Source organism: Octopus sinensis, linkage group LG18 (genome assembly GCF_006345805.1).
Source record: "Octopus sinensis linkage group LG18, ASM634580v1, whole genome shotgun sequence".
Lineage (NCBI taxonomy): Eukaryota > Metazoa > Mollusca > Cephalopoda > Octopoda > Octopodidae > Octopus > Octopus sinensis.
Window position 1 is genome coordinate 38,042,155 of NC_043014.1, and position 65,138 is coordinate 38,107,292.

Here is a 65,138-nt window from a genome sequence, read left to right on the forward strand (position 1 = left end):
GAGCAGGAGAGAGAAAAAAGGGCGCACATGTGAGAGTGGGAAAAGAGCGAGAGAGAAAGAGAGAGAGAAGAGAGAGAGAGAGAGAGAGAAAAGAAAGAGAGAGAAGAGAAAGCCCTCAAGTCAGTAGTGCACAGACATTGAACGAATACTGCAAAGCGATTTTGCCACTATGTGCATCTCACAAAGGTTTGTTTGTGGGCACTTCCGTACCTGTAGATTGTACCAAACAAGCAACACTCCTTGCGGCATTCCCAAAGGCTTGCGAAATGTCCATAATCCTTGGTCTAAATGTTCTCCAGAAGAATCTACTCAAACCTTTTCGTTGGCACCCGGTATCACCCTCTCCCTTAAAATCAAAGTTGCTCATAAACTCCACTGGCCATCCATAGAATGAGTGATATTTCTGCTTAACCGTTTAGAGAGGCGTGTGGTTTAGTGGTTAGGGTGTTGGACGCATGATCGTAAGATTGTAGTTTCGATTCCTGGACCGGGCAATGCGTTGTGTTCTGGAGCAAAACACTACGGCATTGACCAGATGGTAGAATGCAATGAACAGCTGGCAGTGTTCCAGATGGCAAACATCCAAGCTCAGTTCGTGTTTGGCCTAGGATCACAATTCGGTCAAGGAGATAAACTGCCGGAAAAGCGTATCGTACGAGCGGTGACCACAATTATCCATCGTCATTGTCGTCCAGCAGTCTCTCATCAGTTTTATCTATCTCAGTGCATGCAGGATACGACGGCTCCTAGAAGTGGTTGATGGCAGCACATGGATCTCCTGACCAATAGAGCTTACGCGCCAGTTTGGGCAGATATTTCCTAGGACAGGGCATGGCAGTAATACCATCAAAACTATACTGGAATTAGTTACTTCTGCTTAACCGTTTAGAGAGGCGTGTGGTTTAGTGGTTAAGGTGTTGGACTCATGATCGTAAGATCGTGGTTTCGATTCCTGGACCGGGCAATGCGTTGTGTTCTGGAGCAAAACACTTCATTTCACATTGCTCCAGTCCACTCAGCTGGCAAAAATGAATAATCCTGTGATGGACTGGCATCCCATCCAGGTGGGGAATATATGCGCCATGGATACCGGGAAACCAGTTTATATGGGTGGTGAGGGACCTTTACTTTTTTTTAATCTTTTATCTTCTTTAACCGTTTAAATAGAACTTTATCTTGATGTATTTATCTGAATGAGACTGGTTCCTCAAATTGCGACCTTTACATAGTTTTTCTTTAAATGGAGGTCCAGTTTTATCCAAATCCAGATCGCATTACTCGGACTCGAGTTCAGTAAGAGAATCTGCTGTGCTACAGTGGGAGCATTGTCTTAGTATGATACAGAGGAATATTGTCTGTTCGGGATGTGGTTGGCTTCTTCAAGTGAAGGAAACAACATTCGGAAGTAAATAAAGAAACTTGAAACTGTCAAAGTAATCTCGAAATAGAAACAAACAGGATATAGAGAATGAAAGAGAAAGCAGTACCAATAATAATAGAAGCACGAAGGGGGATGAAAAAAATGGAAATGAGCAAAAATATAAATACCATGTGAGAGCCAGCAATCCTATACATAGATCACCAAATAGTAAATTTTATTTTTGTTACTGTATTGTATTTTCTTACTCCCAGATATATTTTGACAAGGCCGTTGCATTTCTTGGGCTTGTTTTTTTTTCCATAATCTATGCATGTGTTGTGTGCATCTGTCATTGAAATAAGCACCGATGTAATTTTCTTTTGTTTGATCTTTTGTGATATTGTTACTCTGAAATGAAATATTCTTGTAACGGCGGTCAACATTACCCAATAGAAGTAACATATACACAAAATTTTGATATAATAAAGTGACAAACTGAAAAAGTACATAAAGGAAAATATCCACCCACGCCACAAGTGAGAACCAGAAAGTGAGCCAGATATATAGAGGAAGATTGTGAAAGAGTGGCAGCAAAATGGAGTTAGAGGAAAATTGTGAGAGAGAGAGGGGGTGCAAGAAAATACGAGAGAAAGATAGTGTGAATAACAGTGGGGGAAAACAAACCACTTGCGAAAAAAAAAAGTTTGACTGTGTACGGTAGAAATGAAAATCCAAATAATGATAAAGAATGAGTACGATAATTAAAAGAGATTGGCAGCGAGCTGGCAGAAACGTTAGCACGCCGGGCGAAATGCGTAGCCGTATTTCGTCTGCCGTTATGTTCTGAGTTCAAATTCCGCCGAGGTCGACTTTGCCTTTCCTCCTATCGGGGTCGATAAATTAAGTACCAGTTACGCAGTGGGGTCGATATAATCGACTTAATCTGTTTGTCTGTCCTTGTTTGTCCCCTCTGTGTTTAACCCCTTGTGGGTAGTAAAGAAATAGGAATTTCGTCTGCCGCTACGTTCTGAGTTCAAATTCCGCCGAGGTCGACTTTGCCTTTCATCCTTTCGGGGTCGATAAATTAAGTACCAGTTACGCACTGGGGTCGATGTAATCGACTTAATCTGTTTGTCTGTCCTTGTTTGTCCCTTCTGTGTTTAGCCCCTTGCGGGTAGTAAAGAAATAGATAATTAAAGATGACATGAATAGACTGTAATAAACACTTTTTATCCACCGACCTTTTTATCTAAACACATTACGTAGCAACAAATGCTGTACGCATTTTCCCCTCAGTGACAAAAACATTCAATATCACTGTGACAAAAAACATGAAATAACACGATCACAAGGCGATAACCTTCCCCCAACCAAAACAAAAATATACATTTACCCCTCACTAAACACATACATTACTCAATTGAAAATAAATACTATAAAAATCAGGCTAAAAATAGCTAAACCCAAAGAAAAACATAACACTCTTTACAGTGTGTGTGTGTGTATATATATATACATACATGCATGCATAGGACAGACAAACGGATTAAGTAGATTACATCGACCCCAGTGGGTAACTTGTACTTATTTAATCGACCCCGAAAGGATGAAAGGCAAAGTCGACCTCGGCGGAATTTGAACTCAGGACGTAACGGCAGACGAAATACGGCTACGCATTTCGCCCACAGTGCTAACGTATCTGCCAGCTCGCCACCTTGAATATATATATATATATATATATTATATATATATATATATCTATATATCACGTGACCACGTGACCGACCAGGCTATATGCTGCTACACATCGCTGGTCACAATGCGCTTCGGATTGTTTTAGCCTATAAATGACGCCACCCCGCTGGCTAAGCGAGCAGGCCAACAGAAGAAAGAGTGAGAGAAAGTTGTGGTGAAAGAGTACAGCAGGGATCGCCACCACCCCCTGCCGGAGCCTCATGGAGCTTTAGGTGTTTTTCGCTCAATAAACACTCACAACGCCCGGTCTGGGAATCGAAACCGCGATCCTACAACCGCGAGTCTGCTGCCCTAACCACTGGGCCATTGCACCTCCACACACACACACACACACACACACATATATATATATATATGTATATATATATATGTGTATATTATATATATATATATATATATATATATATAATATATATATATATATTATATATATATATATGTATATGTATATATATATATATATATATGTATATATATATATATATATTATATATATCCCAAAATAAGCAACAGGATAAAAAGAGGTGATTCAATATGCCCATTAAAAGCGACTCCATTTAATTGAACAATGCAATCATTACATCAATTTAAATGCAGAGCTATCCTCAGCTGCATAAATAAATAAATGGAATATGTTTAATCAGCTGGACACATTGATATAATTATAGTTTCACAGGGGTATATAATTAGGAGGCTTACTACACAAAGGCCATTACAAAATACATATTATGATTAGTAGGGTAGAACATCATACAAAGGAGTAAATGAATAAATTATGTTTGCGATGCTTAAACTATTTATTTATTCCTTTCTATGATGTTCTACCCTACTAATCATAATATGTATTTTATAATGGCCTATAAAATCATGCATGTAATAACAAAGGTAACTTTATAACATATAAAATACCCGTTCGGTCCGAATACCTCCTACTCCCCTCACTACAACCATACCTATTATTTCTTCTGTGGGATTACTTCTCCTACCTCAAATTTTAATACTCTGTCTCTTAAAAATGTAACTTATATACACATGTTATCTATACACACATATATATATACATTTTATCTATTCTGGTTATAATATCATTTTTAACCTTAAATTTTATCTTTATACAACATAACAATATCGTTTATATACTATAATTCCTAGTACCCCATGATAATTTCCTCTGTATTAAGATCATAGGTTTTATTAGCGTCTTGCCCCTTTAACTAGTAATTAACATCTTGATTTGGGGTATTCCCCTACCCAGCCTCCTTTGTAGAAGTTACTTTTATACTAATCCTAAAATCCTGACGATATTTAAGACCATACCCAGCTATGCGCTGTCAACTCACTCCTTCCCTCCAGAACTATTTGAAATTTTCAAAAATCAAATCACTTTGTAAAATATACGACTATATCCTCAAGCGCAGGCGTAATTCTGTGGTAAGAACCTTGCTTCCCAACCGCATGCGTCCGGGTTCAGTCCAACTGTCTTGTACAATAGCCTCGGGCCGACGAAAGTGTTGTGAGTGAATTTGGTTGAAGGAAAGAAGCTCGTCAAATACATAGCAATGTAGGTGCTTCGGCAGCTTCAGTCACACTTGGTGACGGTTAAACTTTTCTTTTATGGTATCAGATTGCACCAAGCTGCTTGTATAAATTTTTACTACACACACACATATATATCTATATTACACACACATACACACACACACATATATATATATATATGTGTGTATATATATATAATATAATATAATATAATATAATATAATATAATATAATATAATATAATATAAAATCCGTTCTGTCTGTCTGTGTGTCTTCTAGGATCTCGGGCATCCTCCATCCGATTGCGCTCAAATTTGATATGTAGATACCGACGGTATCAGGGCGTGTATAAGTCTTGAAAAAATTTCAAAAATCGATTCCAGGTGAGAATGCGATCGATAAAGCCGTGGGAACGTGTATTTGTACGTGCAAGTACAATAGCTGTTGCGATCGATATTACACGTACACGAGAAAAATACATGCAGTTTGCGCAAAAAAGCCGACTGGCTTGAAATAATGCCACAAAATGCAGTATATTTAAGAGACCAAAAATGTAAGATGCAAAAGAGATATTTTCTTCAAACTTGACATGAAAGAAGGAAGGACTATTTGGTTTCTCAAGAAGTTTTTTTTTTGCCTTAACTTCGTTTAACAAAACCAAAAATTTTATTGAAATAAAGGCATGCTTAATTATGTTTTAATGAAAAGAAAACACAGATTGCTTTTTATTCGGCAGATATGATTCAGCACTGCCCATTGGACGAGAGGCGTTTTGCTCGAATATATATAGAGAGAGTGGGAATTTACAAAAAAACAAAACAAAAGACGAAGGCGGGTCTGTAAACAGCAAACAGATGTATTAGTTTAACACTCGAGAAGTGAGAAAGTCTTTTACGTTTCGAGCCTACGCTCTTCAACAGAAAGGAACACAGAAATAAACAGAGAGAGAAAATAAAAAAGGTATAGTGGCTAGCGACCAATCATGGTGAGTGACGGACAGAGGTGGTCAAACAGGAGAGCTAGGAAGAAGAAGTGATAAAAAAGTAGTGGTGATCCCAAAACGAAGGTGTGCGTGCGTGTGTATGAGAGCGTGTATGTGCGTGTGAGTAGGGCTGGTGACCTTGACATGTGCATGTGCTCATGTGTAGGTGTGTGGATGATGGTGTGGGTGCTGGGAAGTGGTCAGTGCTAGTGTGTGCAGGGTCCTGTGATGTGGTGGGGTGTGGTGTGGTGGTGTGTGGTGTGATGTGGTGGTATGTGGTGTGATGTGGTGGTGTGTGGTGTGGTGGTGTTGAGGTGTAGGAGAGGCGAAGGTGGAGAAGCAAGGATGGGGAGTGGCTTGGAGTGAGGTAGGGTAGGGATGGGGTATGTGGGGTAGGGATGGTGGGATGGGAATGTGACAATGAATGTGACGAGGGGTTTACGATGAAGGGAGAGGGTGGAAGGGAGAAGGTGGGTAGGAGACAAGAGAGGAAGTAGGTGTCAGAGCAAGAGAGAAGAGGAGAGGTGGGTGGGAGTGAAGGGAGGAAATAGGTGTGAGAGGAAGAGAGGAAAGAGAAGGGTGTTAGATGAAGAGGGAAAGAGTTGAGTCCATGTGGCTCAAATGATCGAACGGAGAACATTAATTCTTGTTCACGGCGAAGACAGGAGTCTTGATGGCAAGGACAATCCGAACACAGACAGGTGTTATAAAGAGTGACCGGTAGAGCGGAAATTGCGCGAGACTGAGGTATCGTTGCCGAATCTGATGTCTCGGAGGTATTCCGCGAACCGGCCAGCCAAGCGGTGTCCCGTTTGACCGATGCACAGAGAAGGGCAGAGAGAGCAGGAGATGCAGTAGTTGACGTTGCTAGAAGTGCAGGTGAAGGAGTCAGTGATATGATAGGGTCGATGATGGGTGCCAGTTAGGATGGCGGTGTTGGAGAGGTTAGGGCAAGTGTGGCAGCATGAGAACAAGCCGTGTTGGGAGGTTGGGTTAGGGATTAAACTGTGGGCCAGGAGGTCACGTAGGTTGTGGGTTCATTTGAAGGAGGTGAAGGATCGGTTAGGGAAGATGTGGAGGGGTCGGCCTGGAGTCGCTGGAAGGCTCGGAGAATGGTGCGTTGGAGAGATATGGTGGAGGGGTGGTAGGTGAGAGGAAACTGGAGACGGGTAACGGCGGGGCGGGTGCGGGGGTATAGAGCAGATGCACGGTCCACCAAAGTGCTCTGGCAAGGGTGGTGTGGATAGTGGTGAGGGGATATCCACGTAGGATGAAGTGGCGAGCTATGAGTTGAGACTGAGTCTCAAAGTCATGGTTATCACTGCAGAGCCTGCGCAGACGGAGGAATCGGGAATAGGGGATGGAGAGCTTGGTGTGTTTAGAGTGGGAGGAGGAGAAGTCGAGGCATGAGTGTGAGTCTGTGTGTTTATAGTAGATGGACGTGGTGAGGGTGGAGTGATGAATGCTGACCGAAATGTCGAGAAAGGCAACGGAAGCGTCGGAAATAGTGCAGAAGAAGTGGAAGGCAGGATTAAAAAATTGGAGAAAAGGGATGAAGGAGTCTAGTTGTGCGCGGGGGAGTAAGGTCGCACCGATACAGTCATCAATATAACGACTGTATAGTTCGGGAGTGGGACCAGCAACACGTGAGAATATTCAGCTTTCAACGTAGCTAACGAACAGGTTCGCATAGCTGGGGCCCATTCTCGTTTAGAGAGTTTAGAGGGGCCAGGAGGGAAGGAGAAAGAGTTGAACAGACGAATAGCATGGTTGGTGACATGGATGTGAGAGGGGAGGGAAGCCATTAGGGAGGTGAGAACACAGTCAAGGTCTCTGGAGATGAGTTTGGTGGGGCAGTTGCAGGTGGAGATGAAGGGGCGGCCAGGGTTGTTAGGTTTGTGGATTTTGGGGAGGAAGTAAATTGTGGGGATATGAGGGATACGGACAATGAGGTTGGAGGCGGTGAGGGGAGACGGGGGGAGGAGATGAGGTCATGGATAGTGGAGGACACCATTTGTTGGTGGCTGGGCGTGGGTTTGGAGGGCAGAAGGCAGTAGAAGGAGGTGTGTTAAAGTTGGCGGAGAGCTTCGGCCGTGTAGAGGTCCGCGCGCCACACCACCACGGCTCCACCCTTGTCGGCCGGTTTTATGATGATGTCTTTGCGGCATCGGAGACATTGAAGGGCCGAGAGTTCGACTGGGACTGATGTTCAAATGTTGAGGACACCGGGAAAAGTCAAAACCAGTTCACAAAAAGATTGATTGCTTAGAACTGGCCAGGAACTGGCGTCCACTGGTATGACCGGCGGCCCAGGTCGGTGAAGAAGTCCTCCGCATTAGATGTAGGTGGAGTGTCGCGGAATAGTGCACACAACCTAACACGGTACACGAAGCCGTGGATATCAGCACGAGTCCGAAATTTGTAGCTGGATGAAACGAGGGGGATGAAGCACTGGCCCCTACTGAGAAGGGAGCGGTCCGCCTCAGAGAGGGACAGATCTGGAGGAATGGTAACAACAGACTGAAGTGAAGAAGGGGTGGTTGGGACAAAAGTGGGAGGGGTGGTGGGGTAGTGGAAGGTTGGGAGGGATATATCTCTATATATAAAACTGAAATGCGTTTTTACCGCTTGGATCGCTTTCAATGCCACTACATCTCGTCCGATTCGCTCCAAAATTTACAGGGACATGTAGAATGAAGTGACGAAGCTCGTGGGCTACCTTAGAAACCCCTATCTTAAAAGGTGTGGTTGCTAGGGGCCATCGTCCTCACTCACGCTATTCCCTCCTTTCCCTCTCTTACTCCCCTTCATTATAACTTTGAGAAGTCCACTACGGTTATTTAATGTATTCCCCTCAACTCCCTTTCACTTTCCCTTTATAAGTTCGTCAGGCGGCTTTCTTTGATGTATCTGTTTGCATTCATAGGGAGAATTATCGCTACCAACAACACACAATCATGAGAACAAATAGTATGAATCAGATATTCTTGCGTTCATTTATATATCTGTGTGTGTGTGTGTGTGTGTGTGTGTTCTATATATAAATATGTATATATAATGTATGTGTGTGTGTGTGTGTTCTATATATAAATATGTATATATAATGTATGTGTGTGTGTGTGTTCTATATATAAATATGTATATATAATGTATGTGTGTGTGTGTGTTCTATATATAAATATGTATATATAATGTATGTGTGTGTGTGTTCTATATATAAATATGTATATATAATGTATATATACAAAGTGTATATATCTGTATTTATGTATATTAAACTTTTTCATACTTTTTCATAGTTATATATATTTTTAAACAAATTATAAATATAATTTAATAATTTTTATTTTCAATTTAAATAATTTAAATTTTTCAGTTTTATATTTTATATATTTTCTATATTATATATTTTTTTTAATGTTTTTGTTTTTGGTTTTTCACTGTTTGATTTGCCTATTAGTGGTTTTATCTCTAATTTAATTTATTCAGATATATATCTCATTTGTATACATTTGTATATATAATGCGTGCACACACACACACACACACACACACACACACACACACATACAATGTGTGCATTACGTAGTCGGTCGATTCAGCTGAAAATATGCACACCTATGTTAAAAGTGCTGGCAAAATTTGCATGACAACTATTTTTTTCCTCAAATGAAAGGCATCACCTCTAGGACAAAATTCCTCATCTTATAAAATGTGGCCCCAGTAGACCCGAATGAAATCGGGTTATATTAACCAAAATGTGAAAAGGGGTCTAAATGGGGCTGGAAGGGGATTAAAATTTGAAGGAGCGGGTGTTTAGGAATTCTCTGTTACATCAAGCTAAAAAAATTGCGCCAGCCTTTTAATCGTCAATGTGTTGCCGTCCATGATGAAGAAGTTTTGAATGCTTGCCATCGTGAGTCTACTGTCGTGAGAAAGAATCACTTCAAAACTTGGTGCTTACGAATTTTCTTTTACATCAAGTTCAAAATGTTACGCCAGCCATTAAACTGTCACTACGTTGCTGTCCGTCGTTAAGAAATGCCAGCCATGGTGACTCTACTATCCTCAGATTCTATCCCTTCAAACTTTGGTTTCCAATATTTTATTATTTTTATTCAGCTCGCAAGTTCGTCTGTCCCTTTTAAATGTTAGCGTTTTGCTGTCTGCCTTGAAGCAGACCTTTCCATTGCCACTGCCTCATATTTCTGATTGATCTTTCTAAATATTTTATTTCTCAACTTACTCAAGATCTTCTGTTGTTTATAAATGGGAGAGAGATAGATAAAGATAGAGAGTAAGAGAAAGCGCGGGAGAGTCCGAGAGAAAAGAAAAGTAAGAGAGTGGGAAAGTGAGAGAGAAAGGAGAGAGAAACAAATACGGAGAATCATCATCATCATCATCGTTTAACGTCCGTTTTCCGTGCTAGCACGGGTTGGACAGTGTGACCGGGGTCTAGGAAGCCAGGAGGCTGCACCAGGATCCAGTCTGATCTGGCAGTGTTTCTACAGGTGGATGACCTTCCTAACGCCAACCACTCTGTGAGTGTAGTGGGTGCTTTTTTCGTGCCGCCTGCACAGGTGCCAGGGGGTCTCGCAGCGGCAACGATCGGTTGGTGCTTTTTACGTGCCACCGGCACAGAAGCAAGTCAAGGCGGCGCTGCAATCGGCCACGTTCGGATGGTGCTTTTTACGTGCTGAAAGGAAGCAACAGAAAGTAACAACCACACTCTTACCCGCGCGTAGAGCGGGTTACCTTCAGCTAGTATATATATATATATATATATATATATATATATATATATATACCCATATTGCAACCGTGAAATCAAAAGCATAATTAGGATAACTTAATGAACTTTAGATGATGTATGAAATAACACCTGACACAGGTCTTTTCCTTGGAAGCAAAGGTTTGTGAGTGGATTTGGTAGATGGAAAGTGAAAGAAGCCCGTCGTATATATGTATGTGTGTGTGTGTGTGTGTGTGTGTATGTGAATGTATGTATGTATGTATGTATGTATGTATATATATATTTATGTGTGTCTGGGTCTGTGTTAGTCCCCATGCCAACGCTTGTCAACCGATGCTAGTGTGTTTATGTGCCGGTAACTTAGCGGTTCAGCCTAAGAGAATGATAAAATAAGTACTAGGCTTATAAAGATCGATCTGTTCGAGATTAAAACCCTTTAAGGCTGTGCTCTAGCATGGCCGCAATCAAATGATTGAAACGAATATAATACATACACACACACATACACACACACACGTATGTATACATGGACATATGTGTACGTATATGTTTATGTATTTGTGTGTTTGTGTGAGTGTGTGTGAGAGAGAGAGAGGGAGAGGGAGGGAGGGAGGGAGAGAAGGTAAATAAAAACCCTCGGTACGTCATCATAAATGTAAGTTTCGAGTTACCGCCCTTTAACGTTCTGCATTCATTGTAAATATACTACGTTTAGTTTTACCTTCTGTTTATCCCTACAGAATCAATAAAACAAATGTCAGTGAGGTGTTTGGGATTATGTGTGATAGATTCGATTCACCCGCCACATTTGTGACCTCGTGTCTTTTAAAGTAATCAATATAATTTTAATTATTTCGGCAATTAGGGGAGACAAGACCAAACATATATGTTCCTCCGCACACACACACACACACACACAGAAACACACTGAGTTTCATCTGGTGCCTATATCCGACACTATTATTTTTGTATGTGAAAGGCACGACGGAGCGATTTAAATGAATGAATTATTGCTTAATGAATGAATGAGCGATAGAATAAACTGCTGGTTCGCCGTTATCATTACTTCTACTGCTGCTTGCTAGACGTAACACCACACCGTCTTAAACTGCTTAAGATTATCGACTGCTTTTCGTTGCAGCTGCGACCGGCTCTGCTAGTCTATTGTCGATATTCTGAAGCAGCTGAAAATTACTGCTAAACAGGACGTAACGAATCAGTGTTGACTGTACTTTTGATTAATTCTCTCACTCTCGGATAGAGTAAGTAACGGTTGTACGACTACTACGTTTTCCCCAAACTTTACTACATTGGCCATTAAGATAATGTGAATTATGCCGACATAAACACAGTCTACAAGGAAAGTTGGCATTGCAAATGGAGTAGATTACAGGAAGGGAAACTCAAGCGAGAGTGGATTTTCTAAGCAAATCAGGCTCTTATATGATGTAAGCAAGATTATTTATTTGTCCTCTTGTTTGTTTATTTTTTCTATTTATTTTATGTTTGCTTTTCATTGTGGGGGGTGGGGGGGTCTGTCAAAATATTTTCAATCGTGGAAAACGATTTCAACAGCGAATTCTAACATAAACACTCAGTTAAAAATCATCCACATTGAAGGGGTATAGTTACCGTTTGCAAAGCTTGAACCTTGAACGTAAAGGTGTATAATCTAAACACAGGGCGGTATTTACCTATGTCCAGCACGTTACCAACACTGCAAATTTCCGACGCGTTTATGATATCTTTATCAATAACCATATTTTTTTTTTTTTTACATACTCACAAAACAGCCACGAATTTAGAAACAAAGAACGGTCGTTTATATTTGTTTCAAATTTTGGCGCAAGGCCAGCAATTTCGGAGAAGGGGGCTAGTCGATTACGTCGACCTCAGTGCTCAACTGGTATTTATTTTAATGACCCCCGAAAGGAATGAAAAGCAAAGTCGACCTCGGCGGAATTAGAACTCAAAACGTAAAAACGGACGAAATGCCGCTAATCATTTTGCCCGTCTGCTAACTCGCCGCCTAAACAGTCGTTTATATTGGCCCTAGTATTTCCCTAGACTTTAGTCATTGACACCAAAATTATGAAATGCAAAGTTGATTTCAGCAGAATTTCATGCCAGAACGTAGTCAGAACTAAATATCTGCAAGGCACTTTGTTCGGCGCGCTAACATTTTTATAGAACCCCACTTTCGTTTTAGTAATCATAATAATCAGGTCTAACAAATTTAGTAGTGGCTGTATGGTAAGTAGCTTGCTTACCAACCACATGGTTCCGAGTTCATTCCCACTGTATGGCACCTTGGGCAATTGTCTTCTACTATAGCCTCGGGCGACCAAAGCCTGGTGAATGGATTTGGTAGACGGAAACTGAAAGAAGCCCGTCGTATATATAAATATAAATATATATATATATATATATATATATGAATACAATATATATATACTGAACTTCAGAAGTTCCTGCCGCTAATGGTTATATTTACATGCCGAAATCTACCTGTAAATAATTGTTGGTTTTTTGAAAAACCATCGAAGAAATTATTTACTCTTATTATTATTATATATATATATATAATATATATATATATATATATATATATATATATATATATGTATGTATGTATGCATGTATGTATGTGTGTGTATATATGTGTGTGTCTGTGCTTGTCACCCCAGCATCATTTGACAACCGATGGTGGTGTGTTTACGTTCCCGTAACTTAGCGGTTCGGCAAAAAGAGACCGATAGAATAAGTACTAGGCTTCCAAAGAATAAGTCCTGGCGTTGCTCGACTAAAAGGCGGTGCTCCAGCATGGCCGCAGTCAAATGACTGAAACAAGTAAAAGAGTAAAAGAGAGATTAGGTCTAACAAATTTAGTAATAATAGTCATGTCTAACAAAAGCACTCAGTCAAAACTTTGGAGTGGGGCATTTTAGTCATTTGAATCGACCCTAGTACTGACCCCTATTGTTTATATTATCGAGCTCAGAACGACGAAAAGAAACGTTAATTTCGGATGAGATTTGAATTCAGAACTAAATACTGCAAAGCAGTCTTGTCGGACACTCAAATGACATTTTTTTTCTGTCAATCCACCACTCTTTTAATAATCTCATTAATTATTTCTAACTTATGTTATCGATTACACACAGCCACACCCAAACACACTCACAAGCACACACTCACACACACTTACACACATACTCGCACACACATATATGAATGGGTGTACACCTCCACGCAAACACAGCCACACACACATACACATGTATGCACAACACACACATACATACATACATACATACATACGTACGTTGGTACGTACGTACGTACATACATACATACATACATGCATACATACATACATACATACATACATACATATATACATGCATACATACATACATACATACATACATACATACATACATACATGCATACATACACACATACATACATACATACATACATACATGCATACATACACACACATACATACATACATACATACATATATACATACATGCATGCATGCATGCATACATATATATATACATACATACATACATGCATACATACATGCATACATACATACATATATACATGCATATATGCATACATACATACATACATACATACATACATGCATACAGACATGCATGCATACATACATACATACATACATACATACATACATACATACATACATACATACATATATTCATACGTCATTGAGCATATGTAAACATATTCACACTTGAAATAACAGCTGTGTCCTTTTTGCAATTTTAATTGAGAAATTTGCATTTTAGTTTCTAACAGAAATTAGATTAACTGGAAAGTCGATTTGTTGGTCCACACTTCATTTTTAGCAGTTATCACTAGTCATTCATTTTTGTCGAAAGACCACTGTAAATATATCCAGTTAACTTGTCCGATGCTCTACCGAATTCGTAGATATGCGGCCCGATGGTTACACACTCTAGCATGGTGATGGTGGCAAGTAACCTGACTGCTATAGCTGCTCTGTCGTCCTAAGAAGAATAAGGCACCAAAGCCAATCCTGGTACGTTTTGATCTCAAAACCCTTTAAGGAAGAAACTAAACTCCGCATTGCAGCACACAATTCGGTGCAACACACGACTTAAGTTAGGAATGGCCTGGGCCAATATATATATATATAGTTTTAAGGCGGCGAGCTGGCAGAAACGTTAGCACGCCGGGCGAAATGCGTAGCCGTATTTCGTCTGAGTTCAAATTCCGCCGAGGTCGACTTTGCCTTTCATCCTTTCGGGGTCGATTAAATAAGTGTCAGTTACGCACTGGGGTCGATATAATCGACTTAATCCGTTTGTCTGTCCTTGTTTGTCCTCTCTGTGTTTAGCCCCTTCTTGGTAGTAAAGAAATAGGCATTTCACCTGTGTTCGACTTTGCTTTTAAGGCAGCGACCTGGCAGAATCGTTAGCACGCCGGGCGAAATGCTTAGCAGTATTTCGTCTGCCGTTACGTTCTGAGTTCAAATTCCACCGAGGTCGACTTTGACTTTCATCCATTCCAGGTCGATAAATTAAGTACCAGTTACGCACTGGGGTCGATGTAATCGACTTAATCCGTTTGTCTGTCCTTGTTTGTCCCCTCTAAGTTTAGCCCCTTGTGGGTAGTAAACACATAAGTATTTTGCCTGCCGTTACGTTCTGAGTTCAAATTCCGCCGATGTCGACTTTGCCTTTCATCCTTTCGGGGTCGATAAATTAAGTACCAGTTACGCACTGGGGTCGATGTAATCGATTTAATCCGTTTGTCTGTCCTTGTTTGTCCTCTCTATGTTTAGCCCCTTGTGATTAGTAAAGGAATAGGTATTTCGCCTGCCGCTAGGTTCTGAGTTCAAATTCCGCCGAGGTTGACTTTGCCTTTCATCCTTTCGGGGTCGATAAAACAAGTATCATTTCAGTACTGGGGTCGATATAATCGACTGGCCCCCTTTCCCAAATTTCAAGCCTTGTGCCTATAGTAGAAAGAATTATTATTATTATTACTCATATTTTAATTTTTTTTTCTCCTGCAAAACCATACCTATATATATATATACATGTGTGTGTGTGTGTATGTTAGAGAGAGAGAGAGAGAGAGAGAGAGAGAGAGAGAGAGAGAGAGAGAGAGAGAGAGAGAGAGAGTTTGGAGGGATATGTTATTCAAGCGGTTACCGTATTGGCTCTCAGTTAAGTTTCACTTAAAAGTGCCAGGTTGCATCTGCAACCGCCAGTAGTCTGTGCATCGGAAACACGTGTAGGTCATATTAATAATAATAATAATAATAATAATAATAATAATAATAATAATAATAATAATATAATAATAATAATAATAATAATAACTGGGCCTCACCTGCAAGGTCATGTGCTGTTTATCTTGATATGAAATCACCAAGTCACACACATATGGGTGTGATGCATGTGCCTGGTGTACCCTTATCAGACGGGTAGTCATGATGAGTATACTGGGCTTCGTATATTTTACCCCAGTGTCACTTTGATGGCATGCACAGCTCTTTCACTCAATAATAATAATAATGATAATAATAATACACACATGCATACACACACACGCATACACATACACACACACATCCATATACTCAATGTATTGAATTTTATATCAGATGATGTTTGCACTCTGTAAAATATATTCTTTTGAACTTCACACCTCTTACATTGCGTTATGTTGAATCCACAGACACTCGCACACGTGTGTATTATGAAATGCCACACAAAGCGACCTTGAGTTCTATTCAATGAACAAAGTGAATTTTAAAAAATACTTAAGATTGTACACGAAATAAATGTTGAAAAAAAAAAAAAAAACGATAAATAACAATTAAGTAAAAACCGCGTATACTCACCTCACACACATATACATATCCACAGACAGATGCACACACACATGCACACACACACATGCAAATACACACATACATAGTCTGGCTCGCAGACGCAAATACAAACATACATTATACATGTGTGTGAATGTGTGTTTATGTGTGTAAGTGTGTTTATGTGTGTGTAAGTGTGTGTAGTCAACAGATTAAATCCAGAGATGGTCAGTTTAATAAACACTTTGTAGTGCTCAATCAATTTGAAGTTAGACTTTTAAATCTTTATCGAGAACTAAGTCCGCAGAGTAAAGAGTGGCTATAAGAGGAGCCTAGGTGAGCTGATATGGAGATAATGACGCAAATAAACAAATTAACCCGTTTGGGCTTGATATACAAAATATACGTATATATATCACGCAATCACGTGACCGACCAGGCTATCAGATGTTGCTACACATCGCTGGTCACAAATCCGCTTCGCATTGTTTTACCCTTCAAATGACGCCACCCCGCTGGCTAAGCGAGCAGGCCAACAGAAGAAAGAGTGAAAGAAAGTTGTGGCGAAAGAGTACAGCAGGGATCGCCACCACCCCCTACCTGGGCCTTGTGGAGCTTTAGGTGCTTTCGCTCAATAAATACTCACAATGCCCGATCTGGGAATCGAAACCGCGATCCTACCACCGCGAGTCCGCTGCCCTAACCACTGGGCCATTGCGCCTCCATTATACGTATATATGCATGTAAATATATATGTGGATATATATATACATACACACACACACACACACACACACACACACACACATATATATATATATATACTAGCAGTATCGCCCGGCGTTGCTCAGGTTTGTAAGGGAAATAACTATAAAGCATTTTTAGAGAGTTATAGCCAAAAAATAGCAAAAAAATGGAAAAAAAAATGATGGTAAATTTTTTTGAGAGTTAAAAAAGGTGGAGTTGCGTCCCCTAGACGGTCTGTGGTTTGGGTTTCTGATTCTCGACCCCATGTGGAATTTATCGATTTTTTTCAGAACTAGGGGAACTTTTCAAAATTTTCGCTGCGTTAGTTTTGAATTATGACATTGGGCTATGTGTGTGTCAAGTTTCATCAGAATCGGTTGAAAGCCGTGGTCAGAGTGAGGGTACGAGAAAACAGACACACAGAAAACGCACAGACAAACTGCCGTTTATATATATATATATATATATATAATATATATATATATATAATATATATATATATATAATATATATATATATATATAAAAACATTCATTCTTATATTATTGCGGCGTTACGTGCACCCCTCCGTTTGTTTGTCCAATTTTAAACCCTGCACGACTTCTATACACACTGTCTTTGCTACCCGCCATTGCTTCTTCACCAAACTTTTTGGCGCCCTCCGATTCTTCCCCTCTCTTCCTCCCATCCTCCTCCCCTCTTCCTCCCATCCTCCTTAATCCTTCTTTCTCCTTTTCTTCTTGGTCACTGATTCTGTCCCCTGCCTCCACCCTCTTTGATTCCCTCCTCTCTCTGTCTCTCTTTCTCTCTCTCCTGCGACCTGCTGCTTCTTAAACCATTCTGTTGGCCTTCGTATCTCGACCAACATGTGTCCGAAACGGTAATTATTTCTACGCCAGCTATGTTTTGTTTTTGTTTTTTGTTCTCATTTGGTCTAAAGTCGTATGACAACCACCGTTATATATATTTTGTTTATTCATTACTGTTTTCAATTTCGTTTTCGTCTCTTGTATTCACATCCGTCTTGTGCGTTCACATTCCTGTCTTCTACCAAGAAATCTAATGCTTACAGCTTATTTTTTTTTCTTGGGGCTGGCCGAGTTGGAGCAAATATCAGAATTGAACAGCCGAAATTTGCTATGATGATTCGGTGTCTGACTGAAGATTGAAGGCTTCGAATGATTTGTCTGTGTTCCGTGTTCGTCCCTTCCTGTATTTCACGTTCATTATATATAAAAACATTCATTTTTAATATATATATATATATATATATATATATATATAGATATATATAAGGCGCATGGCTCAGTGGTTAGAGCGTCGAGCTTACGATCGTGAGGTTGTGACCTCGAATCCCGGACCGGGCTGCGTGTTGTGTTCTTGAGCAAAGCACTTTATTTCACGTTCCTCCAGTTCACTCAGTTGTAGAAATGAGTTGCGACGTCCCTGGTGCCAAGCTGTATCGACCTTTGTCTTTCCCTTGGATAACACTGTGGCGTGGAGAGGGGAGGCTGGTATGCATGGGCGACTGCTGGTCTTCCATAAACAACCTTGCCCGGACTTGTGTCTAGGAGGGTAACTTTCTAGGTGCAATCTCATGGTCATTCATGACCGAAGGAGGTCTTTACCCCCTTTTTGATATATATATATATATAAACAAGTTATTAGTAAGGGCAAAAGAAAAAAATTCTAATGCCAAAATATGCCGAAAATAGACACTACTTCAATAACCATGTAATTTATCACTACAAACACGTGTTTCAAAGAAAGCCGACAGAAATTTCTAAAAAATTCCGTTATTACCATATCGGACCCGATTTCAGAGTTAGTTCGTAAGAACCTTCTCTTCATCAGTGATAAATGCGGTAAAGAAATAAGTGAAATACTTACTTATACCCATGGGTGTACTTATACCTATGGGTCCGATATGGTAATAACGGATTTTTTAAAGAAATTTCTGTCGGCTTTCTTTGAAACACGTGCTTGTAGTAATAAATTACATGGTTATTGAGTAGTGTCTATTTTCGGCATATTTTGGCATTAGAAATTTTTTCTTTTGCCCTTACTTATAAATTATTTATAAATTTAACCTTTAAAGGTATTCTTTGATATGCTGGGCATTGATAGAATTTTTTCGAAAAATTCTATCCTATATTATATATATATATATATATATATAATATATCTATATAGATATATATATATGAAGAGAGAGAGGGGAATGAAAACTGAAAATGTTCAGAAGATGAACATTCAGGAATGAGCAGGTAAATATTTATGAACAGGTTTACATGGAGCAGAAAACACAGAAAACTAAGGGAGAGGGGGTGGTATTTCATGTTCGATAGCTGTTTCTGCATAATTATGACACCCCTCCCCCGTTCATGAAATATTCTATCTATTATGCTATTATAATTATTATTACAACTTCGCTTTTCCTCCTATCGGGATTGACGAATTAAATGCCAGTGAAACACCGAGGTCGATATAATCGACTCTCCCCACCAACTTCCAATAAGTTTCAGGCCTTGTGCCTTTTAGTAGAAAGAATTATTATTATTATTATTATTAATTATTATTATTATTATTATTATTATTATTATTATTATTATTATTCTATGCATGAGTTTTGCTTTATATTTGTACAAGTTGGCTCCAAGTCTCACCCAGAGACCTCAAGAGACAACAGATTGGAAGTTCGTGATGTTGTTATGCCTAGTGTGCCATATATTTGGTTTTGTATTTAGTGTTGTACTAGTTAATGTCTTTAAAAAAAACCCAAACTTTTGTTTGTTTTAAAACTTGAGATTACATAGAAAGTATTTTGCGTAGGATATGAGCAGTTCCCATGAGCACTATCTTTTGAATTTCTGCCATTTTGGGGTTTCCTGGTATCTGAGTTAGGTCGCGATCAGCCCCCTTTGCTATCATTCCCAGGAAACCTATGACAACAGGTATTGTTTTAGTCTTCAGGTTCCACATATTGCTGATTTCTATTTCAAGATCTTTATATTTGCTCAGTTTTTGGTAGGTTTGACAGATACGTTTATATCGATTGGGATTATTATTATCATTATTATTATTATTATTATTATTATTATTATTATTATTATATTATTATTATTATTATTATTATTATTATATTATTATTATTATTATTATCATCATTATTATTATTATTATTATTATTATTATTTTATTATATGATTATTATTATATTATTATTATTATTATTATTATTATTATTATTATTATTATTATTATTATCATTATTGGAGGGTCCGGTGAAAGTGAACGGAGTCTGGTTCGGACCAGATCTCCTGGTAGATAGGAACTGGAAAGAGGTCATGGGTCATGACTAGAGTGGCCAAGTTCATCCAGAAATGGGCAGAAAGGAAGCTGCCGCTGAAAAGCCGGGCAGAAGTAACGAATGCATATATCGCATCCGTAGTGTACTACCGCCTAGCTGTCGTACCTTGTTCTAAGAAAACTCTGACCAGATTGGAGCGCTTGCTTTTCCGATTCTTACGGAGGGATTCGGTTCCGCTGGTCAGAAAATCCATTTGCTGTCAACACCCACACCGTGGTGGTCTTGGGATACCACTCTTGATTTTGATTGGTCTGCTTACTATTGATGTACTGGAATGGTTCAGCGTGATCGTAGTTCCCCATGTATTCATGCTGTGTTTCATAAACTTGATGAGAGTTGGGGATACTTTGTATACTTCCATCACTTTCAGAATCCACGAGTGAGGTACACTATCGAACGCCTTTTTGTAGTCGATCCATGATGTGCTCAGGTTCGTTTTCCTGGTTTTGCAGTCTTCAAGGATCATTTTGTTTATCAGCAATTGGTCCTTGCATCCGTAGCTCCTTCTTCGACAACCTGTTTGTTCTGGTGCTAGTAGGTTGTCTTTTTCTAGGAATGTGTATGTTCTTTCAGTGATTACAGATGTTAATATTTTATACATTGTTGGTAGACAGGTGATTGGTCTATAGTTCTTTGGCTTTTCTGTCTCATTTGTTTTTGGTATTAGGGATGTCACTCCCTGTGTCAACCAGTCTGGGCTATTTTCTGGGGTTTTCATGACTTCGTTGTATGCTGATGACATATCTGTTTGATCCAGAAGTTTGGTACTCGATCTATTCCCGGTGACTTCCAATTGCTGGCCTTTTTCAGGGCCAGGGTGAACTTCTCCTTTTGAATATTTTCCCATTCCTGTACTTCTTTATTTTCCAGGAGTATTTCTTGTTCCTTAATCCATTCTGCAGATTCATTATGTTGTTTTTCATTTTCCAATATCATACTCCAGAAATTTTCCATATCCTCTTTCTTTGGCAGTTGCTCAACATTTATTTGTTGTTTACCGCGTTCCCTGTAAAATTTCTTTCTATCTTCTTTAAATAATTTGTTTTGTCTAAATTGTTTGCTTCTCTTTATATATCGTGACAGTCGTTGTTCCTTTGCTTAGATGTTTTGCTTTAGGTTTTCATTTGCTTCAGGTATTTCATTTTTTGTTTGATCCCACGCTTTTTGCATATTTTCTTGGCTTTTCTTTGGTTGACCTAGTTTCCGTTACTTATTTCGGTCAGTATTGATAGGTCGCCGCTCATGCATTATATATACTTTTCTAAGTTTTCTTTCTATTTTGGTTGTCTTGTCTTCTGTTGGGCAGTTTTCTTTTTTAGTTTTATGCCTTTTGCTTCAGTAATAGCTGCAGCTGTAGAATAGATTAGTTGGTTTAGTGATGTTATATTTAGTGGTTCTGTTGTTGTTGATTTTATCTCATCTATTATATTATTGCCAATTTTAAGCAACTCCTTCAGGTTCTTATCCATACTGACTTTTGGAAGGGGCTCTCTGTGGTGTCTTGTGCTTTTACCTGTTCCCATTTTTTCTGTATTTCTTCTTTTAGTTCCAAATATTTCTCCCTATCCATGTCACTGTTTCGTCCAGTTGGTTGTTTTACAGGTTCTTCTATCTCATTACCCACAGAGGGCTCCTCGAATACATCCTCTTCTTGGTTTTCTGTAGTCCCTATTTCTATTTCATTTGTATTTGGTGTTATACAGTGAGGTCTGATGACTTTTTCTTTTATTTCTTCCAGCTCAGTGTCTGGGAGCCTCCTGTTTTTAATGATATTTCTTCGGACATTCCCTAACTTGTTGGGATCCATATTCAACCTTGAGGTTGGATTTTGTTGTCTCCATAATTGATAAGTCCCTTTTGTCGTGTTATCTTCTGATGGTGTGACTACCGCCGTGTAGTATGCTTCCATTACTAGTTTATAGTCTTCCCGATTCCATTTAGTTCTAGGGTTTTTGCGTGTGGTATGGCTTGCATCGGTGGGGTTCAGGTTGAGGTTTTCCTCGATTAAGTTGCCCACAGTTGCCCGGGAGTGGGTAGAGTTCGAATCAGTAACCAACTTTTCGCTCCTAGCCTGACTCCTCACTAGGGGGCGCGCTCCTTGTTGAGCATGGGAATAAATACCATACAAAGGTAATAATTTTTTACAACTTTAAATAAGGGTATCTGAGAGACACCACCATGCCGAAATAGAAGTCAAACCCTGACTCTAAAATGGTGGTGTCTCTCAGATAACCTTATTTATAGTTGTAAAAAATTATTACCTTTGTATGGTATTTATTCCCATACTGGCCACTTATCGATACTTAAATATCGATATTATCCTTATTTATATAATTTATATAATTTATATAATTCGTCACTATATTCACTGCGGTGTTTATTTTGACCATATCGCGCTTACGAGGTAGTTGGCGGGCAATTTAAATCTGGCCTTGTACATACGTGCATATATACTTATGTATGTACGTTCGTATATGTAAGTATAACATGTGTTCTGTATATATATATATATATATATATATTTGTATTTATGTGCCCATCTGGTATATTCAACTGACGAAAGCAGAGCTTATTTGAAGCAAAGCTAGAAATCCAGGATCTTGAATTATCCAGTAATATATTTTTGCTAGTTTATTTTATCTCATGGTGCGATATGAACATTTTAGGTGGTTTTTAGAGTCAGGGTTTGACTGCTATTTCGGCATGGTGGTGTCTCTCAGATACCCTTATTTATAGTTGTAAAAAATTACTACACTTGTATGGTATTTATTCCATGCTGGCCACTTGATAATATCGATATCGATATATATATATTATAATATATATATATCTATATATATATATATATATATAATATATATATATATATCACCATGTTGATTCGCTAGCCTCTGCACGCATTTTTTTCTCTCCTTCTTTCTGTGTTTCTTCTCTGTGTATCTTTCTGTTGAAGAGCGTAGGCTCGAAACGTTAAAGACTTGTTTTATTTATATTTCCTGAGCGCCATACTAATACAATTGTTTGTTTGTATTCCACCTGCCTTCGTCTTTTGTTTATTTCCGTAAACCTGCCTTCGTCTTTTGTTTATTTTCATAAAGCTTCCCGTTATATATATATATATAGGTAGATAGATAGGTAGGTAAATAGATAGATAGATACAGATATAGATATCTAAATTTTGTACGACTCTCTTATTCTTTCATTCTTTCATTCTTTCTTTCACCCTCTTCACACTTCGTTTTTTCTACCCTTCTTCCTTTCGCTCCCCATCTCTCACATTTCCTGGCCTTCCCTTCATTCTCACCTTCTCTCCTCTTTCACTTCACACTGTTTCCCGTTTTCTTTTTCCTCGTCCCTCCCTAATTCTTCTATCCCTCTGCCTCTACCTCTCTTCTCTCCGTCCACGTGAATTGTGTTCGGCCAAGCCTGACCTTTCTTTCTTGGTTTGACTACCATCCGTGCAACATATATATTCTTTCCCATGCTTATCACCTCTTATGTTCCTGATGTAAGGCGCTTCTACACACGCCAGCTTAATTTAATTCGTCCTTAGTCTAAAGACACCTGTTGTTAATGTCCTTTGTATTTGTGTACCATTTCTCTGGTGTTTTCCGTTCTTTGGAGCTTTTTCCGTCCGGGTTGCGGATCCGTGGAACAAGCTGCCAGACGAGATGGTAAAGATGCCGACAACCGCTTTGTTCAAAGCCTCCCGGACCTCAAGTGGCCTGAACTCTTTACATGAACACCACCCTGTACTTAACTCCATGTCCCTCTACATGGCCTTGCTATTTGCTTTTGAGCCAAATAACTAACTAACTAACTAACTAATGTCGCTGCTTTCTTCCAAGAAATCTAATGCTCTTAGTTTACATTTTCCTTGGGGCTGGCCAGATTGGAGCAGTCTCGAGTAAAACCAGCCGAAACTGCAAATCTAACCTGGAACTCCGAATGACCCGTCCTTGTTTTTTCTTGTCCATTTTTTTGTATCACCTGTCAGGATGTTTTGTGTTCTTATCCCATTTTTTGTATTCTTTTATACACACACACACACACATACACATACATGTACACACACATATGTGTGTGTATATATATATATATATATATATATATATATATATATATATTACTACCCACAAGGGGCTAAACACAGAGAGGACAAACAAGACAGACAAACGTATTAAGTCGATTACATCGACCCCAGTGCGTAGCTGGTACTTAATTTATCGACCCCCGAAAGGATGAAAGGCTAAGTCGACTTCGGCGGAATTTGAACCCAGAACGTAACGGCAGACGAAATACGGCTACGCATTTCGCCCGGCGTGCTAACATTTCTGCCACCTCGCCGCCTTATATATGTGTATATATATATATATATGTCCGATGTCTGTGTAAATGAATACGTATGAGTGTGTGCATATGTGCGTATGTGTGTGTGTGTGTGTGGTGTGTGTGCGCGCGCGCACGTGCATGTGTGTGTCAGTGTGTGAATCAGCGAGGAATATATTTTACCGGCGTAACAGTTCGTAATCATTTAAAATAAGTAGATAAGCTGATTTACCTCCACAGAATTATGAGACACTCCGCAGTATGTAGTTCAAACAAGTATTGTGAATTTTGTGCTTCTGCTCACGGAGAATGTAATAATACACACACGCACACATACGCGCGCAGACATACACATACAAATACACGTACACTCAAGTTTATGTATGGAGGAAATATAATAACCGCAGGAGAAGCTGTGTGGTACGAAGGCTGGTCTCCGCGTAGCGCCTTGAGCGAGTGTCTTCTACTATAGCCTCAGGAAATAGTTTCATTCGGCTCCATACAACTTAAATATTCGTGGATGCGTAAAAAGTATGTGTGTGTATGTGTGTGTGTGTGTGTGCGTGTGCGTGTGTGTGTGTATGTGCGTGTGTGTGTGTATGTTGTGTGCGTGCGTGTGTATGTGTGTACGTGCGTGTGTTTGTGTGTGTGTATGTGTGTGTGTGTGTGCGTGTAGGTGTGTGTGTGTAGGTGTGTGTATGTGTAGGTGTGTGCGTGTGTGTGTGTGTATGTGTGTATGTGTGTGTGTGTATGTGTGTATGTGTGTGCGTGTGTGTATGTGTGTGTGTGCGTGTGTGTGTGTATGTGTGTATGTGTGTGTGCGTGTGTGTGTGTGTATGTATGTATGTATGTGTGTGGTGTGTGTGTATAGATACATATTTTTTACGCTTATGTATTTGTTTTGCAAGATTGCTGATGTGAAATCGTGTGTTGAAACATATTGTTATATTTCAGGATGGTCTTATTTTTATGTTTTGCCAAATAATCACACACTCTCTACACTCGTTCTTCACATTAGCATATTTTAGTGTACTTTGTCTGAAATCTTTCCTCACACAACTTGTGACCTCTCCAACGAATTCTCCATCATACATGTCTCCTCCTGTTACACCACAGAAAGACAGAATGAACTAAACAGGACGGGGGGTGGGGTGGATACGTATGATGAGTGATGATGGATTTCAGACAAAAGACACTAAAGTAAGATTAATAATAAAGCTGAAGAACGAGTAGACAGTGCATATGATTATTTGCCAAAAGAAAAAATATGACCATCCCGAAATATAACAATATACATACAAACATACATATATATATATATATATACTGAAGCTCCGGCGTCTGGCAATGGACTTGGTAAACACCCACAAAGTTATCAACCACCTCACCAACAACAACACTGAACACCTTTTTGATCTCCATGTGTCTAACACACGTGGACATGCCTACAAAGTCAGAAAACAACACAGCTCCCATGACTTTCGGAAACATTTTTTCACGCTCAGAGTTGCTGAAGCATGGAACAAACTGCCTGCGTCAGTTGTTGACTGCCATGACACTGCATCCTTTAAGGCCCTCATGCTTTCCGAAATTCGCCGAAACTACACCTCATTATACATACACTTTAGATAAGTTGTAGTGCACCTGAGCACTGTACACAATGTTTATTATATTATTATTTAATAATATATATATTATATATATATATATATATATATATATATACATTAAATTACAGATAAAACCACAATTAGGCAAACAGTGAAAAACATAAACCAAAATATAAAAAATAAATATAATTAATATAATATACAAAATATATAAAATATAAAATTTAAAATTAAATTATTTAAATTTAAATTTTTTTTATTTAAAATTTTTAATTTATATTTATAAATTTTATATTTTTTATTTTTTAAATTTTAATTTTATAAATTTTTAAAATTTTTAATTTTTTAATATTTATATTATTTTTTAATTTTTAATTTTTTATAATATAATAAGTATAATAATATAATATATATATATATATATATATATATATATATATATATATATATATATATTATATACATACACTACACACTCATTAAACTCGATTCCGTCGGTCACGAATGACCATGGGTGCACCTAAGAGGTTCCCATCCGGGGTACAATTCTGGGCAGTAAGTCGCCTCACCGGCGCACGCACAACCTAAGGTTGTTTTTATAGAAGATCAGCAGTCACCCATGCATGCCAATCACCCCTCTCCACGCCACCGATGTTATCCAAGGGAAAGGCAAAGGCCCATTCAACTTGGCACCGGTGACGTCGCAACTCATTTCTATAGCTGAGTGAACTGGAGCAACGTGGAATAAAGTGTCTTGCTCAAGAACACAATACGCAGCCCTGTCCGGGAATCGAAATCAACCGCACGATTGTAGGCTCGACACTCTAACCACTGAGCCATGCGCCTTCACAACATACATACAAAAATAAATGTGTGTGTGTATATAACAACCACGTGTGTACATAAACAAACTTACATTTGTTTTTAGAAGAGCCGAATGTGTATCGCACGATACAGACAAGAAAGTGGTATTTTCGAACGCAGTATCGCCGTTAAAACAGCACAAAAACTGGGCGATATTACCCTTTCAAGGCGGAAAAAGTATGTATGTATGTGTGTAGATATATGACCGCGTGTGTACTGTTGGCGATTTTTTTTCCTCTGTCTTCCCTTCTCTGGATCTTTCCTTCTCCTATGTTTCCGACGAAGAGCTCCGCTCGACGAAAGTTAAACCCTCCTTCTTTCCTTCTTTCCTGAGCGTCCAATAATACTATTTGTTCCACGTCCTCGCGTTGTTGTGTTTTTTTGTGCTTTCATGTTTGGATTAACTATATATATATATATATATATATTAGAAGGTTTGGGGTATTATATATTAGAAGAAATGAGGTACTCAGAAATCTGGATGGTTTTATATTTACAGATATTTATTGATAGGTCGCATGTTAGCGCTTGCGTCAAACAAGAGCGGTGGATGTATAAACAACAAAATTAGGTTGAGTTTTATTTGTGAAATGCAGTTGTTTTGAATTTGCTTCAGAAAGTTTTATTTGTGAAATGCGGTTGTTTTAAATTCGCTTCAGATCTATGCGCATAGTGGATGGTGGGAAGGGGGGCCACTAGGAATGTTGTATGGAACTTATTCTATCGCCTTCTTTTGCTGAACAGTTATTTTATTGGGACATAAACAAGTCAAAACCAATTGTCAAGTGATGGAGAAGACAAAAACACACACAAATGCAAAGACACACAAACACACAAACACACAAACACAAAAACACACATATATACATACATATCTATATCTATCTATCTATCTATCTATCTATCTATCTATCTATCTATCTATTCTATCTATCTATCTATCTATCTATCTATCTATCTATCTATCTATCTATCTATATATATATATATATAATATATATATATATATATATATAAATACATAATACATATATATATATATTACATATATATATATATATATATATATGTATGTATGTATGTATGTGTGTGTGTGTGTGGTGTGTGTGTGTGAGTGAAGGCGCAATGGCCCAGTGGTTAGGGCAGCGGAGTCGCGGTCATAGGATCGCGGTTTCGATTCCCAGACCGGGCGTTGTGAGTGTTTATTGAGCGAAAAACACCTAAAACTCCACGAGGCTCCGGCAGGGGGTGGTGATCCCTGCTGTACTCTTTCACCATTCTTTCTCTCTTTCTTCTGTTAGCCTGCTTGCTTAGCCAGCGGGGTGGCGTCATTTGAAGGCTAAAACAGTGCGAACGCATTGTGACCAGCGATGTGTAAAACATCTGATGGTCTGGTCGGTCACGTGATCACGTGATATAACACACGAGTTTATAATCAAAGACAAGAATTCATATCAAACTAGCTGCAGCTAACTACCTAGAACCCACAAGAGTAAAAAAGAGAGACAGAGACAGATAGAAAAAAGGAAATTGTCCCTTGCATTTGAAAAGTATGGAAATATTTTTAAAGAAGACTTCATGTAATTTTTTCACAATTTTATTGTTTTTCATGCTTTACTCCAAGTTGAAAAGTCACAAAGACTGAAACCGGTACCAAAATGCTCTTCATGATAAAATCATTTTAGCATTTTCTACCTTTTCTTATTTTCCTTATATAAATATATATATATATATATATATTTCAACAATTGGGGCAAAATTATTAATTATTAATCAATTTCACCAAGTGTTCAGTATGCAAAGGGACCATTCAAGGCGAATTCAATTATTACATTATATAAAAGGGCTTAGTAAAATAAATTACTTTGCCGCATACTGAACTCATTAGAAATAGCAGCTAAAACTTTTTAAAGCTATTTCTAATACTTAAAGAAAATCTCTCTCATATATAGTGTTTGCTTAATTCAACTCACAAAAGTTTGGGGGTAAGGACATCGAAAAATCAAATTGCTAAGGTTATTTGAGAACGTACGTTTCAAGATTAGTCAAAAACAACACTTCATCATCAGTCAGAAATTCCTTGGTTGGATTTGGAAACACTGAAAATAAGAACATACCCTTTCGAAGATCTTCGAAAGGGTATGTTCTTATTTTCAGTGTTTCCAAATCCAAACCAAGGAATTTCTGAGCTGATGATAGAAGTGTTGTTTTTTGACTAATCTTGAAACGTACGTTCTCAAATAACCTAGCATTTGATTTTTCGATGTCCTTACCCCAACTTTTGTGAGTTGATTAAGCAACACTATATATGAGAGAGATTTTCTTTAAGTATTAGAAATAGCTTTAAAAAAGTTTTTAGCGCTCTTTCTATGAGTTCAGTATGCGGCAAAGTAATTTATTTTACTAAGCCCTTTTAATAATATATATATATATATATATATATATATATATATATATATATATATATATATATATATATATATATATTGAAAGTCCGTGAACATCGTCATTTCACCTAGAAGAAATAGTCCTATAGAGATGGGATGATTCTAACTCGAATACTATTGATGACATATCTTCTCGAACATGACTGTCCTGGGCTTAACACAAATAACTTATGAGTCAATGAAAGAAACCTTCATCATCATTTGTTCAGCTATATATAAAAATCAAATCTTCCTCACATTATCCCCTACTTGGCCCTAAACAACAAACTTAAAATCCTTCCTTTGGCGGTAATGCTGCTGTGATATTTACCATTATCTTTTAAACTTTTGTTTTAGACAAAGAAATTAACTCATTCACCGCTAAAGTGACAGAGAACAATGACGAAAGGCGAAACGAAAGTTCCCATTGTTCCAGATGGTGGCTACGGATGGATTGTATGTATTGCCGCCCTACTTAGTAATTGCATTATCTCTGGATTTGCATTATCAGCCGGGGTTCTATTGGTCGAACTTTTAAAGAACTTCAATGAACCAGTCTCTACGATATCACTTATTCTTTCTCTAAGAACCGGCTTGAATTTATGTGTTGGTAAGTAATATTTCTTCACTGTACGAATTTTCTTTAATCTATGAGGGTTTTTTAAATATATTTTAGTTTTTTTTTTTTTTACTGGTGTGGTCCTTCGAAAATTCCACAGAACGACAAGGATTAAGAGAAGCTACTTAAGATAGAAAGGATGATTTGCAATTTTATTTTTATTTTGCCTAAGTTATCTAACCTCCAGCCACAATAATATATTACAGGGATTCCCCGACTCGTGCGAGTTCAACTTGGCGAAATTCGACTTGCGCGAGCCAACTTTTGATACCGAGTGTTCAGGTTGCGCGAGTTGTATTCTCGACTTGCGCTTGTTGAAAAAATATTTATTATCCATGGTTGCATTGTATTGTCTGTTATCTTGTTATCTATTCATCATTTCAAATATACATAAAGTAAAAATAATTGTGTTTGAGTAATTGATTACAATATCTGGTACTCGACTTGCGCGAATTTCGAATTGCGCGTCTCTCAATTATTCGCGCAAGTCGAGGAATCCCTGTATATGGTTTTAAAATTTCCCTTTGATAAGCGCTTTATGCTTCTCTCTTTCTCTCTACCTCTTCAACAAACACTTTACCCATGTAATCTCCCTCAACATGCTTTTGACGTTACTCTCTTTCTCTTCACCTCTCACTTCCTCTAACCACGTGAGTGACAACATAATGCATCGGTTGGCTGTCTACTCTCACTCTCATATTCCCTCTTTCTCTCTCTCACTCCAGCACCTCCTCTTCCTCTTCTTTCTCCTGCTCTTCCTCCTCCTCCTCTCTAACAAACTAAAGCGTAAAGTGTGAATAAACAGGCAGAAGAATAATATTATAGATTTTGAGCAATAAAAATACTTTTTACTATCAACACACTACGCCACCATCACCCCACCACCCTCACCACCAGCACCACAACCAGCACCAGCACCAGCACCAGCACCACACCATACCACCACCACCACCATACCACCACCACCACCATACCACCACCACCACCACCACCACACCATCACACCATCATCATCACTTTAGTTTTCATTTCAGTTAAGCTGTTTATATCTTCCTGTCGATGTATCTCTACTCTGACAATACAAACGCTTTCTGTATCCAACTTCTCTCACTCTTAATGTAACTGCCTTACCTGTCCGTCTCTCTCTATCTGCCTTTCTTTAACCTCACCACCTGGACATCACCCTCTGCTGAATATTGTATCCTAAATATATCTCTTTCTCTTTACCTTTTCCTCTCCACCCTACAGCACGTCGTTAACACTTCTCTCTCCCTTTTTTCTCTCTTCCTCTTTTCTCTCGCCGCTTTTGGCCTTATACATTTTTCTCTACTTCTTTCTCACTTCTTTTTGCTCTGCTCATATTCTCCCTCATTCATTTTACTCCACCCCTCATTTACTCCACCCCTCATTTACTCCACCTCAGTCTCTCTAACTAACTAAAGTATAACGGGTGAACGAATTAGTAGATAGATAGATAGATAGATAGATAGATAGATAGATAGATAGATAGACAGACAGACAGACAGATATCGCTATCCCACTATTGTCCCACTTTTCTTCAACGCTCCCTTGGAACTTTCCACAGCCTCCCAGAGGGGCAATACCGCCCATTTTGGGAAACACTGGTTTAGTCGAACAATCTATCTATCTATCTATCTATCTATCTATCTATCTATCTATCTATCTATGTGTTTATCTATCTGTCTATTTATCTATCTATCAGCGTGCCTGGAGATTTTTTCGGCTTTAATAAAAGTATATAGACAGATGATAGATAGACACATACATACATACATACATACATACATACATACATACATACATACATACATACATACATACATACATACATACATGCATACATACATACATACATGGATAGGCATGAAAGTTAATTCTACCTGGATTTATTGCAATATAATAACATACTGGGGTTTAATTACCTTGCTAATTACCGTGAATAGTTTTTAAAAAATTTTTATTCGTCAGTTTCTCTATACTAATTATACTTCGGCATGTAAAACCATTAATCCAGACGCGGTTATTTTTCTCTCTCTTCGTTCTCTCTCTCTCTCTCTCCCGCCCTCTCTCTCTCTCTCTGTCTCTCCCCACCCACACACACTCTCTCTTTCTCTCACGTACACACAGACATAAAGAGAGAGATAATAGACAGACTAACACATGTTCAATGGGCAGTTTTGAGCGACTCATTTTGGTGAACTTTCGAAGATACTCTCAATATTTTCACGGAAAAAATGAATTTCAACGTTTTTATATCTAATTAATTAAAACTCTTATGCTATTATATCAACGTCGTAGAGGCGCGTGGTTTAGTGGGTAGGGTGTCAGCATCATGATCACAAGTTTGTGGTTTCGATTCCTGGACCGGGCGACGCGTTGTGTTCTTGAGCAAAACACTTCATTTCACGTTGCTCCAGTCCACTCAGCTGGCAAAAATGAGTAACACTGCGATGGACTGGCGTCCCGTCCAGCTGAGGAACACATATGCCATAGAAACCGGAAGACTGGGCTCATGAGCCTGGATAGGCATTAAAAAGGGCACATTTATATTTTATTATTATGTCAACGTACATACATGTATACATTCTATATACACATGCACTCACACATGTATATACTTACACATGTGCATATATATATATATATATATATATATATATATATCGAAGTCAGGACGCCATGATAGATCGTTAGCTCCTACACGCATTTTTTTCTCTCCTTGTTTCTTTTCTGTGTCTCTTTCTGACGAAGAGCGTAGGCTCGAAACGTAAAATACTTTTTCTATTTCTATTCCTGAGCACCATACTAATACATTTGTTTGTTTGTACTCCACCTGCCTTCGTCTTCTGTTCATTTTCGTAAACTTCCCCTTTATATATATAAATACAAAGACGCACACACAAATGTGTGTATATACATATACATACACACACATATATCGTCGACAGAGACGATGACATGAATAATAATAATAAATATTCCTGTTGCTGTTGTTGTTGTTGTCGTTTAGCGTCACAGTCATCCCAGATCGACATTGTTTTTTTTTTGCTGTACTCAGAACTACATTGCTCAGTTTACACTTCGAGTTCCTTTGAAGACGATAGATCGTGTGATTAAAAGGTAGACTTGGTTGATACTTTTGATTGTCCGATGCTCTGCATAGATGATGATGATGATGATGATGATGATGATGATGATGATGATGATGATGATGATGATGATGATGATGATGATGATGATGATGATGATGATGATGATGATGATGACGACGACGACGACGATGATGATGTTTCCCACTCATGATCGTAGTATCGTGGCTGGCAGTATTTCGTTACAAAATTGGACAGCTTTTAATTATAGTCGCATTTACTATCCAAGTTCAAATATCACCGACATTGACCTCGTTTTCCGTCATAATAGTGACGATAAAATATTAGGTTGTCCGGAAAGTTCGTACCGATTTTTAAAAAAAGGAAATAAAAAGGTCAATAAATACTTGACATTACATTTTTAATCAACCAAATATGAACCATTTTGTTGCACAATGCGTCTCCATCTTTCCTTTAACTTAAAAAAACCCTCTTCCCAGAATTAAGGTGCCTGGGAGGTAAGCTACTGTAAATCGGCACGAACTTTCCGGACAACGCAATATATTCCTCTCAAACGATAAGATGGACTTCAGCCACAATTATTTTCTTCCTTTCCTTCTTTTATTCTTTCTTTCTTTCTTTCTTTTTCTTCTTTCTTTCTTTCTTTCTTTCTTTCTTTCTTTCTCCCTTCCTTCCTTCCTTTATTTATTTATTTATTTATTGTATATCTTATACTTTTAACAATTATTGACCAAAATTAACTAAATTTCACACTGCCAGTAAATACGAAAGTGGCTAATTAGTAAAATAGTTAATTTGTTATCTATCTATCTATCTATCTATCTATCTATCTATCTATCTATCTATCTATATCTATCTATCTATCTATCTATTTATCTGTCTGTCTGTCTGCCTGTCTATCTATACACATCATTGAGTCACAAGGGAATGGAAATTGCGTAGTAAGCTTCATTAGTTTACAGCTGTTTCGGCAATGAGAAGTTGTGCACTTACAACTGAGTGCATCTGCAACATCTTATTACAGAAACAACTGTAAGGTAATGAGGTTGAAAGCGTAATTCTTATTCCCTTGTCATTCTATAATTTATACTAATTTATACTAAAGCTTATGAATACTGGGCTCTAATAACGGAAGCGAAATTATACATATGTGTGTGTGAGTGTGTGTGTGTGTGTGTGTGTGTGTGTGTGTGTGTGTGTGTGTGTGTGTGTGTGTGTGTTTGTGTGTTAACTGGTACTTATTTCATCGACCCCGAAAGGATGAAAGGCAAAGTGGTCTTCGGCAGAATTTGAACCCAGAACAAAAATGGGCTAAACACCGCTAAGCATATTGCGTGGCGTGCTAACGATTCTGCCAGCTCGCTGCCTTCGTTTTTATTTAAATTGTGTCAGCGCACTGTATTAACATATAATTATGTCAGTTATACATTTTTCTTTCAGCTTGTCATTGTGTTAGTAGCCAGTGGCTTATATGAAAAGCCTTATTGTATTATTGGCAATCTTTCGTCTCTAGTAGACCTTTCCGTCGATTTCCGTAAAATTTTTTTTTTCTTTTACATATGGGCTTGCAGGAACTTTTGAAGTAATGAGAGCGAAAGAGACTAAGAGAAAGCGATTGTATGACGAAGGAAGTTCTTTTGAAGTTACCGTGCATGGGAGCATTGATGGACATGTGTGTATGTGTGTGTTTGATGGGGTGTGGGAGACAGACAGTATGTTGTGTAAGTGAAGTGCTTCTGTTAGTGTGTGTGAAGAGACAGAGTAATGTGTGTGAAAGAAAGAGATAACTGAAATTTTTTACTCGGTGTATGTGTATATGTATGTATATTACTTCAAAAGTTCCTGCAAGCCCATATGTAAAAAAATTTTTTTTACGGAAATCAACGGAAAGGTCTACTAGAGACGTGAGATCGCCGTATTATTAAATAGACCAAAAACTAAAAACACTATAATCATTTTGAAAATATTTTTGTCCATCTATTTACAGGGCCTTTTGTGACTATTTTGTTGAAACGTTTCACCCACCGTAAAATTATTATAGTGGGAGGACTGATTGGTTTTATCTCGCACTTTTCTAGTACCTATGTCAATAGAGTTGATGTTTTAATCCTAACCTATGGCGTATTAGGAGGTAAGTTTCTTTCCGTTGAGATATATTATCTCATATTTCTTCTTTTTATTTTTCATTTCATTCATCGCACTTGATATATCATTTTTCCTTCTTAGGCAGCATGATGACAGAATCGTTAGCGCGCCAAGCAAAATGCTTAGCGGCATTTCGTCCGTCCTCACGTTCCGAGTTCAAATTCCGCCGAGGTCGACTTTGCCTTTCGTTCTTTCGGGGCCGATAAAAAGAATTCCAGTTGAACCCTGGGATCAATGTAATCGATTGTCCCCCTCCCCCACCCACGAAACTGCTGCCCTTGTGCCAGATCTGAAATCAATATATGAGTTTTCCTTATACATAGTTGTATGGATAAAATATTGCTTTAGTAGCTCAAACATCGTGGTTTCATAATTCTTGTTTAACCCTAAGTCAGACCTGACCTTGCAGACATGTGAACAATATCGGTCATTTATTTTAAGGGTATGATTTGAAATATTTGTAATTTTAGCAAACTTTTTCTCTGAATTTCAAATCAGTTCCTTTACTAAATTCGTATACTGTACATAGCAAAATAACATCAGATCTAGTCTTTCAGCCTCTGTTCATAGTTAATAGTGCTCACATCGGAGGATTGGATGAGCCAGCAGAACGCCGGTGAAAAGATTTTGCGCTACTTCTAGCTCTTCAGGAACTGAGTTCAAATCCCACTGTAGTCACTTTTATCGTTCACTCTTTTGGGGGGTCGATAAAATGAGTACCAGTTGAACTCTGGAGTCGATGTAATCGTCTATTCCCTTTCCCCAGAATGTCAGGCTTTATCCATTTCAGAAAGGAAGCAGAGTATCTCAATAGAGGCGTTTTTCTTTCATTTTTAACTTCAAGAGTTTACACAACGACAGACACTGCTCGGTATGTAACATCGCTTAGAACTGTTATGTTTTCGATGTAGATTTTCGGTAACATTTTGTCCATCTTTTTCACTACTTTATATAGTTTTCTTCTTTCGATTCTTCTCAGAGGTATAATAATAATAATAATAATAATAATAATAATAATAATAATAATAATAATAATAACAAATAACAACAACAACAATAATAATGATAATAATAATAATAACAATCATATTATCATTATTATATTATTATTATTATTATTATTATTATTATTCAGCATCTTTATTGTGCTCCTTCCCCCCTCCTCCTCCTCCTCCTCATCATCATCATCATTATAATAATAATAATAATTATTATTATTATATGAAAACTCACTGCTTATTTTGCTGAGTATGATGGAAAGTATCAGCTTTCCACAGCCAGCAGACTAAGGTGACACTTGTTTACTGGTCATGCTTCAAGAACCCTGATAAGAATTCTTGCAGTTCCAAGTAATGCTGTTTTTTTTTTCACATTTGTACAGATCTTTTAGCCATGTTGGTAGTTGAGTACTGATACTTCCAAGTGCACCAATTACTATTGTTATCACGTCTGCTCTCTTCATTGAGCACAACCTTCGTATTTCCCACTTTAAATCGTCGTAGTTGTTTTATTTTGTCTTTTTTCACATTGATCCTGTATCATTATTATTATTATTATTATTATTATTATTATTATTATTATTATTATTATTATTATGTTACAGGAATATCTTTAGGAATGTGCTTTTTCGCGGCCAATGTTATAGTCGGCCATTATTTCGACAAGAAACGTGCTACTGCCGTCGGCATGGCTGTCTGTGGAGTGGGTCTCGGAATGTTCATTTTCAACAATGTCACTGAAATGCTACTTCAACATTATGGCCTGAAAGGGACACTGCTACTTTCTTCTGGGATAGTACTCAATCTGGTTCCCCTAGGAGCTCTGGTACGGCCTTTGAAATATAAAACTGTTTCAGAATGTGAAGAGTTACAGGTGATAGAGTTAGGTAAGTTTAATAATTACTAATTACTACTAATTAAGTAAGCTAAATAATTACTAAATTATTCATCGGAAATAATCAAAATTGATTTATATTTAGACTTTTATACTCGAAGCAGATATACACTGATTACTCTTTTACTCTTTTACTTGTTTCAGCCATATGACTGTGGCCATGCTGGAGCACCACCTGTAGTCGAGCAAATTAACCCCAGGACTTATCCTTGTAAGCCTAGTACTTATTCTATCAGATCTCTTTTGCCGAACCGCTAAGTTACAGGGACGTAAACACACCGGCATCGGTTGTCAAGCGATGTTGGGGGGACAAACACAGACACAACATAACACACCACACACACACACACACACACACACACACACACATACATACATACATACATACATACATACATACATACATACACACACATATATATATATATATACATATACATATATACGACGGGCTTCCTTCAGTTTCCGCCTACCAAATCCACTCACAAGGCTTTGGTCGGCCCGAGGCTATAGTAGAACACACTTGCCCAGTGGGACTGAACCCGGAACCATGTGGTTCGTAAGCAAGCTGCTTACTACAAAGCCACTCCTATACTTGCATACAAACATTCATGATCACATAAAAAAGTATACAAAAGTATCCATAAATAAAAATATATAAACAGTGTAGATGTGGGAAAAGATTTAGGACCTTAACAAAGCCAACAAATAGATTGGCGTAGAAAGGGAACTATTCTTTATCCCATGGCCACTCCATTAATTTGCTCGAAGACCTTTGAGAGTGAGAACATGTTCTGCTAAATGGGAGAAGGTAGAGATTCAAAGAAGTTAAGGATCAGGGATCAAGGAAGTACCAGAAGCTGCGGAGGCCATCGTTGTAAACATTAGAGTGTCCAGATATAAAGTTCTTCAAGGTGGTGCCGTAGCATGGCCGCAATCAAATGACTGAAACAAGTAAAAGATAAAAGACAAAAAATAAATACATTTTTTTTTCATAAATAATTCACGCTATGAACTAAACAAATCTTTTTTTTGTTTTTAATAGATTCTGTGGAGAAGGACGGTGAACATCTCAAAGGAAAAGAGAAACTGGAAAATGCAAACGACGAACATCGCATGGAACTCTGTCCAGGTATTTTACCTAGTTTGTTTGACATAGAAACCAACGTAGACTCCTATCGGCTGAATGGTTTGCGCTTAGAACAGCAAAAAGCTCTGGCGTTACAGTGATCCCTCGTTTATCGCGGTAGTTTGGTTCCGAGACCGACTGCGACAACTGAATTCCCGCGAAGTAGGGACACCATATTTACATATCTTTATTAACTGGTTACGATCCTTTCAATAGTTAGTGGAACCACCATTTCATCAGTTTACTCACGTGTTTATAAATTGTGAAAAGATTATGTAAATCTATTCGATGTCAATTAGAGTACCACTAGACATCTCTTCGGACCGCTAATTCCTTAAATGTATAAGCCAACTTTTCAATTGATAAAATGGTCCTACAAACTATTGAAACGAGTGCAACCGTTTAATAATGATATGTAATATTTTCACCTTCAATACTTCTCTCGTTTACCATTATTACAGTCTGCGATAAATATACCACCACTTAATTGATAAATTTCTTCGGACTTACAGTTTATGTAGAAACTCTACCTATTAAGAGAATATAGATTCTGATTTTCGTCCTTGTGCGTTCTGTTAGGATTTCGCATGGAGTTTTGACCGAGGTATTTGTCGGATTTCCTAAATCCATACTTCATCTTTCTGCGTGTGTGCGTATGTGTGTGTATGTGAGTGTGTGTGTGTGTGTGTGTGTGTGTGTGTGTGTGTGTGTGTGTGTGTGTGTGTGTGTGCGTGTGCGTGCAGTTTCCGACTAATAAATTTACTCACAAATAATTAGTCGGACCGAGGCTGGAGTAAAAGACGTTTGCCAACTTGTCAAAGGCGCTGCGTGGTGAGACTGAAACCGAAAGCATATGATTTCCAGGCGGACTTCATCGTGTAATCATTCTTACGTTTAATAATGAATACCCCCAATGATTTAGACAAAGAGCAGGACAGATCCCAATTTACGTTGAACATCGAGTAAATATTTGAAAGATACAACCCAAACAGTAAAGAAATGTGGAGTTTTGTTTTTTTATGGCTAATATTATGTTGACACGCGCCGATCAAAATGCCCGGCAGCATTTTGTCCGTCTTCACGTCCTGAGTTCAAATTCCTCCGCGGTTGCCTTTGCCTTTGCCTTTTATCCTTTCGGGGTCGATAAAATAAGTACCAGTCCAACACTAGAGTCGAAGTAATCAACTTAACCCCACTCGCTCGGAATTGATGGCCTTGTGTCAAAATGTTAAATCTATGTTATGTTGACACACTGATTCTTTGGTGGTAACTCTGTATTCTGTTTTGATATTTTTAACAGACAAATCTCCAGAGAAAGAAGGAACAGAAAGTAATGATGGAAAATCTTCGTCGAAAAATATAATGACCAAATGTCTCTCTTCGATGAATCTGGACCTTTTAACGAATACCAATATGCTTCTCTTCTGCATGATTGTGTTAATCTGGGCTAGTAAGTCTAAAATCCAATATTGTTTATTTTCGATTACACAGTGTAATACGAGTTTTATCCTTAGGTAGCAACTGTTATTTCCTATTTGTTTACTCCTAGAAAGTATGCAAACTGGCTAATATTTCCTTCATACTTAGCTTTTGTTACGTATATTCAAACCCCAAAGAATACCTCTCAACACATGGCTATGATGCTCCCCCAATACCCCTACTCATGATCACAGATGCATATAATGTCGGCCACTAAGGGACATGCTCAAGTGGCTAAGATCAAGCAACTGACAAGCAAATTTGTGGTATTGAACAGGATATGTGCTATAACGATATTTCTGCTTCAGCAACTCAGTACTGAATCTGTCTGAAATGTAATGGAAAATAAGTCAGTTTCAAAACATTGATGTCCAGGTAACAAAAGCAAAGTCTGAAGGGAATAATAGCCATTGAAGGGAATAATAGTCATTTCCTTTGTAGCAAATATGAAATAACACTTAGTGACCAAAGACTAAAAAAAAAAAAACTTTGTTACACAGTGTTATTAACAGAATTGTCTTTTCACGTGTGCTTAATCATTTTTTCCAATTTCAGACTCCAAAACTACATCCCAATACGCCTCCTTACCACTTTCACCAGACTATAGAAAACGTCATAACTACCAATACTCTTAAGTACTTGTATGATTGTAAAAGACACCAATAGTTTGGTTTTGTGTTATATGTGGAAAACAAGGGAGAACAGGAAGGAAAAGTATCTGCATTTTATCATGATTATTATGATATTATTAAAATAATAATTAGAAAACGATACTACAGAATGACTCCCCTACTTCAGCGTTTAGTTACCATAATACGAACTAACTAACTCACGACAAGTCATATCATACTTAGCAGAAACCTAGACTCAGTGATTTTCGGTGACTAGTTTTGGTGTCACATATTATTCTGAATTTAAATCCAACTGGGGTTAGCTTTTTCTTTCATCCGACTAGACCCAAAGAAAGAATTATGATGTGATATATACTCGAGTAGATATAATCAAATATTTCTCATCCTCTACATTCTTCAAAAAGTATTGAATACAGCCCTCAAGCGACTGTCATTCCATCCTTTGCAATTATTGATATTAAACCTGTAAAAGAGCGGTGGCTTGACACCATCGTTAGAGTGATGGGGAAAATGTCTTGCGGTATTCAGTTGCATTCTATTACATTCTGAGCTGAAACTTGCCGTGTTGACTTTGCTTTTCATGCATCTGGGGTGGATAAAACGTATAACTGTTGAATAACGGAGTCAATTCCATAAATATTTCTCTTATCCTCTTATCGAATTTAAAAATCATTATCGAATTAAAATTGCAATAGTTGCTTATAACAAGAGAGTTCGATATATCTATTCGCAAAAATTCTTACTATGGTAATAGCAAAATTATGAAACAATAGATCAAGAGAGAGTTTGGGCAGTAATTTGAGCGCCACCACTTCATAGTAATATCTGACTTCTTGTTAAATTAGATAATCGTTGTTTGTGATGATATAGTGATGTATAGTCACAGATAAATCCTGTCCGAATAAGCCTTTGATTAAAGGTATTTTAACTCTAATAATTCAGTGATTCCAGGACTCCGTTTTCTAATGCCTTATTCTTTGTCGTTCTTTTTTCAGAGGGGGTAGTTGTAATTTAAGAGCGATTTAATTGTATTATTTCTAACTGGTTGAAGACATCACAGAATATCTTCTTTTTCATTCGTTTCTGATATGTTGCGGTGTTAAATGCATTCTTTATCTCTGAAAACTTTTGATTCCTTTCACTCACCTCGTCTTTAAGTGGTTAGCTCACATTAATCCTTAAGTAGCATAGGGTTGGTTTCCTGGTTTCTCTGGCGTATATATTCTTCCCAGGATTGGACGCCGGTCCATCGAAGGTTTATTCAATTTTACCAGCTGAGTGGATTAAGAGCAACGTGAAATGAACTGGTTTGCTCAAGAACACAGCTCTAACACCCTAACGATCGTAACTCTAACACCCTAACCACTAAGCTATGCACCTTCACTCCCTCTTTAAACACAGTATCAATGCATATGAAAAAGAATGAACCCGGTAGTCTCCAATTTTTCTCTCTATCCATAACATAAATTTCCTTATGACAACTTTCTCAACGATATTCATTCATCAATGTTGTTTATCATCACCTCTGCGATACGGTTTGGTTTAGATCTTTTCACTTACATCACTGATTGCTCATCTTAGAAAGGATGTAGATGTCTCAATTTACAATTATTTTACTTCAGTCAAAAACGCTCGTATACGAAATAATTGTAATTTCAGTATTCGCTACTTGATAGAAAATAATTGTTTTGAAAATCTGATCATGGTGACATAACTCACTCCATACAGAATATGTAAGGCGTTTTCGTCAAATGACTTAAATAGGTTTGTACTCCTTACTCCATATGATGATCCACCCGCTTGACTATTCTTGAAACAACTGTAAGAGATTCTGTATATTCTTTACTCTTTACTCTTTTACTTGTTTCAGTCATTTGACTGCGGCCATGCTGGAGCACCGCCTTTAGTCGAGCAAATCGACCCCGGGACTTATTCTTTGTAAGCCTAGTACTTATTCTATCGGTCTCTTTTTGCCGAACCGCTAAGTGACGGGGATGTAAACACACCAGCATTGGTTGTCAAGCAATGCTAGGGGGACAAACACAGACACACAAACTCACACACACACACACATATAATTATATATATACATATATACGACAGGCTTCTTTCAGTTTCCGTCTACCAAATCCACTCACAAGGCATTGGTCGGCCCGGGGCTATAGCAGAAGACACTTGCCCAAGATGCCACGCAGTGGGACTGAACCCGGAACCATGTGGTTGGTTAGCAAGCTACTTACCACACAGCCCTGAATCTCTCTCTATATAAACGGCAGTTTGTCTGTGCGTGTTTCTGTGTGTCTGTTTGCTTGTACCCTCACCCTGACCACGGCTTTCACAACCGATTCTGATGAAACTTGACACACACATAGCCCAATGTCATAATCCAAACTAACGCAGCGAAAATTTTTTAAAAGTTCCCCCCAGTTCTGAAAAAAATCGATAAATCGACATGGGGGTCGAGAATTAGAAACCGAACCACAGAACCGTCATGGGGACGCAACTCCACCTTTTTTAACTCTCAAAAAAAATTTACCATCATTTTTTTCCCATTTTTTTGCTATTGTTTGGCTATAACTCTCTAAAAATGCTTTATAGTTATTTCCCTTACAAACCTGAGCAACGCCGGGCGATACTGCTAGTTTTCTATAAAAAAATGTTTTTCAAGTGTTGCCAAGCGGTTTGTCTTTTCATTTTTACTTTAATCTTTAACTTAACTCATATTTATACCTATACTAGTAGTATCACCCGGTGTTGCTTGGGTTTGTTTCGACCCTTTAGAATTGGAATTTTTGAAAAGTAAACATTTTGCATTATGCAACTTGTTATTCTCTTCAAGTGAACATTTTTCCAGTTGAAATACACCGAAAAATGGTGACACAGCAGTCAAAAATCGTAAAAAATAGGGATTTTCATAGAAAAAAAGCACCTTTTTGATGTAAATAAGTTTTGGTGTTAACATGGTCCGATTTGAATTTTATCATCTACAGAATGAAGAGCAAGCCTTCTTCTATCATACTCTCAAATAGCGCAGTTCAATTTTCATTCGCCTAAACTTTAAGTGACCCATTTTTGGCGGTTCTACGATTTGTTGGCTAGGAGGAGATGTGCCGGGAAGTTAAACACACAGACACACACACAGATACACACACAGACACACACACACAGATACACACACAGACACACAAGTTGAGTTTTATATATATAGATGTTCAAGCGAAGATAAAGGTGTTTCCTTGTTGTTGTTTCAATCAACAATAAAGTTGACGTTCATAAGGTTTTATGGTTGTTGGTGCAGTTGCTGTTGTTTTCTTTCTTTGCGTTTCTGTTTTCCTATTGTGGCTACCACTACTGATATTTTTATTTCTGTTAGATTTGCTGCGCTTGTTGTTATTTGTTAATTGTTTAGCATCGTCTAACTGATACGCCATACTCATATCCTTCTTTCCGGAAATGTTAGGCCTGTCATTCTTTAGGGTTTTGAAGATCTCCTTTTATGTTTGATTAAAAGGAAAATTTTCGGGTTCAATTTCGTCGCTGGACGAGATCTTTCAGGAAAGCAAAGGCAGCGGCAGCAGATCCATATGAGTTGCATGTTATCTATCTATCTATCTATCTATCTCAAAACCCAACGCAAACAACAGCCACACCCAACACCACAAAACATATACAGCAAACATGCTCACAGCCATAGAACCCAAAAACACAAATTTGATGGAATACATCCAATCAAAAACAAACATAACAGAAGATGACATAAAAACAAACAACCACCCATACACAACACCACCAGACCACATCAAAATATACACATCTCAAAAGTCTGCACCACACACTCAAAGGCATTTTCCCCAGTGCGGTTGGTAAATGCCAAAAATATCTCACAAAGAAACTGTACTGGGATCTTCTCGAGGACAAACCACGGAGGAGAAAGCAAAACTTTCGAGCAGTAAGTAACCTCTGTATTCTAATTCATTAGATATGATCAAGATTGGTTTGTAAATGCGCGTGGCTTGGGGTCCCCTTGGAAACAAGGGTACCTCTTAAATGACATAAAGTCACATAAGTTAGAATCATAGCCATAAGCGAGACCAGACTCCACAATCCGCGGGCCCTAAGACCATGTTTGGCGGACAGTTCACATTTATTTTTCCCCTGTCTGCCGAGATGGGCGGTAGTGGCACCGCGGTACTTTTTCACAAGAGTCTGGATCTCAATGTAAGGACAATATTCGTAGACCCGGAGGGTAGACTGGTCGTCCTGGATGTCGACGCAGCAATGGGTGCGCTTTTCGGCTCGTATCAGTTACGCACCGCCCTTAACAGGTCGGGCGGATTTCTTTCAACGTCTAGAAGTTTCTTGGGAACGTCTCGTCTTTACTCTTAGTGGGGGATTGGAATGCTACCTTGGACACGCATGTAGACTACGTGGGTAGAGATAGGAATAGACGGGGATGCAAATCCTCAGAGACCTGCTCAGACGCTTTCAACTGTCTGACAGGTTTCGACTAGACCACCCGAATGCGCCAACGTGGACATGGAGCAACCGCATCGGGGTCGTCGAGATCGTATCTAGATAGGATACTGTGTAGGACAGTAGATAGAGATAGCATAGGATGTCCACAATTCCACATAGTCAGCTACACGGATCACAAATTGGTGACATGTACGCTAGACTTAGGTAAGACACTTAGGCAGGGTCCCGGATACTGGAAACTAAACGCGTCTTTCCCATCGAGACAAGTTTTCAGAGACCGGATTAGCACACTAGTAAAGAGGGCTTGACGGGAGCCATCATCAACAACAAATGGTGGTTTGCCCTCAAGAGAGCAGTAAAAGCAGAAGCGATTAGGTACAGCAAAGCACTAGCCATAGATAGAAATAGAGTAGAGGGTGAGCTAGTTAAGAAGCTAGAAGAGGCAATTAGAAGCGGCATCGCATCCGACGTTTTGGCGGCGAGGTTGGCCCTCGACCAACACTTCAACGCCAAACACGAAGGATGTGCTGTCAGAGCTAGGATGCGTGCTCTAAGGAACGAAGGTGTTGGAGCCGCGAGAGAGGCCCGGGTGGCAGAGGCGCAACAGGGCAACAAAGCACCATTCGGTCACTGGTAGATGAACAGGGCGCGAATTGCTCGAGCCAAGTAAAATGTGTGAGGCCTTTCAGCAGCATTTTGCCCGACTGTTTGGAACGAGTGGAGGGCAAGAACGTAGGGTGGACTTCAGTGCCTACCTACATAGCCTACCACGACTCTCGACAAGAAAGGCAGGGTGCTGCGAAGGTGCCATCACGGCGGCGGAAGTGCGGGAAGCGATGGCAGAATGCTCGAGGGACAAATCACCGGGTTTGGATGGTCTACCCTACGAGCTTTACAATTGTATGCCAGACTTGTTTGGAGATCTCTTGGCGGCGGTGTACTGCAACTGGCAGCAAAACGGGAGCATTCCTGGTTTTGTGAGCCGAGGAGCCGTAACACTGCTGAAGAAAGATCTAAACAAGGGAAATGTAATAGATAACTTTGGCCCATCACTCTGCTTAATGCAGACTTGAAAATTTTTGGCCAAGGTGCTAGCCAAGAGGTTGGCGCTTGTCATCGAGAAACTGGTCGACAAGGCGCAAACATGCGCCGTGCCAGGCCGGACCATCCATGACAACCTCCATCTGATGCGCTACATCATAGACAGGGTAGTTAACGAACCTGGCATGGGTGGGGCCCTGATCAACTTGGATCAATCAAAAGCCTTTGATAGGGTAGACCATCGATACTTGGAGGCAGTCCTGAGAGCGGCTGGTTTCGGTCCCGTCTTCCGCGGCGGATAGCTGCCTTGTACAGAGGCATCCGTTCGGTAATTCGCGTAAATGGACATCTATCGAGACCTTTCGACATTGCACGTTCGGTCCGTCAGGGATGCCCCCTCTCGGCGCTTCTATACGTATTGACTCTTGAGCCACTACTGCGGAAGCTGGCGACTCTAAGGGGCATCCCGCGAGAATTGGGATGCGGGACGAGCGTGTCTGCATACGCGGACGACGTCACCGTCATAGTGTCTAGCCACGAGCACATCGAGCTGGTCGGCGAGACACTGAAAAACTACGAAGCGGTGACAGGAGCGAAAATCACCGGGAAAAGTCAGTGGGCTTGCGACTAGGCACCTGGAGAAGCAAGCCCATGCCGTCCACCAGCGCCTCCGTCGTGGACGCTGGACCGACGGCCCGGTTGAGTTGCTCGGGGTCTGGTTTGGTCCGGACCTCCATGGAGAAGAACTGGAACGAGATAACGAGTAGGGTGGTCACTCTCGCCCGGCAATGGGCCGAGAGGAAACTGTCCCTAAAAGGTCGAGCGGAGGTGGCGAACACGTACATCGCGTCCGTCATCTACTACCGCCTGACCGTCGTACCTTTCCCGACCCTACCATCACCAAACTACAACGCATCCTCTTTCGCTTCTTGTGGAAAGATGCGTCCCGATGGTCAGGCGATCCATTTGCTGTCAACACCCGTTAAAAGGAGGGCTGGGCATGCCGTGGTTGATGATGCGCAGACACGCGCTGAGACTGCGACACTCTGGCTCTATGTAGACGACGGTGAAACAGGTGTTCGCCGTTTGTGAGGCACGCTTTCCCGCAGCTCGTCTCCATGACCGAACTGCAGTCGTGGATCAAAAAGAGGCCGAGGAAGGGCGAATGGCACCGCGAGTGTCGCGTTGCTCTCAAGCAACTCTGCCGTCCTGGGTCGACCTTAAGTGACTTCAACACAACCAAAGCATTCTATAGGGGTTTAGTGGAGGGGAGGTACGACGACGAGCTCGGGGCGAACCTGGACGTCGACGAGGAGTACCTGACCCGCCTGTTCGGGACGACTTTCGGGCCAGGGCCCATGGACAACTTCCAGAGATCCCTGGCCTGGCAGTGCTACCGAGAAGCGCTACCCGTTTCGGGATAAGCTCTACAGACACGGCTCGAGAAACACGGGGCCCGACCTGCCCGAGATGCGGTCAGAGCGACGAAACCGTTCTGCACGCACTCGTTCAGTGTCCAACAATTTCCGACCTGTGGGCTTATGTCGAACAACTGCTGTCACGTGTGGGACGAGTCGGTTTATCAGCTGAGTCTATCGTCAATATGTCACGCCTCCTTCCTTCAAACGGGAAGGAAGAGCTATTTTCATCATCCTTGTGGCTATGGCGAAAGAATGTATCTGGGTGGACGCGTCTGAAAGGATTGGAGACAAACACTTTCCTCTCTGGTCAATCTCTCATCAACTTCTTCAAGTACCACTTGAAAAGGAAAGTGAGAGTAGAGAGGCAAGTTTTGTCTAGCGAATGTTTTAAAAAAGATGGGTGAATGTAGCAAGAATGGCACGTATGAATGACGAAGCCACTTGAGCATAGTCCTATGAACCCAGAATCGAAAACAGAGAGTTGCTTTTTTGCAAAAAAAAAAAAAAAAAAAGAATATAAAAATGTGACTTCATGGACCGAGGTTACCCGTGGTCTTTTCCGCAGGCTTTTTCTTTCCACGGGTAAACTCACCTGTCCTCCCCTTTACACTTCATATTGACATTTCTGTGATAACGATCCCTATTGATCATTTTTTTTCCTCTCCCCCCACTTTTTTTTTTTTTTTTTTTTTTAACCCCCTTATTTTGTCCTCTTCCTCTCCTTTTACGATCCCTTTTGATCGAACCTCCCCCTTTGTTTTTTTTTTTTTTTTTTTTTTATACCTTCAAAAGAAAAGCTCTACCTTGTAATTTGTTCTATCTGTGTGCAGCCCTGTGTGGCTAATAAAGAAACATATCTATCTATCTATCTATCTATCTATCTATCTATCTATCTGTCTGTCTGTCTATCTATCTGTCTATCTATCTATCTATCTATCTATCTATCTATCTATCTATCTATCTATCTATCTATCTATCTATCTATCTGCTCTTGTTTGTGTGGTTGGGGACACATTCCTTGGAGACGTTTGTATAAAACGCAACGCAACTCGTTTTTTAAGTTTGTTCTGTCGTGGTTTTTTGTCGTCACTGTTACTATTGTGGTTTTGTCATCGGGGTGGATAGCTGTGGAATTTTGTTTTACTGTTTTTATATTAACTGCTTGGAAGTGTTATCATGTACATGTTTTATCTTGGTCTAAAAGATAGGTTACAGCAAATATTCTGCTCAATACCACAAATTTGCTTGTCAGTTGTTTGACTTTAACCGCTTCAGCATGTCCCTTGGTGGCTGACGATATGCGTATCTCTGATCACGAGTAGAAGTAGTAGGGGAGCATCATAGCTATGTGTTGAGAGGAATTCTTTGAGGGTTTGAATAGTTCACCTCTGGAAACATAGGTGCTTTGTTCAACATTCTTAAACAACCCTTATTCCGGGACCTTTTGAGCGGGATGGGCTAATCGGACTGAAGAAAATTCTAATTGCCCCACCTACAAGGTCATGCACTGTTTATCATGCTGTGAAATCACCATGTCGTGCACATATGGTTGTGATGCATGTGCTAAATATACCCTTATCAGACGAGTAGTCATGATGGGTATATTGGGCTTCGTATATTTGTACCCCAGTGTCACTTTACTGTAATAATAATGATGATGATAATAATAATAATAATAATAATAATAATAATAATAATAATAACAGCAACAACAACAACAACAAAAACAAAAACAATAATAATAATGATAATAATCATAATTCTTTTTACTATAGGCACAAGGCCTGAAATTATATGGAAGGCGAGTATTCGATTACTTCGACTCCAGTGATCAACTTGTAGCTATCTTATCATCGGAAAGAATGAAAGGCAAAGTCGACCTCGGCGAAATTTCAACACGACATAACATAAAGACGATATACGCATACCGCTATGCATTTTTCCGGCGTGCTACGATTCTGCCTGCCCCCGCCTATATACAGTTTGAAATTTTGGCACACGACCAGTAAATTTTAAGGGAGGGGTAAGTCGATTACATCGACCCACGTGTTCTACTGGTACTTATTTTATCGATCCTGATGAAAAGAAAAATTGACCTCGGCGGAATTTGAACTCAGAACGTAATCATTCAGAAAAAATACCACTAGATACTTTCACCGTCCTTGATATGCTTTCTACAATAGGCACAAAGTTTGAGTGGGATGGGGAAGCTGACTACACTGACCCCAGTATTTGACTGGTACTTCTTTTATCGACCTCAATAGGATGATTGGCAAAGTCCACCTCAGTGGAATTTGAACTCAGACATAAACACGGAGAAAGATGTCGCTAAGTTTTCTGCCCAGCATACTAACGATTGTGTCCGCTATAGCCCGCCTTATAATAATAACGACTTAAATTTGGCACTAGTGGGGTAAATCGATTATATCGACCCACAACCCTCAACTAGTACTTATTATATCGACCCCGAAAGGATGAAACAAAGTCGGCCTCATCGGTATTTTGGATTCAGAACATAACATAAAGACGGACGAAATGCCGCAAAGCATTTTGTCCGGCGCACAACAATTCTGACAACTCGCTGCCTTAATAATAATAATGACGATGATGATGATGATGATGATAATAATAATAATAATAATAATATAATAATAATAATAATAATAATAATAATAATGAATAATAATAATCCTTTCTACTAAAGGCACAAACTGAATATATTGAGGATGGGGGCTAGTCGATTACATCGACCCCAGTGCTCAACTGGTATGTATTTCACCGACTCCGAAAGAATGAAAGCCAAAGTCGACCTCAGCGGAATTTGAACTCAGAATGTAAAGACATACGAAATGCCGCTAAGCATTTTGCCCGGCGCGGTAACGACTCTGCCGTCGCGCCATCTTTTCATACGTTTGATAATAATAAAATAATATAATAATAATAATAATAATAATAATAATAATAATAATAATAATGATGATGATAATAATATAATAATAATAATAATATAATAATAATAATAATAATAACAGCAACAACAACAACAACAAAAACAAAAACAATAATAATAATGATAATAATCATAATTCTTTTTACTATAGGCACAAGGCCTGAAATTATATGGAAGGCGAGTATTCGATTACTTCGACTCCAGTGCTCAACTGGTAGCTATCTTATCAATTCGGAAAGAATGAAAGGCAAAGTCGACCTCGGCGAAATTTCAACACAGAACATAAAGACGGACGATATACCGCTATGCATTTTTCCGGCGTGCTAACGATTCTGCCTGCTCCCCGCCTATATACAGTTTGAAATTTTGGCACACGACCAGTAAATTTTAAGGGAGGGGTAAGTCGATTACATCGACCCACTGTTCTACTGGTACTTATTTTATCGATCCTGATGAAAAGAAAAATTGACCTCGGCGGAATTTGAACTCAGAACGTAATCATTCAGAAAAAATACCACTAGATACTTTCACCGTCCTTGATATGCTTTCTACAATAGGCACAAAGTTTGAGTGGGATGGGGAAGCTGACTACACTGACCCCAGTATTTGACTGGTACTTCTTTTATCGACCTCAATAGGATGATTGGCAAAGTCCACCTCAGTGGAATTTGAACTCAGAACATAAACACGGAGAAAGATGTCGCTAAGTTTTCTGCCCAGCATACTAACGATTGTGTCCGCTAGCCGCCTTAATAATAATAAAGACTTAAATTTTGGCACTAGTGGGGTAAATCGATTATATCGACCCACAACCCTCAACTAGTACTTATTATATCGACCCCGAAAGGATGAAAGACAAAGTCGGCCTCATCGGTATTTGGATTCAGAACATAACATAAAGACGGACGAAATGCCGCAAAGCATTTTGTCCGGCGCACTAACAATTCTGACAACTCGCTGCCTTAATAATAATAATGACGATGATGATGATGATGATGATAATAATAATAATAATAATAATAATAATAATAATAATAATAATAATAATAATGATAATAATAATCCTTTCTACTAAAGGCACAAAACCTGAAATATTGAGGATGGGGGCTAGTCGATTACATCGACCCCAGTGCTCAACTGGTATGTATTTCACCGACTCCGAAAGAATGAAAGCCAAAGTCGACCTCAGCGGAATTTGAACTCAGAATGTAAAGACATACGAAATGCCGCTAAGCATTTTGCCCGGCGCGGTAACGACTCTGCCGTCGCGCCATCTTGCATACGTTTGATAATAATAATAATAATAATAATAATAATAATAATAATAATAATAATAATAATAATAATAATGATGAAAATAATAATAATAATAATAATAATAATATAATAATAATAATAATAATAATAATAATAATAATAATAATTAAAGGCACAAGGCCTGGAATTTCGTGGAAGCGGGTAGTCGATTACATCGACTTCAGTGTTTCACTGGTACTTAATTTATCGACCCTAAAGGGATGAAAGGCAAAATCGACTCCGGCGGGATTTGAATTCAGAACGCAAGGACGGACGAAATGCCTTAAAGTATTTTGCCCGGTGCAGTAATTATCCTTCTGAGATATTCTGCCAGCTCGCCGCTCTAAGTATAATAATAATAATAATAATAATAATAATAATAATAATAATAATAATAATAATAATATTATTGGAAGTGTTATTATGTACATTGTTTTGTCTTGGTATAAAAGATGGGCTACAGCAAATATTCTGCTCAATACCACAGATTTGCTTGTCAGTTGTTTGACCGTAACCAGTTGAGCATGTCCCTTAGTGGCTGACGATATGTGCATCTCTGATCACGAGCAGAAGTAGTGGGGGAGCATCATAGCCATGTGTTGAGAAGGATTCTTTGGGGTTTGAATAATTCACCTCTGGAAACATGGGTGTTTCGTTCAACGTCCTTAAACAACCCTTATTCAGGGACCTTTTGAGCGGAATGGGTTACTCGATCTGAAGAAAATTCTAACTGGGCTCCATCTGCAAGGTCATGTGCTGTTTATCTTGATATGAGATCACCATGTCGCGCACATATGGTTGTGATGCATGTGCCTGGTGTACCCTTATCAGACGGGTAGTTATGATGGGTATACTGGACTTCGTATATTTTACCCCAGTGTCACTTTGATGGCATGCTCTGCTCGCTCACTCAATAATAATAATAATAATAATAATAATAATAATAATAATAATAATAATAATGATAATAATGATAATAATGATAATAATAATAATAATAATAATAGTCAAGACGAAGAGCGCGATTCGATTGTAAGATATTTTATTAGTTGAACGATATTTCAACAGTACGTCTGTCTTCGTCTCGACTGTTTACCTTTGTGAAGAGTTACATCAATCATTTTTAAAATATAATAATGATAATGATAATAATAATAATAATAATAATAATAATAATAATAATAATAATGATAATAATTATAATAATAATAATAATGATGATGATGATGATGATGTGATGATGATGATGATCGTAGTAGTAGTAGTATAGTAGTATAGTAGTAGTAGTAGTAGTAGTAGTAGTAGTAGTAGTAGTAGTAGTAGTAACAATAGCAACAATAATAATAATGATGATGATGATGATGATGATGATGATGATAATAATAATAGTTTTTATCTATTTTCACTCTTTCCCAAATTGAAGTTTTACAATCTCTTGTATATTTACTAGGCCAACACACGGTGATTTATTATTTACCATACTATGCAATCTCTCTAGGAATGACGAGAAGTGAGGGTGCTATTTTTGTGTCGCTCATTGGAATTTCCTGGGTCATTGCAAAACTTTTGTCCGGTGTTTATTCAGATGTATTTCATATCCGATGTGATACAGTGCTAGTGGTTGCTCTTGGAATTGCAACGCTCGCAGTCATTACTTTCCCTTACTGCACCAACTTCTGGTCAATTATTGCTTGCACTGTTGTCTATTCGTTATCTGTAGGTAAGAAGTTTTGTTATATTTCTTAAATATATTTCTTATTTATTGTGTATTATATCGCATTTAGTGAACAATGGCGCCGTTGAACCAATGGTTTACGCGAAGGCTATTCGCGTAAACCATTGGTTCGTTTTGTTCTCTTACTTTATTATCATCTTATAATCATCTCATAATAATGACCTTCATGACTCGTATTACTACCTCAGTCAATCTAAATGTATATATTTGTTACTATCTGTCATAAATAGCCTTTTTCTATTTGTAATATGCATTTTCGTTGATTTTTCATATTTTACCCCTATATATCTATATATATAAAACTGTAGTTGTGTGAGTGTCTGTCCCCTTCGATTTAGATTCCTAACTACTCCCACATTTTGCGGTGCAGTTTAACCAAATTCGGGTATCTTATAGTCGTGATTCATATCGAGCCCGTCTGAGTATTAGCGCGCGTCTACGATGAGTCTACGACTTTTAAAATAATTTAACATCATTTTTTATTCCATTTTAATGCATAATTTTTCGTGTGTCGATGGCGGCGGAATTGGCGTCCATGGTCACACCACCACCTGTTTGCTTCTCCCCCTTCTTCCCTCCCTCGTAAAGCTGTGGGGAAGGGAGTGTAAGGAAATCAACGTCGTAAAGCGTCGTCAAGGAGACCAGCGTTCTTTTGGAACAACGACTTCATGGCTTGAAGACACCAAAACAGAAATGGCTAAGAAAGCCCGAATTGGCATCTATAAGGGAAGTAACTCTCTAAAAATGCTTATATAGTTATTTCCCTTAAAAACCCGAGCAACGCCGGGCGATACTGCTAGTATATATATATAATATTAGGGAATATTATTCCAAACTTACTTGGAAAAAATTAATTTAGAAATATTAAATCAAATTTCACAAAATATAATATATATAATATATATATATATATATAATATAATATAATATATATATATATATATATCTATATATATATATATATATATATATATATATATATATATAATATATATATATATATATATTAAATAATGGGGGAGATAAATTGAAATTTAAAACCAGTAGCCTAGCAGATAAAAATCTGAAAAATCAGAGAAAATTCCAATACATGTGTATATTTAGGGCTATAAAAACTACTATGTGGTTTTTATCCCTAAATACACATACACACACACACACACATATGTATGTATGTATGTATGTATGTATGTATGTATGTATGTATGTATGTATGTGTGTGTGTGTGTGGTGTGTGTTGTGTGTGTGTGTGTGTATGTATGTTATGTATGTATATATATATATATATATATATATATATATATATATATATATATATATATATATATATATGTATGTATGTATATACCTTTGTTTAAGGCAAATGCCTCTAAATGCGCTCGTAAAAATTCAGAAGCTCATGATCGTCCAGATAGAAGGGAATAGGTGAGAGAAAAATTTCCCGAGCGAAACCGACCAAACGTTTGTTAGCATATCCGGACACTTAGGCTTCATTTCAACAGAGCGAATTAATACTTATCGGCGATTCCATTGCTGAAGAGCTCCATTCGAATTCATACTGCATGCCGTATTTGATATAGGTCTGAGCTAAACTCATTTTAAAGGGTAAAATCGATACGGATTTAACCAATGTGGTTTACTGCAATCTGCAAAGATAGAAAAACAAAAGAAAGTAAAAATTAATGCTTATTTTATATTAAGTATTGAAAGAATACCCTCAAAGTGATCATATCAAAAATGTGAGAGAACTCTCTTTCGAACTTATATTTTTCTTAAGCGCAGTGTAATTGAAATCACATTGTTAATAAACCCTTCTTTTCTAAGAAAGTAGGATGTAATTTTGATGAGATAGATTAGGCTATGTCTGGCTTAAAGATTTTCGGACATTTTTCGCTGAAGTACAAAAATTGCACAATACTTGCAAATTACTTTTTGAAACATTTATAGCTTCTTTATAAAAGAACATAAATCTAAGCCATTTGCAAGCATTTAAGAAATATTATCTTAGTCAACCTTCAAATATCTAGCTTTTGGGAATGGCCTAAGCCAAGGCTGTTCTTCATATCATGTATATTTTGAAATACTTTTCAAGTTATTACTATGTTCTTTGCTTCTCCTCTCCCTCTCTCTTCCTCCTCTCACCCAGCCACTTTCTAACTCTTTTTCGGTATACATACATACATACATACATACATACATACTACATACATACATACATATATACATATATACATACATACATACATACATACATACATATATATATATATAATATATATATATATATATATAATATATATATATATATTATATATATATATATACCTCTGTCTTCCTTCTCTGGATCTTTCCTTCTCCTATGTTTCCGACGAGAGCTCCGCTCGAAACGTTAAACCCACCTTCTTCCCTTCCTTCCTGAGCGTCCAATAATACTATATTTGTTCCACGTCCTCGCGTTGTTGTGTTTTCTCTTTGTGTTTTCAGGTTTGGATTAACTATATATATATATATATATGCATATACTAACAAGTTTATATTTAATTTATCCTTATTTTCCCAACATTTGCCCTGTAGCTTAAATTTGGTTATACTAATCAGCATAGTAGTTAATTAACGACTGTAGAAAAGGCAGATTGGATTATGAAAGCCTAGGCGGAACTCTAAATATAATTAGCAATTGTATATGTGTTTGCACACATAATTTCTACTGTATACTGTACGTGCATGTATGTATGTATGTGTTTATATACGTCCGAGTCAGACGCCATGAAAGATCGTTAGCCACTACACACATTTTTTCTCTCCTTGTTTTTTCTGTGTACCTTTCTGTAGAAGAGCGTAGGCTTGAAACGTAAAAGACTTTTTCTATTCCTGAGCGCTATACTAATACATCTGTTTGTTTTGTACACCACCTGTCTTCGTGTTTTGTTTATTTTCGTAAACTTTCCCTTTATATATATATATATATATATATATATATTATATATATATATATATATAAGAGAACAACGTGTACAGACGCCGATATATATATAAAATGCAAAATTGGGACAAGAACGCAAAACATCCGGAGAATTAGTTGATACAAAAAGGGGCAACAAAACATCCAGATAGACGATACAAAGAAAACAAGGAAGGGTCATTCGAAGTTTTCTTTTTTCAGTCGAGCACCAGATTATCCTCGCAATTTCGGCTGATCATTCTTGAGATTGCTCCAATCTGGCCAGCCCCAAGGAAAATCTAAGCTAAGAGCATTAGATTCCTTGGAAGAAAGAAGCGAATGTACATAAAAACGAGGACGGAAAAAACGGACAATGTTACACAAATATAAATACAATAAAAAATACAATAAAAATAATAACAGGACATAACAACAGATGTCTTTCGACTAACGATTATTCAAATTCATCCTCACTGCAAAGTGCGAAAGTGCATTTATAAGCATCTTGATAGTCTTTCAGAAATTCTATTAATAATCTTCTCATTGGTCCACAAAATAGACAGGGATTTATTGGAGCAGAATCTGCATCTCCTGGAAAGGATATTTTACGATTGGGAGTGCCTTATTATGGACCAAGTTATATCGTATTTTATTTTATCCTTCATAAGTCGCCACACAAAGTTAGGCAAAGATGTTGAATGCCTCTTGTTGATGTTCTTGAAACTGGCGACATGGTTGCGATAACGATTCTTGAATGAATCTGCCGTCGCCCCAATGTAAACGTACGGTCCTCTCCTTATGTACGAGCGTTTATATACAAGATTCGTACTCGTACAGAGGTTCATCATTGGGCATTTTGTTTTTTCTCTGCAATAACATGTATTAGATTTAGTTGTATATGTGGCAGTGCTGACTTCATTTTCCGACGTTGTTACCGTGTTGGCTCTATCATTATTATTGCTACTATCACGATGTGGTCGCAGCGGGTATTTTTTTCATTTTGGTTGATATATAATTTCTGATATTTTGATTTATATATTTGCTGTCTTTTATATTTATCGAGCCGGAATTGGTTCGCCCGTCATAAAATATAGTTTGAGTAGGTAGCTTATTCAACAGTTAGTTCATTTTTCAGTTATTAATGCAGTGCATATTCTATGTGTCTATTAAAAATAGTATAATATCTATTTGATTTGAGGAAATATTTGTCTAAAGCGGCAAAAAATTGCCAAGTGATCTTCGCTGAAACAAGCGAACCGTCGATTGCGTTATACCAGAATACATCATGATTCTTATATTTGTTGTTTGTTTATTTATTCTGGTGTGTTGCACAGGGTTGGGACAATTTATTGTGTTATGAGAAGTAGTATGATTGTGTTGTGTGAGTCTGTGTTTTCGTATGAAATTTATTGCCTTGACCAATTCTTTTTGATCTGTATTTTCGATCTGAGTCTGTTCGCTTACCGTAACGTTGTGTTGGTGTGAATGTGTATTATTAGTGGAAGAATTGGCTGAATTGTGTATATTTGTGTCTTGTATGTATTCAGTTTGCTCTCAGTAACGATTCCTAGCTAAAACAGTTTTGTAATAGGGTGCATGTTACTCAAAAATTTCTTTAACAGAAAACCTATATATTCTTATTGAAATATTCTAAACTAATTCTTGTATTGTTGACGGTGGATGGTTGGATACTACATTTATATACTTGATATTATCATTTGGTTTATGAAAGCGTTCATATAATCCCGTATTAACACAAAAGAAGTATATCCTTTACTAGGAAGATCTAATAAAATTGAATCATGTCGGTTATTTTCCACAGTTGGCTTTAAAAGACATCTACTTTAACTGCAAAGCCTAAATAGTCTAAAACTTTCGATTTACTGATCATATTTGAATTATCTCTCTTGCCTATTGCTTTTAGATTTCAAACACTCTATACAAAGAGTTTTTGTCCACAGATTACTTGAATAATTTCAAATGACTAGAGATTTGCAACCCTCTTTATAATATGTATGAAACCCTATCTGAGTGATGTTTTCCTAAGATATTTCATATTCGATTTCCTTTCCTACTTTTCTCTTTTCAGGAACTGTAATTCCTATTCGCCTCACAATGGTTGCTGACCTATTTTCTTCCAAATATATCACTAGTGGATTTAGCCTTATATTGTTCTTTAACGGAATAGGATACACCATTTTCCCACCAATATTTGGTAAATATATATTCTCCTCTTCTTTTACTACGTCCTTCTCTGTGTGACCCGTGACATTGATAGTTTGTTTTAAATTTATTTATTTCTTTAAGGGAAGATCTATGATGCCACAGAATCCTTTCCAGTCCTTTTTCGCGTGAATGGAGCAATTTACTTCTTTGCCGAGATTTTTACCATCATCATTATTATCAGGAGAAAAATGGGAAAGAAATGATGTTGAAAGTGTGTATATGTATCTTTGTCAAAGATAATCGTATACATAACTACATATATGTATATATATATATATATATATATATATATATATATATATATATATATATATATATATATATATATATATATATGTGTGTTACATAGAGATTATAACATCTAAACTTGAGGCGTAATCACATTTTTTTCTTCGTATATCATATCCTGTTTGTAAAAATGGAAGGAAAATGACGTTAAAAGTTTGGATAATATGTCATTTGTTAGACTGTAAAGATATATGATACAATGGATGCATATAGATATATATATAATCAAAATAAGCAACAAGAATGACTCCGGTAATTTGGTACGATCGTTTCGTACTACATCATTTTATTAAATGTTGTATTACAACAGTTTTAAAATGCTGAGCACTCATCAGCCAATTATAGAGGTTTTCCATTAATATATATATATATATATATATATATATATATATATATATATATATATACATATATATACTCATGCATTCTATCGTGTTTGTACTTCATCGCGCCACGATTCCGTTCCAGATATTAGCAAAACTGAAAGAGGAGTGACAATCGTCTTTCTTTTAAACAATCCAAGTTTCCCTCCCATTTCTGTTTCTTATCAACTTTTCAAAAGTTTTTCTAAAGTCCAATCTCATTCTTACTAATGAACACATTTCCGTTGTCCATGGAAGCGCTCAAAAACCATCGAAAGTATAACCGTTAAGAGCCTTGTGATACGCGGAGGTCTTTTACAATCAGGCCCATTTGGTGAGTTCAGCTGTTTAGGAAGACAAAATTTCATAACGGGTGCTATAGTTGTCAGACCTCTACACTTATTTCACAACGTCTGGTCATGAATTTATATATGCAAAGATTATATACTTCTGTTCCTTAAGTTTCTATAAAGAGGAACAGGAAAGAAACATTAATATCAAAATACACACTTCAGTCAATAATCACACTCAAGCAAGTAGATTGATAGATAGATAGATAGATAGATAGATAGATAGATAGATAGATAGATAGATAGATAGATAGATAGATAGATAGATAGCCCCTTCCCTGTTTTGGAGGCTTTTAACTCTTGGGAGACTAGTAATACTAGTAGTGGTATATGTGCTGTAACAGGCGTTTGAAATCAGTTGGAGCACATCCCTCTGTAGGTCTGAGTGCAGTTAACTTTCTCCAAAGAGAAACCGAGAAGAAAAATTGACCCCAGTATATTTTTATCGACCCCGAAAAGACAAAAAGCTGATTTCGGTGAGATTTGAACTCAGAGTATGCAGATAACCAGCAGTCAACCCATCATTCAACCCATCATTCTAATGACTTTGCCAGCTTGCCTCATGTATGTATGTATGTATGTATGTATGTATGTATGTATGTATGTATGTATATATGTATGTATGTATAGGTTTTCTTTGTCTTTTTAATTCATAGTAAAATTTGACTGGCCACCTCCTTTGTAGCAAGGTTGTGAATGAAAGTACCTTCTTTTAACCATCGTCCTTTAAATCTTAAGAAGGTCTTGCAGATTTTTATAGGCCCATATATCAGGATCGTTTGTAGCGTATGAATTAAGGATTCACATTCTCTCTTCTAGACCTCAAGTTCAGCCAATGTTTGCTCCAAACGGGTTGGCATGTATCCTGTTGCTGTAATAATAATAATAATAATAATAATAATAATAATAATAATAATAATAATAATAATAGGATTGAAGCTGGATACTGAATTTGCAAACTCCTTATCAATGGTCCCTAGATGTCCTCTTTCTCTTGTATCTTTCCAACCACATTCGTTTTCAGAGGGCATTTGATTTCCACAACAGAACGTATTGTTTCTTTGTGGTCCCACAACCCGATATCTGGCCTGTTGTTTTTATATGTCTGTCTATCTGTGTGTCTGACTGTCTGTCTATCTGTATGTATGTATGTATGTATGTATGTATCTATGTATGTATGTATGTATGTATGTATGTATGTATGTATGTATGTATGTATGCATGTATGTATGCATGTATGTATGTATGTATGCATGTATGTATGTATGTATGTATGTATGTATGTATGTATTTATGTATGTATGCATGTATGTATGTATTTGGAGGCGTAGATGTGTGGTAAGTACGGCAGCTTGGCGATAACTATTAATATCCAGTACTGCTGTCGTAGTCTCCTTTAGAGAAATTTAGAAATAATAGTATTTCTATTTCTGAAAACCAGTGGTTGTGTTCCACTGAATATGTATAATTAAACCTTCGAACAGACAGTCAATAGCCTGCTGGGTTCGGCTACTCCACATTGATAAGGGGCAAATACTCCGAAACTAGTCTGTGGCTGCTGAACCAGCAAGGGTAAGCTGATGACCTCCCCTGTTCGAACGTTGTAATGGACAGTGTTGTGTGTCACATAGCTAGCTAGAGGCTAATGGCCTCTTGGAGGTAATCAACGACAGCATTCGTCCTATTTTTCTGGATTGCCATGTTAGCTTGGCGATAACTATATATACACACACACACACACGCACACACACGCACACACACACACACACATATATATATGATGAACTATCTGACGGAATGACATAGGTAGATGAAGAGAGAGAAAGAGAATGAGATGGACATAGGGAGAGAGAGAGAGAAAGAGAATGTGACGGAGAGAGAGAGAGAGAGAGAGAGAGAGAGAGAGAGAGAGAGAGAAAGAGAGAGAAAATGCAGGGTTGTAACAGTTCTAGTGAAGTCACTATTAACGATGAAATTGCTATCTTTTGCTTGGAAACGCATTTCTGGTTTCCAGAATTTTACCACTCCTATAGTATTTAAGCACCTCTCTCCCCTCCCCCTCATCTTTCTTCCCTCCTCCACTCCTCCCTCTCTCTTCTCTCCCCCTTCTTCACTCTCCCCACAACCCCCACTCTACCCCAACCCCAGCCGAACCCACCCCCACATGGGTTTTCCCCACCTCCCACCCACTTCACTAAACCATACGACCATACAATTACAGTCCCATCATACATACATACACACGTCCGACCTTTCATACGCAACATACATACTCTCTCATACACACACGCACCCTTATGTTGGGGCGAGGTCATGTTGACCTTGTTATCTCCCCTACTATCCCTCTTGCGTCTAACGTCTGATCTCTGACTTCTGGCCGAAATCAGACCGCCATGTTAAATCGTTAGCTCCTGAACGCATATTTTTCTCTCCTTGTTTCTCTCCGTGTTTCTTTTCTGTGTATCTTTCTGTTGAAGAGCGTAGGCTCGAAACGTAAAAGACTTGTTTTATTTCTATTCCTGAGCGCCATACTAATACAATTGTTTGTTTGTACTCCACCTGCCTTCGTCTTTTGTTATTTTCATAAAGCTCCCGTTATATATATGTATATATATATTATATATATATATATAATATATATATATATATATATATATATATATGTGGGTGTGTGTGTGTTGTGTGTGTGTGTGCGTATGTGTGTGTGGTGTGTGTGTGTGTGCATGCATGTATGAATGTATATACGCAATCATAAAGAGTTATGTAACCAGCGTTTCATCAAATTCTAGTTCTATGGCGGATATATCTAGGATAAAGACGTGTTTCAGTTACATCACTTGATCTAGATTCCATCACACAAAATTCTATAAACCTTAATGATGCTCCGATGACCGAAAACATCATATCACTGCTACTCCGACATCTTGCTCCACCAACCCCTTCTTCCTTCTTGTTATTATCATTAATTCGCTAACATCCACAACGCCACCATAACACTAGAACCACCACCACCACCACCACCACCACCACCACCATCATCATCACTACCTCCACCAACCCCACCATCACCACGAATATCTCTAACGTTCATATTACCATCGTAGGATCCTACTTAGCATACAAGATTTCTGGTCTAAAAATGTAAGGAATTCCTCTAGCTTTAATCTCACATTACCAGAACCCAAAGAGGATCTATAGAACTAATTTTAAACAAGCAGCAATGCATATAACTGGCTTCTTTTTCATTTCTATTTCTGTACTGTACGTCGTTCTGGTTGTTCCGGTTTAATATCACAGATTCCAAGAGACGTTACGCTGCGAGGTGTCCCTCAAAATCCATTTCACAGGGAAAGAGAAAGAGAGAGAGGGGGAAGGCAGGGAGAGAGAGAGAGAAATGAATTATAATCAACCGTAATATTTAATGATCTTTTATTCTATTTGTTGGCCCCAGACGGATAGAAGGCAAAACCAACATTACTGTGATTCGAACTCTGAGTGCAAAAAGCCGGAACAAAAATACTACAAGTCGTTCGTTCCAAACAATGCTCTTACGAATTTACCAGTTCAGTACTTACTAGGGTTGCTAATATGGTAACGTAGTGTTTTAATGCCTTGTAAGAATATATAGATGAAACTATAATTATCAAATTAATATAATTTCCATATTGGAAGGCAGCAAATAGGCAGAGTCATTAGCACACTGGGCAAAATGCTTAGTTATGTTTCATCCGTCTACATTCTGAGTTCAAATTCTGCTGAGGTCGACTTCGCCTTTCGATATGAAAAGTACCAGTTGAGCACTGGGGTCGGTGCAATGGACTAGCCTCCTTCTCTGGACTTACTGGCCTTGTGCCAAAATTTGAAATCAGTATAATTCCATATTGGCAATCTCATATAGGCGCTTGTCATTCCATTAACTCCTTGACGCCGGTATTACCCGAAGCATGCGAGACACTGCTCCGGGTTTTTTTTTATCTAATGAGGCAACACAAACACACAAGTGTCAACGAGCTCGCCTCTATTTACGTTCACTGTTACAATAACATAGCGTCGTACATTTACGTCTACAGGTTTATGAAAACGAACTATGTGAAACTATTTATCATGGGAAGCACTCCGTCGGTTACGACGACGAGGGTTCCGGTTGATCCGAATCAATGGAACAGCCTGCTCGTGAAATTAACGTGTAAATGGCTGAGCACTCCACAGACACGTGTACCTTTAACGTAGTTCTCGGGGATATTCAGCGTGACACAGAGAGTGACAAGGCCGGCCCTTTGAAATACAGGTACAACAGAAACAGGAAGTAAGAGTGAGAGAAAGTTGTGGTGAAAGAGTACAGCAGGGATCACCACCATCCCCTGCCGGAGCCACGTGGAGCTTTAGGTGTTTTCGCTCAATAAACACTCACAACGCCCGGTCTGGGAATCGAAACCGCGATCCTATGACCGCGAGTCCGCTGCCCTAACCACTGGGCCATTGCGCCTCCACTATTTATCATAATATGATATGCACGAGTTATTCTGCTCAAGTTCAGAAAATAGCTTGCATGTGGTACAACTCAAAACATGGTATTATGCATGTAAAGTATCCGCATGTCATTGGTCTACTGCTAGTCTCATGACTTGAACGTAACCTAAAATAGCTAAGATAATACACGGGACGGCGAGCGAGCGTGCGCACCCCAAGAGATAAAATACACGATAGCGAACGTAAACATGCGTCAGCCGCTAAAAAAGTCCGTGATAGATGTAGGGCAGCTCTACATCGTATATTTACGTTAACCGCGGTTACGCAAGCAAAAGTGTAATCACATATTTGCGTCAACCGTTATCAAGGGGTTAAGTATTTCTTTCAGCTATTATTCAGAGTTCATTTCTGATATACAATTTCAACTCGAAACGTATCTGTCAATATATAGATTGTAAAAGGACCTCGGGCTGCAGTGTCTAGTCACTTCGTTCCCGAGTGAATATGAAATCATCTATGAAAGTGGAATTTAGATTTTGAAAGTAAATTTGGAACTGTTTTCTACATTATTCCACCATATACATGTTTCCTCTACCGCTCTCTGAACTTCTCTCGATCACCAACAGCTCTTAGACTATGTCTTAACCTGAATTCAGGACATTTATAACACTTCACCTCTGTCTAAAAAGTCGTCGTCTTCACTGACTTTGCCAAACCTCCTTTCTTCCACTTTTTAAACATGAACTTTCTGTGAGCCATTTTCCTGCAACGAAAGGTGCCATAATAGCTGTCCTCTCTAATTCTAACGTCACACTGCGTCACATGATGTAAATCTCCTCAAAAACCGTCCCTTTCCACCCCAATACGCAGATTCACAAGTATGTACACTATAGTCTCCAAGTATGAGTGTATCTCCGATTTATTCAAATCAAGGCCAT

At 38.2% G+C, this 65,138-nt stretch overlaps 1 protein-coding gene across 4 annotated transcripts; it reads left to right on the forward strand.

Moving 5' to 3' along the window:
* The first annotated feature begins 11,286 nt into the window (after window positions 1-11,286).
* Window positions 11,287-58,981, forward strand: LOC115221798 (monocarboxylate transporter 14-like). Of its 4 annotated transcripts, XM_029792027.2 has the most exons (9): window positions 11,298-11,837; window positions 29,974-30,226; window positions 35,354-35,497; window positions 37,115-37,396; window positions 38,450-38,536; window positions 39,834-39,983; window positions 53,279-53,548; window positions 58,594-58,719; window positions 58,812-58,979. In XM_029792027.2, the coding sequence occupies exons 2-9, from the start codon at window positions 30,016-30,018 to the stop codon at window positions 58,931-58,933; spliced, it is 1,392 nt and encodes a 463-aa protein (XP_029647887.1). In that variant the 5' UTR covers window positions 11,298-11,837; window positions 29,974-30,015; the 3' UTR covers window positions 58,934-58,979. The 4 variants fall into 4 exon arrangements, with proteins under 4 accessions (XP_036366786.1, XP_036366785.1, XP_029647889.1 ...); XM_036510892.1 differs by lacking the exon at window positions 35,354-35,497 and having other exon boundaries at window positions 11,290-11,837; window positions 58,812-58,981; XM_029792029.2 differs by lacking the exon at window positions 53,279-53,548 and having other exon boundaries at window positions 11,291-11,837; window positions 58,812-58,981.
* The last annotated feature ends 6,157 nt before the right edge of the window (window positions 58,982-65,138 follow it).

Bases quoted from the DNA above. Each gene is read 5' to 3' on its own strand.
- LOC115221798 (XM_029792027.2), top strand. From the start codon at position 30,016: ATGACGAAAGGCGAAACGAAAGTTCCCATTGTTCCAGATGGTGGCTAC. The intron at 38,537-39,833 runs GTATTTTACCTA...TATTTTTAACAG, and splicing joins TCGCATGGAACTCTGTCCAG to ACAAATCTCCAGAGAAAGAA. The intron at 58,720-58,811 runs GTAAATATATAT...TATTTCTTTAAG, and splicing joins CATTTTCCCACCAATATTTG to GGAAGATCTATGATGCCACA.